The following is a 72,089-nucleotide window of genomic DNA, read 5'->3' as shown; positions in this document are numbered from 1 at the left end:
AGATGCTAATTGCTACTGAAATTTTATTGCTTTCAGAATATTTGAGGGACACAAAAGATACTTCGATGATAGATTTTTTAAAATGATCTCACATTAGTAAATCCAGTTTGATTTTAACGTGACATTGGACTTAAATTCTTTGACTTGTATGATCTTTGAATTATACCTATCTTTTCGCACTGAAAATCTTGGCTTAAAATAATGAATATACTTACTTACTTTATCTCACTATATAAGAGAAATAGTTTCAAGATACCTGACTAATATCACTACTATTTCTAATCAAATTGCTGAATTAAATGTTTTTTTTTTGTTTGTTTCTGTACTGATAATATATCTCACTGAGGATGCTCAAGGCTTTACACTGTGAAGTCCCATCTTTGTGTGTACCTTTGAAGTTATACTATTGAATTTTTTTCTTTTACTTTGTTTTTAATTTCAAGGAACTGTTGTGGTTTTTTTTTTTTTAATTTTTTAAAAAGATTTATCTGTTTATTTTATACAAGAACCGGGGTACAGGCCAGATGCCTGGGAGGGCAAGAGGATTCACCAGAGACAGAGCAGGGAGCAGAACAGGCAGACTGACGAAGTACACTGCTGAGGGGAGCAGCGGGCGCGGCAGGAGAGGTCTGTGCGCCATGTGGCAGGGTGGGATCGAACCCACACTGCAGAGGCTGTGGGCGTCTTCACAGCACGGCGCTCAACCACCTGCACCATCAGGGGAGGCCTGCTTCTTTATGTTTGAGTGTTAATTTATTTATAGAAGTCAAGAGTCAAAATTACATGGTTTGGTACACACAGAGATATATATGTGCTTTACCTCCCTTCTCTAGCAATCCCGCTTTCTGTGTCCAGATTTATTAGTAAATCTCCCTATGGGCTGATTATTAACACAGAAGTAAGGGATAAGCGCTTATTTGCAGGTTGAGTGGAAGTGTTTAGAACTGCTGTCTGAATTCTTCAACTTGAGGGCTCCATCTACTGCTAAGTGCCTCGCATTTTGTTTAATAAAAAGATGGTGCTTTGTTCTATGTATTGCTGGATCATTTCTTCTTGCTTTCCCAGTGCTCCTGTCTTGATCACAGACTTTCTCACAGCGGTAACATAAAGAGGCTGCTCTCCTCTCCTGGGGGTGAGAAGTGGGAGGCACTGTATTTGTTAGGTTTTCAGGGTTCTGCCACTGCTTGAGCTGTGACTGTATTTCTCTCACTTCTCAACAAATCTGCACTCTGATGGCCCACTGGCTGCCTCACCACAGAACTTCCACTCAAACTCTACCACCTCCAGTGGACCCCAGTGGCCCTGCTGGCACCCCTTCTAATGGGGCAGGGTGAATTTGTAGGCTTTCTGCCTGAAGTTTTTGATTCTTTATTTTTTAGTAGTTCTGTGAGTTGTTTAAAAGATGTTTTATTTTGCAAGAGGGAATTGGAGTAAAGTCTTCAGCCCTGTCCCTACAGGCACACAGGGCTCTGGAGGAAGCTCAAAGCATCTGCCTTTAGAGTTGTCTCTCTCCTACCCCTTCCATGTAAGCAATGCCTGAATGTTAGAAGTTGAGTGGAGGAGGCTTTAGGAATCCACAAACTAGAGTTACAGCATTTATGCTGCATGTAAATAGTGAAGCCAAATAAAAACACCACTGTCACCCCATCTTTTTAGTACAGAGGGACCCATCTAAAGCAAAATGCCCTCACCTCTGCTGCAACGTGATAAATTCTGCAAATAAGGAAGAAGAATGCTGGGAGACTGAAGTGATTTCAGGGACAATGGGTATTTCTAACATCTAGAACAGGTTTTAATGGCTCCTTAATTTAGAACTCACAATGTTCTCAGAAAGACTTTCCATATTTTTAAAGAAAATGTGCATACCCAGGGAATATGGAAGTCCATTTGATGTTGAAATAATTCCATCACAAGTAAAAAGTCTTTATATAACACTTGTTTTAAAAAGCAAGCTGATATTTTCTTAAAAGTTTCAAGATACTTAATGAAATTCCAATTCATTTTCTTTTTTCTGCATTGCAATATTTATTTAAAATTATTGAAGTAATATTGCATTATAACATAAGTTTCAGGTATGCATCATTGAAGGTCAATATGTGTACTATATTACTTTGAGTTCACCACTAAAAGTCCAATTCTATTCTTTTTTTTAACTATTTATTTATACAAGAACCAGGGTATAGGCCAGATGTGTGGGAGGGTGAGAGGATTCACCAGAGACAGAGCATGGAACAGAACAGGCAGACTGACTGAAACACACTGCTGAGGGGAGCAGCATGGGAGACAGAAGAGGTCTGCTGTGCCATATGGGATTCTCTCTGGTAGGCCGGGATCGAACCCTCACTGCAGAGGCTGTGGACAGCTTCACAGTGCAGTGCTCAATTGACTGCACTACCAGGGACACCCTCCAATTCTATTCTTCCTTCTAAAATTTTGTCCCAACTTACCCACTTACCCAGCCCCTCCTCCCCCTTCCATTCTGGTAACCACTAATTGGTCTCGTAGTCCAAATTTTGTGTGTGTGTGTGTGTGTTTTATCATCTGTTTATCTGTATATTCTGTTTTAAGATATGTGTTTCAGATGTTGATTTCTTACATTTTTAAAAAGTTGTAGAAGCCCAGTTCTAGCCCAGAAAAGCAGAACATATTACAGATATGTGTAGCATATCAGAGCAATTACTGTACCAAATTCAGTTTTTCAGTTTCATTAATGTCTTGTATTACTGTCAAAAGCTAAGGTAGTTTTACTGATCACTTGATAAGAGAATAAGAAAACTTTTCCCATAATATCACTAAAAACAAGTTAGAAGCATATATTTTCAGGATGATATTAACATCTGTTTTTAGTCTGGATCCTCTGGGAAGCAGATACCGAGATATTTATTAGGTGAACTGCCTGTTATTAGGAGGGAGTCAAAGGAGCTAATCAATGTATGTTTGATGCCTGTGGATGAGAGAGGGAAGGAGGGGTTGGTCTAAGCGTTCCTTTTTCCATTGCAGTTCTAAGGCATTTTCAAGGTCATGATGGAGTCTTTGTGTCAATGTCACCCCGCAGGAATAGGTCTGCTGTAGTGATTTGCTATGCTCAGCCATTGCCTAAGAACAGCAGCCTGTTGAAAACGTGATGGTCTGACCTGGGTGCTGGTGGATTCAGAGCACAGCCGCTGGGGTCCCAAGTCAATTACTCTCCCAGCAGTCAGACAGCTCATTTCATGACCACAATTCATCTGATGGAAAGAAAACATGCTGCATTATCTCACTCTAAGATTATAGCATACCATCTGTCTTCTATGGAAAAATCCAAACTTAAATGCAAAACATACCTACTTAGAAGATGCTTATACCTGAAACAAGAATAAGAGTCACTTTGTTCTGCACATTACAAATATTCCTGTGGCCTGAAAGTTGTATGTGTTGGATTTGTCAAGGGAATTGGGTAGGCTATGAAGGTCATTAACTTTTTGAAAGGTGGGAAATGTGAATGGCTCTGATTATAGCAATGTTAGTTCAAAATATCTGATATAATTACTGACCTGGCAATCAGAATGATGAAAATTTTTTTGACATTTGTATAACAAACAATTGGACAAAACAAAACACTTATTAAAAGCTAGCAGACACAAATTAGCAAAGTTTCTGAAGTTAAAAGGAAAACCTTAAAGAAGGATAATGATAGCAGTGAGGGAAAAAAAAAAACCTGCAAAATATGAATGGTACAATGCGGTAGTATCACACTAATAGAAAATTCTGCTTGCTGCTTCTTAGGCAGCCTTATACTCAAGAGTATTATTTGTTTTTTTTCCTTGATATATAATAGAAAGGAGAATTATATGAAAAGCTCAGTTAGATTAAGGAATCGTTTGTACTTCTAGTGAAAAATTAAGCTAGGTATTATAATACGTCCCTCACAGTGGAACAAAACAATTTTATGACATAGTAGTTTGGCCCTTACTGTTCATCCTGAGCAATACTATGTAGAATAATCAATAAATGTGACACTTTAATATCATACTTCTGAATGTGCTAAATTTCATTCATATGCAGCATGGAAACACTCTGAACACTCTGGGACAACTGTCAAATGCTGTTGCAAATCCCCTTTCATTTTATTCATATCCCATAATTAATTGTCAAAAAGACTTCAAATGTAAGGAATTATGTTCTTATTTCCCCTGTTCCCAAAAATAACAGTTTTTTAAAATCTTATCATCTACTGTTGTTTAAAAATGACTGTTCTCAGATTTATAAAATGCAGGGCCGAATATTCAGCTCAGTAAACCATTTCTCTTGCATATGCATTTTGAACAAAAAAAATTTCATAAATCAGGAGGTCATATCAAGAATGAAAGATGCTGCATGAGCATGCATCTGGTAGTAATCAACCAAGATATAACAAAATCTTTATGAGAGAATAGGACCTCAGGCATAGCAAAAGCAAATGCATTCTTGTGAAACATGTCAGCTGAATAAATTGAGACTAAGAAGGTATAAATGACTGCTTACCATGTGTGCAGAGAAATCAAATGAGTATAGAAGATCAAGAATTAGCCAACTTCTTTTCTGTGTAGGGAAGAAAGATAAAATATTTCCCATCCTCTGTTATGAAATGAATGCAGAACCCTTTTGCTTAAATGCATTTAATTCCTATTTAAATTATCCTCTGATGTTCTGCATGGATGCTACATGCCAGGCTTACTCCTTAAACACCAAGAAATAAAAACTGCTTTCTTAAGAGGGACTTTCATACTAGTTTGAGAATCTGTAATGTAATAAACTTTCCTGTCCCACACACATGGATTTGATACTTAAGACATTATTTTTTTCTGGTACTTCTCCTCATGCCTAAGGGAATATGCATTTCAAAGGGGTGTTCTAAGGACCAACATAATTTAAAAACTCTTTGAGCCTATATCCCCACATTCCCAACTACAGTAAGACATTAGTTCTGTCTCCTAAGAAGCATTTCAAACATAATTAAATATCTTCTTTATTTGCTTTTATTATTCTAGTCTGTTACCCCATCATCTCTGGCCTGGCCAACACACTCCTACTAAATGGTCTACTTGTCTCTACTATTCAGTCTCTAAACAGTCTCATAATTCCTGGAGCAATCTTTTTCAAAATTGCGTTGAAACTTTCCGTGCTTTCAAGAGATGTGAAATACATTTCAGCCTTACCTTGACCTATATTTTAAATATTTGAAATGACTTTATGCCATTTTTTATAACTTTTTTCCAGGTTAGAGTATACTTGAGTCTTAAAGAAAGGACACAATAGTTATACAAGGAAAGCAGGCATAAACCAATGTTCTTCTTGACAAATGGAGTCATATGACCACCTACCTAATAAAAGAGGCTACTGGCCTGATTTATACCTGTGTCTTCAAACATTAATTATGCCCTGATCTCACTGTTCCTGGGACAGTGAACTCTTTTCATTTCTTATAAAGAGAAAAATTTGCCTCAAGTAATTTTCTCTTTGACCTATTATGTCTTTTATCTTTAATGGTCTCACTTCATAGTTTCCTGAACATACTAGCTAATATCATTCTCTGCCCCCAAAATAATGTTCTTAAATTTTTGTAGGCATCTTTTTATAGAATAATGCATAATGATTTAGTTGTTTCATTCCTATTTTTTGCTCCTCCACTTAAGGTATTGTAACTCATTGAAGATATGAAATATATCTTGTACCCTTTGCACTTAGACAGAAAGCCTGGCCATGTATTGGATCCTCAGCAAATATCAGAAGCTAGATGGGAGCACGTTGTCTTGACTGATCTCTGGGAAAACTGTGGCTAACACTTGAAGGGTGGCCATGAAACATTGCTCCTCTATGGTGGAAATTTAATAATGAGTCAGGTCTTATCCCAGTAACAACATTACACATTTGAGCAAATAAACTACATCAGATGCAGTGCTGTGGTTTACTTACCATGTTGTTGAATCTTCTAAGACAACTCTAGATGTGTAATGGCCAAACTCATGCTAAAGATACCTTATTATTTTATGAGGTAAAAAATAAGTAGGAATTATATGTTTCATCTTTAAATAAAAATAGTTTAAATTGTAATAAAATCTTCCATTTTCTTAAAAGATTATGATTGTACCATCAACATTAGATAGCTATAAATTTACAGCTGTATAATTACTAATAATTTTTTAATTTATTTTTACTCTAGATCCATCCGTTAGTTGTGTTTAACAAGGTGTCATAGGGCTAATCAAACCCATATGAAAACATTTATTACATCTCTTATTTTATCTGGTTTATATATTTTTGTTGAACCAAACAGAATATCAGCTTCCTGAAAGACTTTGCTCTGTTTCTTACACCTTTTTGGAACTTTTGAATTTGAGAACATGTGTGTAGTTCAGTCCTTTAAAGCTAACATTAAAGGAAAAGTAGTGATTTGAAGAATAGGACAATTGCAATTTCTGTAATATGGCAGTATGACTTGTGGTTGAAATGGCCAGATCTTATGAATTCAAAATCAAAACCTATGTTCTTTGACCTTGAATTTAGCCACTATCCATAGCAAAGCTTTTGATTTTTTTTTCTTTTTTTATTGAGATTTTCAAGTAAAAACAGGGTAGGATATAAAAGAACAGAAAATTTGGTATAAAATGTTTTTTTTTTTCATTTAAAGGGTTTAATAGCAAATGCATATAAATAATATTTCCTATAAAGTTTAGATAAAAGAAGAAATATAATTTTGTTGGTAGTGGGGATATTTCAGATTGTTTTGCTTATTGTTCATTTCTCTTTCAAAATTGAAAATACCAATGATGTAATCTCCAGTAGCTTTTTACCATAGAAACATAGGGTGGTGTGGTAACATACATCTAAGAGGTCGCATCCTATATTCCTGAATCACATGTAATGTTATAGACCAATGTTACCTTATTAAATATATATAGAGAGGCATATATATATGTCTACACATATTTATATATATATGTGTGTGCCTATATCTATATTCTTCATCTCTACTTTGCTCTGTAATCACCTGACTATTCTTCAGTAATTCACAAATTCCCTACTCTGAACATGAAGCAGTTCTCATCCCCACCAGGCCATGATTCTCTAGATATTTTCAAAATGTTTGACCGGAAAGAGTCAGATTACCCTTTTCTAGGGTACTTCATGTACAGATGTCTTGTTTGCTGAATAAAATTAAGCCCTCAGTATATAGTTTCAGAACACAATAAAAAACTGAGACAGTTGTTTCATTCAAATCAACAACAAAAATCATTTACTTAAATCCAATATGATATAAAATCAACTTTCAAAACTGGAATTGAGATACATGATCCGACTCAGTTTAGGATTTATGTGGATAAATTAACAGGTAAACACAGAATCTATTCAGTCTATAAATAATTGAAAACCCATTTAAAAATTACTGCTGTTATTATAGTATGCAGAATCCCTCATAACTGACTTTCTAAAAATCTTCTCAAACACATGTTGATCAGTGGTCACTAGTGTTTCTGGCTAGTTGATTACACTTATATGACTAATATATTTGTGTAATTGCTCAGCAAGAGTCAACTGAATAGAAATCTATTCTTTACTAGTATTCATACCACCTCTGTCTCTGCTTTCTTTGCCAATGACCTATCTATCCATGTATGTATGTATCTATCTATCTATCTATCTATCTATCTATCTATCTATCTATCTAGTGATTATAGACTTATAAGTTCAATTCATTTTTAAAATATAATTCTATTTAATGAAACATAAAAAATATGCATATATCCTTAGTGTACAGTTAATAAATTTTCTCAAAATGAGGCTCCAGAGCACCAACAAATGTATTAAGGGAATGAACATTACCAGCAATCCATAAGCCTTTAAATCATGCTTTAAAAGTAACTAGCCAGTATTCTGAATCCTAATTTTATGAAATAATTCTAATGTTTTGACATTAATTAAATTCCTATCATAGGGCAACAACTTAGTTTGGAACTTCTTTAGCCCACATTATGTTCATGAGATTTGATCATGTTCTCCAGAGAGTCGCAGTTCATTGATTGTCCTTGTTACATGCAAAACATAAGTTCTGCAGTTAAACTATTGAGACACATTTTGCTTCCAATTTGAAGTGATTTATATAGCACTTTTTTATGAAAATGTACATGTTTTGATGACTGTATACATATTTTGTTCCTCCCCCTGCCCTTCTCTCTCCAGGTAAAATTTCTACACTCAGCATATGTGTATACTTAGTAGAGACTACCATATGATTTTCCATAGACATTATAACAATTAAAATTTCTACAAGTAGTCTAAGAGAGTGCAAGTTACTCTACAATATTAATGTTTTCTTCCTTCTGGGAATCATATGGATATTTGTTTTGCCTGTTCCTGATAAGTAGTATTGAATTAAACCATATTCAAATAATTATCTATAATATTACAACACTAGATATTCTTATCAGTGTCTGTATAGCCAGCACAATAGAGAATTTTTGACATTGCAAAACAAGGAGATTTTCTCCATTGTTCCTAGTGAGTAGTTTTCATTTTTAAATGAAATTCTTGATTAACTGTAGAGGTTTTGCACATTACCTAATATACTATGTCACTTGTGCTTTACTATTCATGCATACCCGAGACACCAAAAAAAAAAAAATGAAAGCAAAATATATAACAAACAACAACAAACCAAAAGAAAAACTCATTGGATATGTTTACCAAATCCTAAATTTCCTAGATAGTCTACCTTCTTTTTTTCACTTATGAGAATCTTCTCATATTTTCTTAGTCTATACCTAGGATTTTATTGTTACAAGCAGGGAGAATAGGATGAAATATGCTTACTTGATATAGTGCCTGAAACCTGAAGTCCTGTTTTATAATTTTATGTGTAGAGTTAATGCATATTGTGTTAGATTTACTTGTAGATAAATGCTCTCTTGAATTCTTAATTCCCCATTTCTTGTTGCCTCAGCAGCTCACATTGCCCTCAAGTTAATTATTTCCCTATTTTATCCAGATGCTCTAGCTATCTTATGTTTATGTAACAGTACATCATAACATTATCACAGGTTATTTTTTTCTTTAATATTTTTTGTGCTTTACCATATCACGTGAGTTTGGGTTTCAAAAATATTTTAATTCTTTAATCTGAAAAATAAACAGATTGTTGCTGTTGTTAATGAACTGCAACCCACCCTGAGGAATGACACTGACTTTAAAATCATCCCATGTTAGTAAATATTTAAATTTGAGTCTTCCTATAAAGAGTGTAAAATTGCTACTACATTTGCCATTCTCCTATTTTGTGATCTTTCAGTTCAGATTTTCTCTATTCTGATGAAGTGGATAATCTATTTCTCTCAATAAACATATGCACACTGAACCAACTTTAAATCAGAACAAATGGCTTTAAAATGGCAAATTATCAAGTCAGGAGTTACAGATGTGGTTTCATTGTAGTGAGATATATTTGCATGATGAATCTTCTGCTCTCTTTAATATAATAGTGCAGGGAAAGTTAAGCATTGGGGCATGTGTATATAGCTGAATATTGTTAATGTCACTCATCTCACATCTGTAATATCTCAACTTTTAGTTTAAGTTTATTTTTAACAGAATTCTAACTGTAAAGGGGCCTCCCTGGTGGCACAGGGGTTAAGAACTAGCACTATGAAGCTATCAGCCACTGCAGCATGAGTTCAATCCCTGGCCAGGGAGCTAACGCACATGGCATAGCAGACCTCTCCTGACTTGCCTGATGTTCCTCTCAGCAGTGTATTTCAGTAGATCTCCCTGTTCTGCTCCTCAGTCTGTCTTTGGTGAATCCTTTCATCTCCCCACACCTCTGGCCTATACCCCAGTTCTTGTATGCATAAATAAATAAAGTAAACCTTAAAAAAAAGAATTCTATCTGGTATATTTATTATTGTCAAAATAAGTATATTAGGGTCCCAAAATAAGCTCAGGCATGGGATGTTAATTTGCTTGTCTCCAGATAATACAGCTTGTCTTTAATTAAGTAAATACAGCAAGTTTCAAAGTATCTAAATAAAATGCTCATATTTGTAGATATTTTTATGAATTACGCTTCAGTGAATCTAAGGGGAAAATTCAGTTAAATTCAGAGAATTTGATATTACATAAATCTTTTAATTTTAATAATTTTAATTTAATTTTATAATTAATTTAATTTTAATAATTTTAATTACCTGCTAACTTTATTAAAATAGGACTAATATGGGCTGGTAGATAAATCAGGAGCGAAAAAAAAAACACTTTTTGGGGCCTCCTTGGTGGCCTACATGTTAAGTGTCAGTTCAATCACAGCTAAAGCCTGAGTTCAATCCCCGGCCAGGGACCTCTCCTATCTCACTGGCTGCTCCCCTTAGCAGTGTATGTCAGTAAATCCTATTGTTCTGTTCCCCACACTGTCTCTGGTAATCCTCTCACCCTACCCTCCCACCTCTGGCCTTTACCCCAGTTCTACACACACACACACACACACACACACACACACACACACACGCACACTACATTAAATAAAAATAAAACACGTTTGAAGATGGTAGCTTGTGAAGGTCCTAGGGTACTATGTTAGTGTACTAAGGCCACCATAATAAATAAAAACTAGAGATTAGATGCCTTAAGTAACTGAAGTTTATTTCCTCATAATCAGGAAGCTGGAAGTGTGAAATCAGTGTCTTGGCCTATTTGATTTCTCCTGAGACCCTTTCCTTCTGTTGCAGATGGTTGTCTTTTTGCTGTGCCCTCAAGTGGCATTACTATTCCTACCTCTTCTTATATGGGTCTCAGTACTATCAAATTGGGCCTCTACCCTTATGACTTCATTTAACCTTAATTATCTTTTAAACTCCTTGTCTCCACTTAGTTATATTGGGAAGTTAGGGCTTTCACATATGGATTTGGGAAGGTAACACAATTTAGTCTGTAACAGGTGCCAATGAATTTTAAGCACTGGGGAGTGTAGTATTCAAAGGGTGTGATAAAAACAAATGAGTCTATAGCAGATAAAGTCATGCCTCTTTAGTGAAGCTCAAAGTGGGACAATATATGATTTTGTCTTAAACCAAATCAGAATGAAACACAGTATACTTACTATTTTAGATTTGCTTGCTTAACATTTTAGTCTGCTTTTTAAAAATAAATCTCAGTATGAGGAAGTGAAAAATGCCTAATTTGGGCGTTCATCTTTTTATCTAAGCAATAGAGACAAACAACAGAGCCAGGAATTCAACTTTTAGAGCCTGGTATCAAACATTTAGAAACTCTCAGCTGAATCATGTTGTATCTAGTTCTGGCAATAGTCTTTAGGAAAAATTGTTTAAGCACATTTATAATTGACATACTATCATATAAAGAAAACCTGAAGTAAATAGAGATTTTTTCTTGCAGAAAATATTTAGAGGAGAAATGATGTTTTCCCTCAAATATTGGAAAATTTGTTCTGTGACTTGTTTTAGCTGGTGAAGAGGACAGAACTAAAACCAGTTTGTGGATCAGGGAAAAATATAATAATAATAATAATAATAATAATAAAAACTAGTAGGCAACCATAAATAAGAGACATTTTGTGAAGGCAGGGGAGGAATAGTCATCAAAACAGGAATAGTGATCAAATAATAGTGATCAAAACAGGGAAGAGAAGAGCATAAGGGACTATGGTGAAGGTTCCCAGGTGAACTGGTGGTGGGAATTTGAGGGGAAATACATGATTAAAAGAAATTTAAAAAAATTACCAAAAAAATAGTATAAGTTCAGTGTAACATGAAAATTCAGTAAAACCAGAATGGTGAGGAATAATAAAAGGCCAGTTGGTGGCAGCCACATTGGAATTGTAAGAAGGCTGTGCTAATTGCTAAAGTTATCTATTAAGTTAACATATTGCATAGAAAAATGGGAGCTTCACCTCTGCAGTGATAACCAAACAGATTGATTTGGACAAAAAAGCATTCAAAGGGAAATTATTAACACATTAAATATTGAAACAATATGATATTCAAAATTTCTTCCAATTCTGAAATCTAGTATTCTCTAATAAAGAAGGCCTTCATAGTTTAATTCAATATCTAAGAAAGACATGAAAAACAGATTTACCAAAATACTAAGTAGAGATAGAAATGATATTATTTAATTCTCATTCCATAATTCAGAATTCAAGCTGTCTGACTCATTATCAAAGCTATTATAGTTTCTACAGCCAAACATTTATCCTTAAACTTAATGAAATATTAAAAGAATATGTTTAATTTTTACTTATTTAATATGGGAAGTGAGATTTATATCATATATCCTTAAGGTTATGCAAGGGAGTCTTTTGACTTAAAATCTTCAAGAATCTAAGATACCTTTTATTGGGAAATAAGTTTTAAATATATTTTAAATTGTTAGATTTGTTTTCTGACTAAAACAGTTCATCAAAAGTAACTAGAGCCACAATTTTATGATCAAGTTGTGGAAGAAGGCACTATGAAAAGGAATTCCTATTTTTGCTGCAACCACCTAATTCTATATGGTTGTTAGGATATAGTAAATAAGAGTAACAAGAGTTACCAGAAGTTTGAGAAATGGGAGAGAGAGGACAGTTGACACTACAAAAATATTGCCTGAATTTGTTCCTCAGAATGCTCCTGAATAGCCACTTTGTAGATATCAGTGAGTACAATTGAGTCATTATTGCAGAGGAGTCATCACTACTGAATCTGTTCTCATTTGCAGTATCCATGAGGACAAATTCTTCTTTTTCATGCTATCTTTAAATCCAGGAATGGGAAAATGGAGAACTTAGTTCAATTAACCTGGGAACAACCTAAGTGCTCACCGGACGAGGGTTGGATTAAAAATATGTGGTATGTACACACAATGGGATATTACTTGGCCATAAGAAAAGATAAAATTTGGAATTTTCAGCAAAGGAGTTTGAGGAAACTATGTGTAGTGAGCAAGTCAGAGTGTCAAAGACCAATATTGTACATTTATATAGAAGGCAACTGAACAAAGCAAAGTACTTGGAAAAACTAATGGACACTAATAAGTGAAGTTTCTAAGGTTAAGAAGGAGGGGAAAGGAGGAAATTTAGGGGATATAAGTGATGGTGGTAGAAAAAAAAACACAAAATATATGTTGTTAGTAGTCCCAAATATTAAAAGAAATAGACTATAAGAATAATTCTGTAATGGGAATAATAGCCAACATTTTCTTCAATAAAAGCTGTGTACATATTCAGTTATGTAAATGTAGCCTTCAAATTTCCCATTTAACTATTGACTTGAAACTAGTTTAACAACATAAATACAAGTTAGACTTTGTGTTTAGTTTCTTGCCTTTTAATATACTTACACAAATTAATTTTTTTAGAATTCCATTTCTGCAAACTAAGTTTTTGATATACATTTGCAATTCTCAGATGAAAATATGAAAAAATGCAAAAGGTAATTAAATTTATACAAACTTGATTGATTAATATGTGTAAAACATGAATGATACATATTAATGTGAGATGTAATATAAATATGATTATATATGTGAATAGAAGAGTGGTATAACCAAATTAATAGTTTTCAGTGAAGTACATGGGAAATTGTTCTAATAGGACAATAAACATTTAAGTGAATGTGTAACAAAGTTGCCTCAAGGCAGAAAGGGAAAAATAAGCATGGTTTTCCATGGAAATTTTTTTATGGAAGTATTTCTGCTTGATGAGCAGTGGGAGATAAAACAAAGCAAAAAAGTAAGGAATTGAAGATCATTTTGGGAATTAATGTTTAAATAGCTGAGTTATAGACATTCTAAATGAAGATGTTCCTCAAAACAATGTACTTAAACCTCAAGATTTGTTTCAAGATGTTTAATGGGATAACATTTACAGTCGATCTTAGCCAAAAGGCCGAGAAGTGATTAATAGGATAACATTTAATGAATGCTCTTTAAAAATATTCAATAGGAAAAATAAAATGTTACCTTCAGTTTGGATAACCTCAGATTTCAGTTTCCTATTGATTAAAAGAAAGCTTAAATGTAATTTCTTTTATGTTTATTTCAATTATTTCATTACTTTATTGGTACATGTTTCTATATGCAGCACTTTAAAATATAAGCAAGAACAATGCTAAAAGTTATCATTTGGGATTACAGAATGTGATAGAAAAGTATATTTTGACAACCTAAGAATTATGATGTCAAATTTCCCTGAAAGGTACACCACTCTAATAATGTGTATGTGTGTGTGTGTATGTGTGTGTGTGAGAGAGAGAGAGAGAGAGAGAGAGAGAGGGAGAGAGAGAGAGAGAGAGAGAGAGAGAGAGAGAGAGAGAGAGCGCTTGATTCTGGACTTACTATTTTATTACAATTATCAGTTGTTTATCCTTGTGCCCACTTCATACAATCTATACCATTGTCCCTTCAAAAGGTTCTGCTATCCAAAGTAAAAACCTCCAACTGTTTCCTTTATGGACACAATATTTGTGTATGTTTTTATTTCCTTTACATTTTAGAATCATTTGTTCATTAAAAAAAAAAAAAAAAACGCTGAGTGGGCCTCCCCTGGTGGTGCAGTGGTTGAGCGCCAGACTGCAAAGCTGCTTGCGACCTCTGCAGTGCCGGTTCAATCCCCAGCCACTGGTAAGGGTCCCACATGGAGCACAGACCTCTCCTCTCTCGCCCCGCTGCTCCCCTCAGCAGTGTATTTCTTCGTCAGTCTGCCTGTTCTGTTCCCCGCGCTGGTGAATTCTCTCACCCACACACGCTTCTGACTGTACCCAGTGCTTGTATAAATGAATAAATAAATCTGGAAAAAAAAAAAGCTGAAATTTACTTGGATTGATTTGTGTCTATGTATTAATTACATGCTATTGTTTTTTACTTCATGAATTTTCATTACTTTTATAATGTAAAGGAATTCATTAGTAAGCACCAAGAATTCCTCTTGTTTAGTTGTTACAAATATTTTTTAGTCCATGCACAAAATAGTTATTTATTTTTTAGATTTATTTATTTACACAAGCACTGGGTACAGTCAGAAGTGTGGGAGGGTGAGAGAATTCACCAGAGCCAGAGCGGGGAGCAGAGCAGGCAGAAGGACCGAAGTACACTGCTGAGGGGAGCAGCAGGCGGCAGGAGAGGTCTGCGCGCCTTGCGGGACCCTCCTCTGGTGGCCGGGAAGCAGCCAGGGATCGAACTGGTGCTGCAGAGGCTGCGGGCATCTTCGCAACCCAGCGCTCAACTGCTGCGCCACTGGGGAGGCCCAACAGTTATTTTTTTTTAGATGTGTAATGTTGGGAGAGGATATGTCCTTTCTAGGGTGCTTTCCATTTTGTCTTTTTAATCAGTTTATAGCATTTCTTAGGAATGGCAGCCTTATATATGCATGATTTAAAGTGCCTTTGCTAGCTCTCCTATGTTTTTCTGCTACCTGCGGTGTGTTCATCAACCATAAGGAAGTAGTCTTTCAAGAGAGCGGCATAAAATTCAAAACTATTCTTCCTATGGGATTTAAATATCACATGGGGCCATTAACTATAATCAACTCCTTTGCTATTTCATTTTTTATTTTAGTTTCCCATAAATAGCTGGCTATATTAATAATATTTAGAAGAGTTATACATAATAACACTAATTCACCAAGTTTACTTGATTTGAATATGCTTTACTTTGAATTTAATGGAAAAGATATTAGGAACAGAATCTTGTCACTGTTACTGCCCTCATAGCTATCCAGCTCTATTTGACTTTTAATGTATTGTGTTGTAATTCATTCAGGCAGAAGATACAGTGACAGTGAGTGGGAAGTGACATATAGCCAAATCCCAAGGTTACACATTATAAAAGTGCACTAAAGTTTGCCTCAAGCAGCAGTAGGTGGTAGAATGCACTCTGTTTAAAATCCAGAATTGAACAACTTGTTATTTTGCTAATTATGTATCATGAAAAGATCAAAACTTTTATTAAATTATTTTTGAAGCAACTATGTTAAAACTAAAAAAATTGGGATATGTCTGGTTTGGGAGCTGTATCTAAGAAATAGATGAGACCAATAGTTTCTTCAATATCTTTTTGCTTTAAAATGCTCTGTGTATGACCATTCCTTGTTTCTTTCAATATGTACAGCTAGACTGAGACTAGGTATTTGCAAGAAACTTTAAAATTTACATTAAAGCCATAAAATCTATTATACCTTATTTGGTTTGATTGTTAAGGAAACAGTCTTTATTATTGTGTGTCCCTCACTATGCCTTGTTCAGACAATGATATATCCAAAATCACCTCCTGATTATCTATTAATATCCTGCTGATCTTGCCATTTAATTTTCTGTCTTTCTAGACCTAGTACAATCTCATGGCAGAAAAAATTTGAGGGTAGAAAAGCAATACATTATATATGGGCATTTTCATTTATAATGTTCTGGAGACAATATCATAGCAACAGTAAAAATCAAAAGGAAAAAATCAATAGTTATTTCACTTCCTTGCAAATCACCTTTTTTTTTTAGTACTTGCTTCATTCCAGTCATTTTTTATATGCATCTACAATTTTGCATGTCATAATTATAGGTATCATTTTTATCCTTCATGAAATGTATACTAAGTTGAAATATTTTAATGTTGGGTATATACCAGCAATGCAAGCCCATGCTTGACACAGGTGTAAACACTCAAACAAACAAATCCTGGTATTTACTCAATTTCAATCCTCACCCTATCCTATCACCTAACCAGAATGTAAATCAAAGCTGCCTTCTACTCCCCTTATCTAAAGCCATTCAAGATCAGCTTGGATGCCTATCTATTCCTTCCAGAAATTCTCCATATGTAAGCAATAGATAAATTCTGCATCTTCTTGGGACAGATGTGGCATCACCACTTTTTAAAAATAAACGAATTTTAGGTGGTAGAATTGATCATGTCCTCCAAGGGAGTGTTGTAAAACAGGATAAATTTTAAAGGACAAGATATCTGTGTTAAGTATGTACATGAATAAATTCATTAGGAACATGAGAATAGATACATACATATAATCACATATGCATGTGTGCATACACACATGTGTTTGTGTATGTTGATATTTACATATGCATAGCAAACAGAAACAACACATTTGCCTTGTAATTCTTAGAAAGTGTGATAACTGTCAGCAAACTACATATTCAAGAAAATGGGAAGAGTCTGTTATTCTTGACTGATTGGAGCCAATAATATTTAGCTGTTATTTTTTGAGAGTCTATGAAACCTAGTACAAGTGAGAATAAGTTGTGAAAAAAATAAAATAAAATGAGTGGCTGGAGATCTAGGACTCTTTGCTTTAACTTTCAATTCGAGTGTGCTTCAACAACTCTTTTAAAATCTTTTCACACCTCTTTAGGAAACTAGACTCAGATTGCCAACATCAGTACCATCACCTCTTTGATCTGGAGAGTTCTTGAAACCACATATAAAGTCCCCAATAGGTTGCCCTGATGAGAAAATACGTTATTGAGCAAATGAATATAATAAAGATTGCAGCAGAACTTCCAGCCCAGGTGCAATGAACATTCCAATGCAGGCATAATCAACAAGTTTGCTTACTTATAGCTCCTTCCCTTTCAAGATTCATGGCCAGGGCCTCAACACTCTTATCTACAAGTTCGGGAAGCCAGCCAAGCTGGTCTCTCTCTCCAAGGCCATCCCCGAATGCCTGCATCTTTTCCCCCTTGCCTTCTCTCCTTGTCTGGGGACTTTGCTGCAAATGGTTGTGCCTGCTGAAAAACGATGTTATCAATGTAACAGATATGGACACAGTTGTGTATTAAAGGAACTCTTGGTCTTTAAATGGGTGCTCAGACCTTACGGGGCTACACAGGTCTGGGACCTCATGCATGAGTAGCAAAGCTTCTCCTGACCGCACCATTCCTGAAGTACCACTTAGTTTCCTCTGCCTGGGTAAAAGGCTAGAATTTATTTTGACAACAGCCCCTTCAGTAGGAGTTGTAGGATTTCATTTTGCAGTTAAGTGTCCAAAATACTTGAGCTCAGAATAGAAAACTCCATTTGAGTGTGATTTTCAAATATCTAGTAAATATGTGGTGCATTCTGTAATAATGGATCAATTAGAATTTAACTTAGAAAGTCCAGAAACATTTCTAAATTCAAAAATTTAGAGACAATAGGTTGTCATTTCAAGTCAGTAGGGGAATGGCAAACTATTTTATGGGTTTTGCTAGGAAAGCTGTTGTTACACAGAAATCAGAAATTGTGAATTCCTCTCCTATGTCACACACAAAAACTAATTCCACAAGGATTAAACATCTGAATTCACATTTTTAAAAATCTTTAAAACTCCATTTGAAGTAAATCTAAGAAGCAAGGATATGGGAGCCAGGAATTTCCATAAGAAACCCAAAAAACATATCAAATGTTGGGACAATTTTATATTTATCACATTATTGTTGTAGTACAAAAAGGTACATTTTTAAAAGCCATATAGATATATAAGAAAGATCTTAATTGAGAAAGCAATTCAACTTCAGGAATTTGACTGAACATAGATATTAAAAGAAATATAACTGATATTCATCTGTTATGCATAAGCATGATTGCTTTAGTTATTTACAAATGATGTCAATTTGATTGGCTTAGCTCCTCTCCTATTAGTAGCATGTACATTCTGATTGGTCAGTGCCATACCCTGCTGTTGGGGTTGGATATGTCTGGTTGTTTATGCTTGTGTATGTAATTATGTGTGGCTGCTTTTCCACATTGCATGTGACAAACTGGAAATAGCTGAAGTTTCCATTTATAAATAAATTACTTAATATTTGTACTAAGGATAGTATGTATGTTAAAATCCCTGTGATATATCTATTTATATTTAAGTATATGTACACAATAGGAACGCATGAGAATATGGGAAGAAAACAGAGTGTGTTCCTCTACAGAGTGTGACTGTTTAGATTGAAAACATGACTTATCTAGGTCTATATAGCTTGGATGTTTTATGTAGTTCTCTATAGTATAGCATGCACTTTTTATGTAAGTAAATTATTATATGCTCTATAATGTATTACATATCCATTATAACTGATATTACCTCAGTAAATATTAAAATTAAAAAGATTAGAAGAAAAATACACTTTCCTGTAAATTACTCAAGAGTTTAGTATGGTGTCCAAAAAGGAGTAAAATAGGTAAGAACAAGCTGAGAAATGACAAAATATTATCTTTGAAAGTGAACCTATAGGGATATTTCTAGATCCAAATACTTTACTAAATGAATCAAATGTAAAATTCCAGCCTCATTTCCAGTTACTGTGGGAGAACAATCTTTGTTTCTAACCACCCAACACTGCGTTCACTCTTTAGGAACAAATCATAAACTCTCTAGCCTAAGTGGTTTCTTTGTTCAGGCTATTCATTGGCATGAAAGACTCTTACCACCTTCTTTTCTTTGTATGGGCTTCATGCAAATTGTTAGCAATTGTAGTTCCAGCTCAAATGTTAACCCCTCTATAGATTCTCCAGCTACTTTCTCCCTGTGCCTGATATTCCTCAAATTTCTGATGCCCTATACAACCTCTGAGATAATGGGGTTTTGTGTGTAGTTTGTGTGTTTGCGTGTTTTTTATGGGTATTTATCTCTTACTCTTGTTCCTGGAATACTTGAACAAGGACCAGTGTCCTGTGTCTTTTTATCTCTAGAATATTACTAAATAAGTGGGAAATTAGAAGCATTGATAGATGTGATTTACTTAGATTTATTAAAATTTAATAAAAATGCTGTTTTCAAAATACTTGAACTTTAGAATGCATTCCAGAGCAAGATATCCCAATGTATTTTTGAATTCCACATCATAAAAAAGCCTTAGTGTACATGTTATAGCCTCACACATGCAGTAAAGCAAAATTGATCAAGAACAGAAGTTACTCTGTTATAGACATTTGAAATTCTACAGATACAGGAATAAAGGATTGAATATATATGTAAGTGTACATATTCTATTAGCTGTTTTATACTGTAAGTTTTTATACAAATAAATACCATGAATTAAATATCAGTTATGTATTGTGATACTGGATGCTGCTGTGCTGTACATATATAGTTCAATGGGTGTTTAAGCATTCTAAGTAATATAAAACCTCATTTTTTGAGAGAGAGGGAAAGACTTCAAAATGGTTAGAATGCATTTTTTTCCAATCCAAATTTCCTAGTAAATTTCTACTATGAGACCATTTTCTTTAATGCCTAATTAATGCAATAATCATAGTGAATAGGCTAAGTAATGAAGACCCTGCTACTGTGCTATCACCATAAAATAGTGGATTTAATGTAAATCACCATAACCGTTGGTTGGTTTATTTTGCTCTCACTTTCACAAACACTTTTTTCAAATATAGTGACCAAAATGATGAAACTGTAATGAAATTAGCATATGTTCTAGACAGAATTTATACAATACCAGATATAATTGGGACTTTCAAATGAATTAAAACATACCCCCATATCTCTCAGTCAATAAAAAGTAATATAAAACTTAAATATATTTACGTGTAATTACACACTCCATTCTCCTAAGTACCCCACTGTAGATGCCACAATAGGTTCATTAGTCATAGTGAACATTTTTTATATTCATGGATTTCTCCAGATATATGATGTTAATACAGTAGTCACTAGGCATTAAGCACTTGAAATGTAGCTAATCTTGTGAAATAAGATAAAAATGTAAAATCTAATTTTACACCTAATTAAAAACATGAATATCCTACTAATTACTTACATATGCATACTATAAAATGTCTTTAATAATTGATTATACCGATTATATGTTGACGTAATTATATTTTGAATGTGCTGGATTATATTAAATATATTTAAAAAATTAATACCAACTGATTTTTTTTTTCCATTTTGTTTTTAATGAGGGTAGACGAATAGAATTTCAGCTTGCATGTGTGGATCACATTCTATATTACTAGGACTGCACTATATTCAGTATTTGTCGTTGATTGTTTCTTTGATTGTCTTAGGCTTTAAGGTAGAATTACTTGGCTTTGTTATACTTCTTTTATAATGTATTTTTGCCTCATCTCTTTCAAAGAGATACTTATTAAATACTCATTGCCTGACTTAATTAATTAGTGTGGTTATTGATGAAGTTCATCAATCAGAAATTAATTTAGTAAAAGAGAAAGGTCTATTATTGAGCCATTAACAGACTTACAGTTTTTTCTTTTTTTTTATTTGAAACTTTGAAGATTAGCACCAGAAATAATAAAAAATGAAAGAGTTAAAAATAAATATTTTAATAAAAGATTTTAATAAGTAATGCAGTTAACTTTGTGATTAAAAAAAGACATCTTCCAGACATTTTCAAATTTTCTCACTAGTGTAGTCCCAAATAAATTACTTGGAATTTGGATTAAGACATTTGAATACAGATCTAGAGTAGAAAATTTTGGGTATCTTGGTGAATGGATATGGTGTGATAACATACACATGAAGAGGTGTGAACCTGTAACTCTGAATCACATACAGTGTTATAAGCAGGCATTACTTCAATAAAGAGTAATACAATAAAAAATAAAAAATAAATTTTATTCAACAAGACACCAAGTCTTTGGATTTGTTGACTCTGCTGTATTTCCACTTAAAACATGTATTGTTTTAGTGTACATATTGAAGACATAAATTGTTGACTTATCAATAGATTTAAGTTTAAGGTCAATCTTAAAAAAAAAAAGCAAGTAATTCAAAGAGAATGAAATAATCACACCTTCAAAAAAGTGAACCCTTTCTTACTTAGCTGTTGTTTTCAAAGTCCCCCAGAATTTCCCACTTTTTGTCTTCTGCTAATGTTTACTTTTTCAGCAGATCACTACTAGCTTTTTCTGAGAATAGAAATAATTTAGTTTTTAACTTTCGAACTTCTACCCCATGGGATTCCTATTAAAACCTGGGAAACAGTACTTTGTGTAGGTAAAGTTACTGTTAAGTGTAAAATTCATGAAACTGAAGTTTTATTGATATGGTTAAAGAAGAACAAGGAGTTTAGGGTAGTGGGAACAAAGAAATCAAGTGGAGGTAAAGTATATGAGAAAAAAGTAGGAGAGGGGCCTCTATAACAGTGTTAGAGAAAGTTCATTCTGCATGACTGAAAAATTATTAGAGGGTTTTGAAAGGAGAAGTAATATAATTTGACATAATTTGAAACCAACCACATGGTTGTCTTGTGAGCAATGGACTTGGCAGGGTGGGACAATTGGTAGTGCAGAGACCATTAGGTAGGTCTTAGAATAATCCAGGTAACAGATAAAGTACTTTGGAATGGATTGGAGTTGGGAGAGGTGGTAAGACTTTTCAACATGATCTGTTGATAAATAAAATGTGCAAAATGAGGGAGGAAAATTAATTCCACTCTCTTTGATTTGAACATTGTTGGCCTAGATAAGAACGGTTCAGTTTACTTTTAATTTATTTTATTTTAAAGCACTTTATTGAGTTACAATTGATAAACAAATGCCCTAAACATACCCATCTCCTCCTAAAGTTTCATTTTATTATGTTGTTGTGGTGGTGTGGATGATGCTTGTTTCTCTGTTATAAAATTATTTATCATAGATTCACCAGTTTTAATGGAGTTGAATGACTTCAAGAATAATGGGAACAGGGCCTCCCTAGTGGTACAGAAGAATGAGCACTGCACTGTGAAGCTGTCCACAGCCTCTGCAATGAGGGTTTGATTCCTGGCCAGCCAGGGAGCTACCCACATGGCAAGGCAGACCTCTCCTGCCTTGCCATGTGGGTAGCTCCCTGGCCACAGTGTATTTCAGTAGATTTGCCTGTCTTCTCCACTCAGCAGTGTATTTCAGTAGATTTGCCTGTCTGCTCCCTGCTTTGTCTCTGGTGAATTCTATCACCCTCCCGCGCGTCTGACCTATATCCCAGTTCATGTATAAATAAATAAAATATTTAAAAAAAAATAAAAAAAAAGAATAGTAGGAACAAAAGAAGCAGAGATCATGAGTATGGACACCTGTTGATGTTTTGTTAGAAAGAAGATTAGAGACAGAATGTCAGGAATCTAGATTTGGGGAAGGATTTTATAAACACACATTGTTTGTGTAGCGTGATGCTATTGAGTTGAGAGGTTAAAATCTGATAATAAAGTAAAGAGAAGACACATTGTTGAATAGGGAAAAAAAAAGGAACCAAACTGGGCTGGGGTGGCATTATGCTCATGGAAAGTGTATCTACTGAAATTCAAGAGTAAAGCAAAATATAAGGGGAGGAATAAAGGAAGGTATGTAGATTTGGTGTCATAACTATGTAGAAAATTATTTTCTTATTTCCTCATTTTCTTTAAGAGAATGAAAATTTGGTGGTGTTTTGGAAGTTTGAGGAGGGAAAGTGTGCGTAATAAATGTCTAGGAGATTGGGAGAGTGAATTCACCAGGTCAAATATAGTAGGATTGATGGGCTCCACTGACAGGTCATAAATTTAAATTGATATCAGTTAGCAGGCATGTGTACTTTTCTATAGTCTGGGGAAATGAATAGAGTTGTCAGTATTGAATGCAGACTGGAGGAATGCTAGTTAAGTTCTCAGACAGTGATATAAGCAGTAGAGTTAAGATAATAGCAAGTGGGGCCTCCCTGAGGTCGCAAGTGGTTAAGATGCAGCACTATGAATCTATCTGCAGCCACTGCAGAAAAAGTTTGATCCCCGACCAGGGAGGTGATAAACATGTTGCAGCAGACCTCTCCTGTCACGGCCACTGCTTACCTCAGCAGTGTATTTCAGTAGATCTGCCTGTTCAGTTCCCCACTCTGTCTCTGGTGAATCCTGTCCCTCCACCCCACACCCCACCTCTGGCCTCTACCCCCAGTTCTTGTATGCATAAATAAATAGATCTTTAAAAAAAGACAATAACAAGTCAGTCACTGAGATTCTAAATCAAGAAAGGAGTGGAAGGAGCCTCCCTGGTGGCGCAAGGGGTTAAGATGCAGCAGTATGAAGCAACCCGCAGCCACTGCAGCACAAGTTCGATCCCCAGCCAGGGAGGTGACCCACATGGCACAGAAGACCTCTGCTGTCTCGCCTGCTTCTCCCCTCAGCAGTGTCTTCGGTCAGTCTGCCTGTTCTGCTCCCCGCTCTGTCTCTGGTGAATCATCTCACCCCTTTGCCCCTGCATTTCAGGCCTGTACCCAGTTTTTATATGCATAAATAAATAAATCTTTTAAAAAAGAGTGGAATAAGAATATGTAGTAGATGATAGGCAGAAGAAGGATCAATAGAAAGGATGTGCCAGTGTGGAAACAACATGTTCATCTAGAGTTGGACATTTAGAGGGAGAAAATGGGAATCTAGTAGGCAGTTGTTGTGTGTGTATGTTGTGTGTTTACGTGTGTGTGTGTGTGTGAGAGAGAGAGAGAGAGAGAGAGAGAGAGAGAGAGAGAGGATATTCTGAGGAAATACAGATGAATGTGAAATGTTATCCTGTAACCTCCCTAGGTAGCTGGTGATATAGTCGGCTATAATTAGCTTTCAAATTCGAAGGAAATCTTTAGGTAGGAGACAGTAACAGTGACATGCAATATTCTTCAGAACCTAGGTGGAACTTTCCTTGGAGTGAGAGATTATGAAGTTCACTATGATGAGATGCAGTATTCACAGAGGAAAACCCGACTTCTGATAGATTGAGACCATTATGACTTTAAGGTATAAGTAACTTTGCTAAAGCCATATTAAGATTTTCAGGGATCATAAAGGAAAAATGATTCATCAGAAAATGGCACTGTTAAAAAGAGTTTACAGAGATGAATGATGCATACAGTATGTATTTTGAATTTTCTCTGGATACCAAAGTTAGTACAGATGTAAGGCAGCATGAATTCACCCTCAAAGTCCCTTAGAAAGGGTCAATGACCCATTATAATTATAGCATCCTTCCTGGAACTAGTCTCTTAGACAGATTGTGATGGTCCATTCCCATAGAATGGTCAGGGAGAAAGGGAAATCCTGCCAAAATTCTATCCCCCTTTTTCAGTCTGCCAACAGCAGTGTTAATTTAATGACAAGCAATTAAAATATTTCTGAAAGGCAGAAAGTTACAGTATAGCTGTTATATTTATATTTTTAAGTATATTTTGAAATATTTGGCTAGAGAATTTCAGTATTCTTCTGTTAAACAACAGGTGTCTTTTTTTATTTTTAAGTTATCTTTTAAATATATTTTCATCTATTTTTTTTAAAATACCATGGCACTTAAAAATGATAAATTTTCAAGTGTTTGTCTCATCGGATGTAATTCAATCTATTGTTTATTGGTAAGAAAGATGTGGAGTAGTTTCTATTTTCATTCATTCCATATTTCTCATTTGTATTAGGTAGAGATATAGAAAATTATATTTAATCTAAAACTGGAAATCCAATGTACTAATAGCATATATGATACATTTAAAAATAGACCCTTTCAGAACATGTCAACAGCATGTGTATGTTAGATTGGATGCTCTCAAAGTATAATCCATGCACCGCCTTGTTCATAACCATCAAGGGTGAGAACATAGAGATATTTCTATGGCTCAAAGCGCTTTCTGAATCATATTCTCAACATATGAGATCCTAAAATGTGACAGTCGTAGTTTCAGAGAGAGTAAAATTTGTAATATGGAGATACTGCATATTTATTTTAATTATCATCTGGGGAGATAACTTTGACTGAATTATAAATACATTTTTATCCATTCATGCCATATGCTGTGTGAAGCAGTATCTTCAACTAAGCTGCCACCAGAACCAAACCCTAGATATGGAGATAAGAAGTAAAATACAGAAAAGTTTTGTTTTAACAAAGGAGAAAATATCAAACAAGGAGAATAATGTGTGATGATTGTGTGAACTACCTTCCCACAGTAACCTTCTCTGTTTGAGTCCTGGTTAAAATTGGCCACAAGGTAAATGTGTATGTGACTGGGAAGGCACAAGTGTGAAGCACCATCTAGCATGCATAGAAGGTCAGGGGAAGTGCCAGAGAGTTCATACTGCTCAAGTTCATGGATCTATTGGCTCACCCAGTGTGTGGTAGCAGCCGGATCTGCAGCTCCTCTTCATCCTGCATCCCTCAATATCACCGCTTTATTTTTTTTTGGAATCCAGGACAGGCTCATGTACAGTTCTAAAGCTAAAAGCTCCATTCTTTTCTACAGATCAAATGTGCCATTGAGTTCAGAGATGGTGAGAGAAAATGTGGGTTCCTGTGTGTCTTCAGTCTGCTACTTCCTCTCACTTCAATTAAGCCTCTTTCCCTGAGTTTCCTGCCTGCTGATCTAGCACAACTTCAGATCCTTTGTCGTCATCCTTTTCAACCAACTATCATAACTATGTAAATTCTCATATCTATAAGTCACTTATTGCATATCACTCAAGGATCTGGTTCTGAATCAGACCCTAATTCACGGGGCTGGGAAGGGAAGGAAACCAGTTGAGATAGAATTACCAAACAAGTAGCTACTAGTGTTGACTGGCACTCCATCGCCCGGATGTCTCTGGGAGCCAAGATTGAACACATCCTGGAGTTATTCCACTCTGCTAAAGAAGGAGCTCAACTGCTTTTTCTCTTGCTTCTGCCAGTCATTGGTTGATGGCTGCTATTAAGGAACAATTCTCCAGGTCTTCTGATTTGCTACATCTATGGGCAAAGCAGGCTCAAGTGGCAAGCTGATGTCCTTCAGCAGAGAAACACTATTGCTGGTGAATGGAAGTCAGGTGCCTGGGACAGAAATGCGGAGCCTACCAGGATGTTGAGAACACTGAGTAGATCACTTATGGCAACCTTGTGAGAATTAGCTCTCTCATCACAACAACTCCACAAGGCATTCAGTATTATTTACACTTGACTATGCAGTTAAAAAAAAAAAATAAAAAGGATTTAGAGAGCTTAAGCAAATTTCCCAAAGTCACAGTAGTGATAAGTGTAGGAGTTAGGATTTAAACACAGATACAAATGATTTCAAAGTTTATGCTTATAATGGCTGTGATAGCTGGCAGATCTGAGTTCTGTTTCTTTAATTATACATGGCAGCAGTCATGATTTTACCCAGCTGCGACAGAGATTGGCTTGCACTCTGGGATATATCATAGACAATTTTGAGTTGTTTAATTCCTCTTAATTATGGAATCTCATTTTAATGTTTTCTCGCCTCCACTGAAAATTTTGCCTGCTAAGATCCCAGGATAAGATGGGCTTAGAGAACTAACCAGTACATAAATTACCAAGCATCAGATTTGTTTGCAGAACATTGTTTGTTTTTCTCAATCAACTCCAACTGTATTTTGGAAATAATTAGAAAATTCATGATGCTGATCAGAAGTTAGAAACAGTTGTGTGGCTGAGCCACACTTGGAAACTCCAGATATACAAAGGACAGTGATCAAGGGGGAGATAAGGTCCACTAGGAAGGAGAGAATTTGAAGGAACTCTTGGGCCTCAAGCTAATTCAGCAATTGGATGAAGCTATATGGAGCAATTAAGGCTGGGACGAAAATTACAGTCTAAACTAGTGGGTGTAGAGAGTATGTGGGGAATAAATGCTTAAACAACCCCCTGACGTCTGGACCTACATTTCCAGCCTCACCTCTTGCTAGTTACTTCATTGTGTTCTCTACTCTTATATTCTTAGCTCTATTATTAAATTCACCAGCCTACTGTCCGCACTTTTACATCTGCAACTCTGTACATATTCATCCTTTTACCGATACAGTATTTCCCCCTATAACTTGCAACATACCCGGAGATAAAAATCTTGAATGACTTTCTCCTAATTTTAGAAACGGGGAAAAGATGACCAATATCACCCATTCTAGTTAATCACACTGGAGCTTCTAGTTAGTGTACAAAGGTCAGAGAACTATATGCATGTTAGAAAGATCAGAATGAATAAAGTAAAACCAAAACTTTTAGAAGATGAGTGTAGAACATAAACATATACAACTATTGTCACTAATAAGAAAATGTCCCAAGTTTGCCAAATGCACAGTAAACACTAAAAAATTTACATTTTTATAGGTGCAGAAAATAATTGCAAGATACAATTAAAGATATCTGTAGGTATTGAAAAACATGAACTGCCTTAAGGAAAAAAATAGCAAAAGGCATGTAAAAACTCTGTACTGAAAACCACAGAATGTTGTTGATAGAAATGAACAATCTAAAAAAGACAGCAATAGTTTTAACAAGGCAATCTTCACCTATTGATCTATAGATTGAGTTTAATCCCAATCAATCCTAGTGGGATTCTTTGTAGAAATTTATAGGGGGATTCTAAAATTCATATGATTGTAAACATTCTAATAGAGTGAAAACAAGAAAATTGGTACTTTTATTTTCAATCTACTGAAATCTGGCACACTAATAGCAAAGTTTTTCAGGGTTGTTTTTTGAAAAATAATATATGGCATGACTTGTTATCAGCAAGGCTTAAGCTATTTAGAATTTAAGTGAGTTTTTTCACCGTTGCTGAGTTATAGGAGTCTCTTGTATGTTTAGGGAATTAACTCCTTATCAGATACAGAATTTGCAATTTTCTCCATTCCCATAGTTTGCCTTTTGCCTCTATTGATTATTTCCTTTGCTATAAAGATACCTTTTTGTTTGATGTAGTTCCACTTGCTTATTTTTCTCCTGTTAGGTGTGCTTTTTATGTCATATTCGAGAAATCTGTCACAAGATCAATTCAATGAAGTCTTTCCTCCGTTTTTTCTTGTAGAAGCTTTACTGGCTCAGGATTCACATTAAAATATTCAATCTATTTTATATGATGTAAGATAAGAATTTAAATTCATTCTTTCACATATTGCCATCCATTTTCCCAAAACTGTTTGCTCAAGAAACTATCCTTTCTCCACTGTGTATAATTAGTAACCTTGCTGAAGATCAATTGACCGTATAAGATGGTTTATTTCTGGGCTCTCTTTCTGTACCATTGATCTGTATTTCAGTTTTTTTGTCAGTACTATACTGTTTCACTTTTTTTTTTCAGGGCAGGGATGGTTTTATTTAATATATACCTAGCACATCAACAAACTGCACAATAAATACTTATTGAATGAATTAATCCCCATCACTATTTTTATTTATTTACTTATTTATTTTCATATTTGTTTTTAAATGTCATAGTTTACTTTTTCACAAAGTAGGATTTCTCCCCTCAGGTGTGGTCACCATGGTTTTCCCACCACCAAAATGCCTATAGTCCTCCGCTATCTTCCACCACACTCTCCTCCCCCCTCACATTTCCTGCTATTCCTCTTCTCTCTCTCCTCCTAAATGTCTCAGATCTACAGTACTTTACTATTTGAATTACTCTAGTTTTGTAATGTATTTTGAAAATAAGAAACATGATGGGGGCCTTCCTAGTGGCTCAAGGGGTTAAGTCTCAGCACTATCAAGCTATCACCAGCCCCTGAAGCATGAGTTCTATCCCCTGCCAGGAAGCTATATCACATGGCGCAGCAGGCCTCTCCTGTCTCACCCGCTGTTCCCCTCAGTGGTGTATTTCAGTCAGTCTGCCTGTTCTGTTCCCCACTCTGTCTCTGGTGAATCCTCTCATCCCCACACTTCTGGCCCACACCCCAATTCTTGTATGCATAAATTAATAAAAACATCTTTAAGAAACATACTGTTTTAAAACCACAGTCAGGTTTTACCTCACATCTGTTGCAGTTGTAATTATAAAAGAAAAAAAAGTAATGTAACAAGTTTTGGCAATGAGGTGGAGACATTGAGACTGGTAAATATTGATGGAAAGATAAAATTGCATAGCCAGCACAGAGAACAGTAAGGAAGTTCCATAATAAATAAAATTGGAACTATTGTATGATCATCCAGCATTCCCACTTTTGACCATATATCCAAAATAATTAAAATTCAGGAGATACTTGTTTTCCCATGTTTATTGCAGCATTATTTACAACAGCTAATATATGGAAACAGCCTGAATATTCATCCATGTAGAAGGTGATAAAGAAAATGTGATAAGTACATACATGGGATGCTATATATATATATATAACTATAAATATAACCTGGAGGACATTATGCTAAGTGAGAGAGGTCAATCACAGAAGAAAAATTACTGCCTATCCTGTCTATATGAGGTATCTAAAGTGTGGTGTGAAAAGCAAGGTGTAAGAAGCAGGGAAGTGTGAAGTTGCTCAATTGGTATAAAGTTTCAGTTTGCTAGTTAGGTACAATCTGGAGACCTGTTATACAACATTGTGTGTATAATTAGTTGTACTGTATTGTGCACCTAAAATTCATAAAGAGGTTACATCTTCTGTGTTTTTATTACAAAAATCCACTGATCAGTAAATAAATCTCTTGAATGACAGTAAAAAAATATAAATAAATCCATGTTCCATGTTGTTAGTAAAAAGATACATATCCATGTCTAATTATTTGCTGTATCACAGAAAAAAAAAAGAGAAAGAAAACTACAAAAATTTCTTGGACACCTGAATAAATAATAGCTTGATAAAATAGCATGAATCTACAGTTCCACCCCAGAATAGCACAGTTAAATTTGCTGCACTGTTAATTGATCCCTATGTCATTATATTTGTACTTTCTAGGGTTACCAAAGTTAATAAATAGTTGTTAATTGCCAAGGGCGATTTTTCACATTCTGCTTGAGAGTAACTTGTATCCGTTCGAGGACAATTTTTGCAGCTTTAAAAGCTCTGTTATAAATTGCTGCTGAGTATGTCATTTCACTAATAATTGAATTTCTTCCCTTTTGAAAATGTCTTTTCACCTGTTCAGTTGTAATACTGACATCCTATTGGGTTCCATTTAAGAGACTGTGCATGTAATGTATTCTGTCTCTAAGTAAACTAATAAAAAAAAAATCCTCAGTAAAAGAAAAACAATTACTGACTTTTATATTCTACTTAAATGGTACTGATTACTTTCTAAACTGTTCAGCACATTTAAAGCTACACTTTCTAAATGTTCTTAGTTTTTTGAAAGAATTTAAATTACAGAACTCAGTGGATGTTTTATTCATTGCTTCATCTTTTACCTTTGAATGTGTTGCTCTGTTGTGTCACATCACAACTACAGATACTAGCAGAAAACAGAAATAATTGCATAAAATTGCAGATTTTTTGCTACTTATGTAACTATGCTTTTAAAAAAATTATGTGAAATTATTATGCATCTGCTTTGTATATGATATGGAGTTCAGTTTTAAGAGATTTAAGACATAATTTCTTCCCCAAGATGACCTTATCAGCCATTGTGCTATGTTATTAGTTCAGATTCTTGAGAAATGAAGGCAGAATTACATGTGTAATTTATATTTGGAAAACAATTTTAAGGGATAAAGAGAAAATATATGAATAGTCAGGAAGTTCTTTCAGATCGCTATACAATCTGATAAATTTGAAGGAGAGGGCTAAAGATGCAAGATTGTTTAGAGTGTCAGACTGCAGTGCTGTTCCAAGAAAGTTTTATTAAGCAAATGGAGAGACTGTGAGTTAGAGTTGCATGTCAAAAAAAAAAAAAAAAAATTGCAGGAATGGTCAAGAACTTGTATTTCCACCACATTCAGCCATTAAATAATTGTCACAGGAAGTGTTGTACTGATACAAGTACAATCCTGAATTTATGTGGAATATGCTAGAATTTTCAGTAAACAAAGCCCTTCACAGTGGACCTGAACAATATATTTTCTCGGACATTTCATTTCACCCCTTACACCTCACAGATGATCTCCATGTAGAACAGCAAGCGGCTCCCAGATAGTTCCTATTGGCTTCTGCTTCTGAGGAGAAAACATACAAAAGGGAAATAGTAATTACTTCAGTTATTTGTGGGCTACAGCTGGTACTCATCTCCTCCACTTAGGGGATTCTACATGGAAAAATTGAAAAAGAATCTTAGTTGTGTACAAAGGCTACCACCCTCAAGCCTCCTGCTTCCCTTTTCTTTCGAGTTATAGATTATTTTAGTGAGAGTTCTCCAGAGAAAGAAAGCAATGAGATTTATGACAGGAATAGATTCATATAGTTTTAGAGGTAGAAAAGTCTCAAATAAATTTTTGTAATAATTTATATTTCTAGATGATAACTTAAACAGTAATGATTCATTTTAATTCACTTCCATTATTGTGCTAATGTTTTTTTTTTTACATTGTGACCTGGCTATCCCCTAATATTTAATTAAAATATTTTATTTTTCTCTGATTATACATGTAACACAGAGACTAAAATGAAATGACCATGATACCACTACTGAAAAATAATCACAGTTAATATTTTAATGCAGTTTCTTCTAATTTTCAAAATTCCTTATTTTCTATAAAATAGAATTTAATTGGTTCAAGAATAATTTTCACTATATTTAAAAATACAATGTAAAGGAGGGCAAAGAAGGTTTAAAACATTTTGAAAATAATCTAGAGTCAATTATTACTTGTCTTAGGTAGCCAAATGGGGTTCTTCCTTTTTTATAGAGAGGTAATTTTTGAAAAAGTTTCTTTACTTTTATTTGTTAAAGGTATTTAAAAACAAGTGTATTGCCCAAGCCATAGGATATTACTCTTTGTTATTAGTGATTATTCATTCGTTCATTATAAAATTCTTTTTTCTTTTCTAAATTATTTGTGGACATGACTTAAATGTTCTCACCAGTCATTTGCCCAAAACTCTAGCACCTCATGATGGCATACTGTCTTTGGAACATACCACATTGAGTTCAAAATGTAAAGACAAAACAGAAACTCAGTAAACACTTAGAACTATTTATTATTTTAGTTTATTGCACATAATGCATTTTATTAAATGCTTTTGTTTTCAGGTTTATTTTCAACTTAGGGGAACTCGGACACAAAAATATAGTTTTATCTTCAAGGTTATCTACCAGATAGAAAGTACTGGATTTTCTCTGCCTTGCTATAGAAATTAATCTGATTATTAATATTTAGTAAGTCTTCAACTCTGCATTAAAGCCTGTCTTTTAAATTGAGGACTTTTGAGAGGCTCTTGACTTTTTGTGGTTAGTCTGTTGAAAGGAAACATAATTAACATAACTGTGGAGTATAATTTCCTAAAGTACTTTTAGAAAGTACAGGGTGATTGAGTTTATGAAGTCCCTTCTGTTTGTATCAGTTGTAAAGTTCAAAGTCTAGTCCAAAAAATGCAACAAAGACAATGTTTAAGATTTTTTTCAGAATTAAAATGTAAACACTAGAGAACATTGAATTTTGGAATTAATAGCAATCTTGAAAATATTCTACTATTTGATAGCAAATTAATTTCTTGTCTCTACTGACAAATGTACTTCATTAGCGTCTGCATTAAGTTTTAATTTAAAATGATTTTAAGGCTGACTCTGACTTCAGTGTTGGGAAAACTGTATTGTGGAAGGCACAGGTATGTAATGTGAGAAATTGACTGGTCTGACACCTATGGGGTATTTGACAATTTAAATTTAGATCCTTCTAAAATTTTAAGTAGAGAGAAATTGATTGTCCAATGTTATCTAGTGGATCCCAGAATAGAATTTGGGCTTTTTACCTCTTTGATCAGTGTTTTCTCTACTGTTTGTTATTTCTTTGATAAATTTCTATCAAACTAGCTGATAAACTAACATGCCAATTTGTAATGAGAGAATATGTATTAATGATATTTAAATGATTAAGTATCAAAAGTTATGTCTTTCAAAAAGGTACTTGTGAAATGAATACTTGGATAAATTAATGATGATAATTATGTTAAACATACTAGTATTGCATTTTGATGCTTCATAGATACTTAATAATGTTTTTGAACAAACCTGTGAGATGTTAAAAATAACTGCTTTTCAAAAGCTTTAAAAATTTAAATTATTGAGTACTAATTTTTGATGTCAATTATTGTATCAGTGAATTATGAATAAATTGTTTAAAAGCTTTGGTTTCCACACAATTTATTTCAAACTAATCAAGATATTTTAGTTATATTAATTTTTATAGGGGATAATGAATTGCCATGTTTTATAATGATTCTCATTAATGCCAAAATTTTGGGGACATAAATTTTGTTACTGCTTGTAACAGTGAGATTCTTGGAATGGGATGAACCATCAAGCTCGGGGTAATAGTGGTTCTTTTATGCAACAAAATTTATCAGTCAATCCAATGGTCTTGGGTACTTTGAAGTCCGTATTCCTGAAAAGTTAGATAACTCTCTTCTATATTTGCTATAACATATAACACATTTTATGGGAATTTAATCACTCACATGTTAACTTTGATAGCCTTGAAGGCAGAAATAACATCTTTGTCAAATTCATGACTCATGAGATCATTTCATGGTTTGTAGTTGAATAATAGAAAAATAAAAGAAATTAAAAATTACATCATCATGATAACTACCTTAGTGAGTATAGACATAGACAAGATTTACTGTGTCTTTGCTAGTGTTTATAATTTGTTTAGGGGACAGGGAGAAGTTGGGGTGAGGGTAAAAAAGACAATGTTTTTAATGTTTTATGTTTTAATGTTTTTAATGTTTCATAAGTGCAAAAATATTTGGTATATGCAAACTGATATCTCGTTATAATAATTGACCTTTGATTTCTGAGCTTGGACTTCTAGAAAATGTCTCTTATAATAGTAACTGAATACACTCTATTTTTGCTGGTCTCATTGGCAGCAGTGAAGACATCACTCAGGAAGAATATTACATCATCTTTCTTTTCATCAAGTCAGAAATTCAAATTTGAGTCTTTTCAAAAAACAATGTTCATCTTTTTTCTATTAGAAATTATCTCCTCTTGGAATTTTCTCATATAACGAGAGTTTTGTAATATAGTCGTATCTTATTGAATCAATAGTGTATTTATCTTTCCAATATCACCTGAAAGCTTTTTTTCTCCCTTGTAGTGCAATTTGTTACCCCTAATTTCTTCAATGTTATGTCTAATTTCTGGCCTATTGAACATGAACTTGCTTTTATACAAGCTTGCTTTTAATTAAATCCTCTAGTTTTTATGGTTGAGATATTTTATCAATTATATTAAATCAAGATTATAAACCATAAATGGAATTACATCCCTGAAGCATACTCTGTCTATATTAGGAAGCTGATGAAGCTAATAAAATAATTGGAAACATTTTTATTAGAGCTTCATCTATGCTTGTTTGCCTTTTTCCTCATCATCATTCTTGCATGTGAACTTAAATTGGTATGTTAAAGAATTTTTTTGTGTCTTATTTTTATTGCAGTAACACTGCTTTACAATACCATATGTGATTCAGAGTCACAGGTTTTTCTGTTTGTAAAAATTTAATTCCTGATTCTCCATCTCTAATATACTTCATGAAACTGTTTTTAATCATATTAAGACCATATTATAGCCAAACAAAACTACAATTAGCAATAGAAGAGAGAGTCCATTAATTAACATTTATTAGATGCTCACTATGGTGTAGATATTAGTTTAGAAACATACAGAATCTATCTCACTGTCTCACTCAGACCTTATCAGGGAGGCCCTGATTTTATCATTTTAAATTTCAATACAGACCCCTTTAAAATAATACTGTCTTGCACAATGGCCCCAAAACTTTAAACTCAGGGCCTCCCCTGGTGGCGAGCAGTTGAGCGCTGGTCCGCAAAGCAGCCTCTGCAGCCTCTGCAGTGCCGGTTGTATCCCCGGCCGCCTGCGAGGGTCCCACATGGCACACAGACCTCTCCTGCCCCCCCGCTGCTCCCCTCAGGATTGTCCTTTGGTCCTTCTGCCTGTTCTGCTCCCTGCTCTGGCTCTGGTGAATTCTCTCACCCTCCCGTGCTTCTGACTCTGCCCAGTGCTTGTATAAATAAATAAATAAATAAATAAATAAATCTTTAAAAAAAAAAACAAACTTAAAACTTAAAGTTTGAGTTTGTGAATAATCCTGTAAATAGTCAAAGGAGAAACATGTCACCAAAAATCAGCTGAAAGACTGATAGCTAATATATTTTTTTTTTTTTATTTTAAAAGATTTATTGTTATTTTTCATACAAGCACTGGGTACAGTCAAAAGCGCGGGAGAGTGAGAGAATTCACCAGAGCCAGAGAGGGGAGCAGAGCAGGCAGAAGGACCGAAGTACACTGCTGAGGGGAGCAGCGGGCGGCAGGAGAGGTCTGCGCGCCATGTGGGACCCTCCTCCAGTGGCCGGGGAGCAGCCGGGGATCGAACCGGCGCTGCAAAGGCTGCGGGCTGGTTTGTAAGCCAGCGCTCAACCGCTGCGCCCCGGGGGAGGCCCTATATTTAATTTTTTCTATTAAATAAGGTAGTATCTGCCATGTTCAGATGTCTGATTTAAATTTGATTTTTCTGCTTTTTCTGCTTGTCTTTTGCCACATCTTATCTTCTCTTGGGTTGATATATAAAATATTTTATCAACATATCAAACACAAAAATAGTAAGTCCCCTCTCCAAAATATAGTCAACATAGAAGTACTGGCTTTTTTCCCCCAACATATTATCTTTAGGTTTTCATTTAAAAAAAATGTATTTTTAAAAGCTATAACAATAATGGTTCAATTTTTTTCATTTTTTACTTATATTATTTTTTGTTGCTATTATGCGTATTATAACGATTGGTCACTTAAATATGGTGATACAGTAATTTGTTTTGATATTCTATTAATGTTGCTTCTGACATTTATTGGGTAAGTAGCACCAATATATGTACCATGTGAACATGAATTTTGTCATTTTTCTAATTATTTCCACAGATTATGGTATATCTACTTCTATGCAACTGTGGTCCAAGGTTGCTTGGCAGAATAAATACATGAATCTGTCAATATAAATGAGTAAGCATTTTTATGTTTCCTATCATTTAGTTTCATTTCTTTTTATCCAAAAATATTGCATGCATTATTTTAATTTTTTTTTATCAGATTCAGGACATCTTAATATTTAATGCAAATATCCATATAACAGAATTATGTCCTTTTTGGAAAATAATAAGATTCTTATAGTCTTAACATGATCACTCAATATCCTTAATAATATTTTGAAATAATAAGAATTGGAGAGATATTTTCCTAATTATATTAATTCTCCAAATTATATTAATTTCCAGCTTCTGTATTCATTATTCATTCATTTGATAAACATTTCAGAGCATTTAATACATCCCATACCCAATTTTAATCTCTGGAAATTAAAAAAGTTAATGATACACAAAGCTTATCTTGTGGAAATGAGGTAATTAAAAGGTCAGTCACACTGGCATGTAGCTTAAAGAGTAGTGAGTATATAGTGGAAAGTGGAAATGCACTGAAACCTAAAAAAAACGTTTCTAGCTATGCTGTTTATATGCTAGTCACTAATCATGTGTGACTATAAATTCAAATTCAAGAAAATTCAACTTAAATTAACAAAAATTCAACTCTCAGTCACACTAAATACCTCTCAAGTGCTTAATAGACACATGTGACTAGAGTTTATTCTATGTGATGATAGACTGTCAGGCCCAAACAAGCATTAGTTCACATGGAACACTGTGAAGAAATGAGAGGATCTTATCTCAAAAGAGAAAAGATAAAGGTGTGAACATCTATCTTGTCCCTCAGAGATACCCTCCTCTGAAGAACTCCAAATAAACATTGATATAACAATACTATATTGCAATGATATTTTAGTTGAAATATTACCATGTATAGATAGCAATGGAAAGCAGATAATGAAAAGTGAAAAAGAGTATGGAAAGAGTTGAAGAGGAAAGAGATCAAGTTTGTTGCTCTAAATATAATAGGAATCATTAAAGCTTAATTATTCTATTGTTCAGCTCTATGGATAACAATTCAACTTGGTGATGACAATCATTGGAATGTAAGAGACTAGGACTGAATTGTCAATGTCTTGGTGACTGGACATGAATAACAGAAATTTTGTTAATGACTACACCAGAGGGGTTGAACCTATAGTAGTAAAGTGAAACACTAAGAAATTCAGTGTTCTGTTTTATGTGTTATAATTCATTTATTTTAAGCAAGTGGGAAAGTAATGTCTTGCAATCAGTGATAAGAAGCATGAAAGTTGCCAGTAATATCTCTAGATGTCTAAATGTCTAGAATATAAGAGAGGAAATTAATTTCTGACATCAATGATACATTTTGGACAGTATTTTATTTCCCCCTCAGGTGTGGTCCTCATAGTTCTCCAAACACCATAGAATCCTTGATCTGCCACCACAGCCCCTTGTGATCATTCCTCCCCTGTTTTGACCCTGTTCCTCTCCCTACCACCTGCTATAAATTGCAGATTCATGGTCAGCTTACAAGTTTTGTCTTTTTCTTGACCTTTGTTTGATTTCTCTCTATTCCACATATATGTGAAACCATCCAATATTTATCTTTTTCCTTCTGACTTATTCATTTAGTGTAATCCCTTCCATCTCTATCCATGTTGAAACTGCTTTTATTTAAGAAAGATATTTGGAAAGTGGTGCCCCCTAAAAATATGCAGTTGCAGTGGAAGCAAGTGGGCCAGATTGTATTATGAGTAAGAGGAGAAAATGTAGATAGGATTATTGAAATCATTGAAGTATGCCTAGAGAGATGCTGAGGGTGAGCTGAGATATTAGAAAGATAGAGGTGCTAAAATCAAAGAAAGAACTGGAGTATAACAGACATTAGAGCACATAGCATTTGGCCAAAGGGAATTGCATTTGTTTGGTGGCCAAGGATGACCGAGATGAGTCTTGGGGGCCAACACAGAATTTAGAGAAATCAGCACTTAGAATGTATATTATTGACTTGTTTGAGCATCTCCTAAAATAATAATAGCAGCAATAAATTTTCATGAGCAGTTAGTGAGGTAAGTTACTTGACTTCTTGAATTTTCCCTTTGAATTTTCCCTTTGAAATTAGTGCTGACCCCTGGGTTTTCATAGTAGACCATCATATTTTACCCCAGACATTATGGAGCTCAAAGCAATCAAACTTTTCCAGGACCCTGTCATCTTTGGATCTAGATAAAGCTCATGCTTATTTAGTAATTTAATAAGAATTTTAATGAATGTTCTGTTAAAATTATTTTGCTATCTTCTGAATTGGAAGATAAAATCTCTTCAACCATGGAACTAACAGTCTAGTGATAAAACACTTAAGACCATAAACATCAAATGAAAGTTAATTGTTTTATTTAAATACAGTCATGTTAAATGTGTCACAAAGATTTAGAAAGTGTTATAGAAGTTTTCTGTAGGCGGAGCTGGCCTGCTCTGAGTGGGGGCAGTGATTGCCTGGGATGAGGAAAGAGGAGGTAAAAAGAGAAGCTTTTCATAAAGAAATATAATTATAGCTGAAAACTGAAAGAAAATTATTGTGGATCATCAGGAGAAAGGAGGAGAGCAAAGTACAATCCAGGCAAGGAAATTGCATGCTGAAGATACTCAGGTATGAAAAAAACTTGGTTCATCTGTGTAACTGAATAAAAAAAGTGTGTCTGGGGCAAGTGAACTAGAGAAAGCATGACCTTAGTGTAACTGTTTTTTTTAAGGCAATGGTCTTATATTTTGTAAGTAAATTCACATGGAAAATGAAGTAGAGTTCAAATTATCTCCTTCCCAGTCAGGTGCCTTTGTCCTCTCTAACTCAAGGTCTTCAGTTCACCTTGATTTTTCTGTGTCTCTCATTCTGAAGTATTCACATAGAAAAGCTTGTATTTTCACCACTTAATTGTCTTTCTACATCTGGTTTCCCACTCATATTTTTCTAAAGGGCTTCCATCCTGTCTCACATTTTAATGTATCGCCTTAAGCATCTGGCACACACAGTTCTTTGCAATCTGTGAGTTTTCCACCTATCTGTGAATTATCAAAAATAACTAGGCTTAGGTGTATATAATATGCCTTTAATTTGGTCTCCCAACAACTATTCGTGAGCACCATCTCTGTGTTAGGCACTGTGTGGAGCACAGGGAATGCAATAATAGTTTCTGTTCTAAGTTAATAAGATATTCGGCATCATTATTACAAGTGATCAGTGAAAGTGATTGCAAATGTGTTTGCTTATCTAAGAGCAAGAGAACAGAGGGAAGGATGGAAGACATAGTTGGCTTGTGTTTGAAAGTAGTAGAAACGTTTTCACTTCAGAGTAATAAATGATCAGCAACATAAAGATAAGTTTCAAGTGAATAGAACTGGTTCTTGTATTGGTCACTTTCAGGTCTTGTAGAGACAGACCTGAGTTTAATAGTCAGTAATGTGCTCACAGAATAAGACTGCAGGATAAGAGGAGTGAAGTAAGACTAGGATCATTGGCCTACCTGGGAGATGGCCATATGAATACACAAGGGTCTATCTAAGAGCCAGCCTTTTTGGATATATATTATATGGGATTGTTGTAGGAACAGTGGGTACAATAAGGAGCAGATAACATGAGCCACCAGTAAAAGATAACATGAGCTACCACTTGCATTATACTGTAAGAAATTCCTAAATGCGCCAAAGTTATAAGCATCCAAGTTCTATTTACTATTCTGTCATTGGGCTTGTAGTTGACCTGGCCATACCCATTGTAGTGGACTAAGAATAGATTGCAAAGACAGGAATCACAATCCCCTATGGTTACTGAGTTCTGGGACTTGGCATAGTGCTTCCTTCTCAACTTGCAAATATTATGAAGTAGAATAACTGGCTTACAGGAAAGGAGAGTATAGAATATAAAGAGGAAGAGATTGCTCTCTATGGATATTCCTAGTGACCCGAGAGTAACTACAGAACAACTTTTTTGCCCACTGGAGAAGACTATGACTTGCAGGCCTTTGTAATATTTCTGTAATAGAAAAAACTTTCTATCTCCTAAAGGTGAAGGTGGAAAGTTGTGAATTCTGTGTTCACTTAACCTATTCACCTCCAGAAATGTCATCTAACATATGAATCCTTAAATAAATCTAAAGTTCATCACTGCATTTTTAAAAATTATTTATTTATGCATATAAGAACTGGGGTAACGGCCAGAGGTACAGGGGGTGAGAGGATTCACCAGAGACAGAGTGGGACAGAACAGGCAGACTGACTGAAATACACTGCTGAGGGGAGCAGTGGGAGAAATAGGAGAGGTCTGCTGCGCCATGTGGATAGCTCCCTGGCTGACCGGGAATCGAACTCATGGTGCAGAGGCTGCGGATAGCTTCACAGTGCTGTTCTTAACCCCTTGTGCCACCAGGGAGGTCCACATGTTTGATGCCCTAGTTATAACATTTTATAAGGCTAAAAGAGTGACTTTTCATTTTTGGGTGATAAATGCAAACAATATGGGTTGTTATAGTCAGTCCTTTGGAGTACATATTTCCATAGTATGCTTACTCCTCCTTCCATTCAGGTTAGGTCCCCAAAATGGTGTTTTGGAGTTATAGGTAAATTGATACTGACCTTGACTTAGGCATGACTGAAGCTGAATGTGCATGTGACATGGAAAAAAAAGATTTATCTCTACATTAAATCACTAAAAGTCATGTGATAATCACATCCAGAGGCAGCAGAGCCTCCCCTCTTTCATGGCTTGTTTTGTTCAGGTTACCTTAAGAATATTTGATTACTTCTATGGCTACCTGGGTTCATATCCAGCTCCTATTCTTATATTTCTTTTGTTATTTTGACTTTTATTTCAGGTTTACACCATGCAGGGTCTGAGAGTTGTTCCTTACGTATCCTTTCATTCCATCAAAAAGTAGTGTGTACTGTGGGTTCTTGAGATGAGCTTGTGAATACCATGGATAGAAATTCTAACCTCATATGGCTCACCATATTAATATTTATTTTGATTAGTGCCTTCATGAGATTTTAGTTCCTTCATTTGTGATATCCTTAAATTATAAAAACTAGTGGATATAGTGACATCTATTTATTATTATTCATTTTTCTTTGTTAGAAAGGTATAATCTAAACCAAACCCTATAGGGTACTTATGTCACTGTGAGTTGAAGATGATGGAGCAAAATTTGAGAATAACTCCCACTTTTCAAATTTGTTGAAGAATGCCATTACCTTAAAAATAGGTTACTTAGGTGACATTTTTTAATACATGAATGAATTTAATTGAAAATTAATAAAACCATGAACACAGACTAATGTGTGCTGATGAATACATGAATTCAGAGAGGAAAATGTCTTACTTTGGAGAAATGAGTTTGAAATTAAAAAAAAAAGTCTCAGACTAGTAGAAACAACTCCTGTGTCCTGTCATTTTTAAACTGTTACTGAGCAATGGGCTTACTCTTCAGTGTGCGTAGAAGTCAATACTGTGACTTCAGGTGTGAGAGAAGAAAGATGCTTATAGCAGGTTGATAAGCAAGGAGGAAAAAGAAAAATTCAAATTTACCCTCTTGTCTAGCTAGGAGAAGGGATTTATATTAGTTTTGGGGGGTGTATTGAGAGTAAAAGAATTAATTTTTGTTGACTAAGGAATGAGTTAAAGGCAAAGGAATGTGGATATGGGAAGTTCATTGATTAGTTACAGGGTGGGTTACACATGAAAAAATTTGGGAGGGAAAATGAGTGTTTAATTGGTCATGCTCATTTAGTCAAGCCTGAATTCATAGATATTAAAACTTAAATAAAAGCAAAATGCTCTCATTAAAGTTTAAAACACATGAGGTAGCAAATCTTTTCTCAATAAGCTTCAATAAATAGATTCTGAGAATGAAAGATGTTATTCATAATGTTACCAGGAAGACAGAGGTAAACTGAGACTAAGCAGATCAAGAAGTAAGATCATCTCAGTATGAATAGTGACACTGTTGACAATGTCACCAGTTACATGCTACACTGTATTACAGCAGGCACATGTCACAAATAATTCAGTATGAATGTTGCACCCATGGAGTTGCGCAAAGTGGAAGACCAACCTCACTCTAAAAGAGGCACACCTAGGAAAACTTTCTTTTAAGTACTTAATCAGAGAGTGGTGTTATCCTCATTTTACAGATAAGAGAACAAAAAATTTGAATGAGCTTCTAGAGGAAGACAAGTACTTGGTGGTGGAACTGGGCTGTGAATCCAGACTGTGTGAAACTCAATGGCTATTCTCTATTTGCCTCCCCCTTAATATTCTCTCTGTAGTGTGAAATGCTGAATACAAACCTGAGGGTAGATTGGGGGAAATAGCTGCCTATGAAGTATTTATTCCTTTCAAATAATTTCCTTTGAATTATTTAAAAATGTATACACAAACTATGCACAAGTAAGTTTGGAACATTTCATAAAGCCTAGCTTGAAATGACAGGTTTTGTAAGTTTGAACTTTATCTATGGAAATTTTATTTTGAAATTTGAAGAAAAATGAAAAAATAATTTTATGTCTATTTTTTTAAGATTATACTCTTCTTTTTGTCACTTGCATTTCATACATCCAGGCTCTATGCAGAGGAAAATGTTAACACATGAGAAATGACTCACACCTTCTTACTCCCCGACAGACACTTGGTTGGGTAAATAATACTTTGAACTCTCCAAATGAACTCAATGTGCTCCCAATAAAAAACTTCCCTAAAGGAAGGATTTTAAATCAATCTCAGTTTAAAATACAGGTCCATGTAGAGTAGAAGGCTTGCTTATTATCTTGAGCCCAGAAAGTTTAAAACTCATATCACACATAATTTATTTTCTAAACTTATTCTCAATACTAGGTATAAATATGAATATTACCCCAAGGGAAGAGTAGATACACAACAGAAAGAAAGATAAACTGGATAGTTAGGAGGGGCCTATGCAGAAAACAGCAAGCAAGAAAGTATAGTAAGCAATTGGTGAAGGCAAGGCAAAGAATGTAATGAATAATAATAAAATTTTCACTGATATTCCATTTTCACTCTAATTGGTCCTAATTACTCCTAATTAGATTATCAATAGTGTAAAATTTATGCCAACTTTGTCAACTTTAAAAGTATTAAGAATTTGGAATATTCTTATGAAAACTGTTCATTTCCGAAATCATTGTCAAATATTAATATTTCAAACTTACAAGAAAAGTGACATTTTACTTAGTAGACCTACTTCTTCAGATAAAATACTTTCATAATTAAGAGAACTTCCTGTGATCAGTTAAAATGCATTGTTGTTTCTTTCTGTATATGTAGCCTTTTGTATATAATCAAATCAAGCAATAAGTAAACATGGCTGTCTATTTGTCCATAATGGCATCATGTGAAAAATCACTAGATGCGTTCACTAACTTGAGTATTTTTAGGATGAACTGGATTAGGATCTAGGACAGGTAGAAAACATGATAACTGTGGTTCCCTGGGAAGCATTTAAGGGCCTTAGGAGAAATTCATAACCACATTAATGATCTTGTGATGAAATGGGGTGGCCTTAGGAGCATGCAATGGAAAAGATCATTGTTCTAAGTAACGCAGAGGGAGATATAAGTAAGAAAATTTCATGGGATTGTTTAATCAGGGAACATTACATACCTGTGACATGATATTGATAATAAAAAACAAAGTGGTTTCAAATATGAATATCAAAACAATTACAGTGAGGCTTGATCCTTAGAATAGTCAGTTTCCTTCTCATTGAATAAAACTGTGTAGTAAGCGCTAAGGTGAATGGCATAAAGATAATTCAAGTTTCCCCAGCAAAGCAAAAAGAAACCCTAGATGACCCATAAAAATTCAATGGAGGACAGTGCTGCTTACTTTATGGTACAAATAAACATTCATTCAAGGAAATCCTCTGAAAGCACATGCTGGATATGAAATCTAGCAGGTTCTGTGCTATTAAAAGGTGTTTTACTTTTTTGAAAATGCATTACCATTTTTGAATAGTGAAATTCCTGTTACAAAGATGTGGAAAAGTCAGACACAAAATAGAAATAAGAAAGAATGCTGAAAGCACATTCCACTCACATAGCCAAGAAACTCATTATTAGCTCTTGCCAAGTAAATTGCCATAACAGGACCCAGTTCACATTTATCTGTTTTCTCTAAGTCATTGTTTTCTATGTAAAGAATTTTGCAGATTTTTAAGACTTATTACTGTAGCCGTAGCAAATAAATGTAAGTAATAAATGTCAAAGTGAGGTGATTTTTCCCACATTTATCATGTGTGCTGATATATCAAAAAACATTGATGTTAACATTCAGAAAAAAATACACATAGGTAGATATTTAAATCAGGTAGACCTCTTCCTGCACATTGGCATACAATTAAAGGAGCAATCAGTTTTAAGAAACACAAATAGATAACAGATATGACACAGGAATGATTTAAAAGAAAGTAGAAATCCTAGTAATCCAGACCACACAAGGATGTATGTAAATATGGAATCTTTCAGTTCTTTCCAAATAATTATGATTAATAAAGAATACGATTATATGCAATTTTAACTAGTTTTATGAATATAAATAGTATTTTTAATAAATTCTTTTTAAAAATTATTTATTTATACAAGAATTGGGATACAGGTCAGAGGTGCGGGAGGATGAGAGAATTCACCAAAGTGAGCGGGGAACGGAGCAGGCAGACAGACTGAAGACACTGCAGAAGGGAGCAGTGGGCAAGGCTGGAGAGGTCTGCTGTGCCATGTGGGTTTCTGCCTGGCCTGCTGGAAATCAAACCCATGCTGCAAAGGCTGCAGACAGCTTCACAGAGCAGCACTCAACCTGCTACACCACAGGGGAAGCCCTTTTTAATAAATTCTAATCAATGTTTTGAGAACATAGGATATAATTCTAGATTAACATTTTTTAAGCATTCACCAGATACAGAGTGGGATACAGAACAGGCAGATTGACTGAAATACGCTGCTGAGGGGAGCAGCGGGTGAGACATGTGAGGTCCGCTGCACCATGTGCATAGCTCCCTGGCCAGTCAGGGCTTGAACTCGTGGTGCAGAGGCTGTGGATAGCTTCACAGTATGGTGCTCAACTCCTTGCGCCACCAGCAAGGCCCCTAAGTTACAATTTCAAGCTAGGAAGTTTGACATGAGAGTTCTGAGAATTTTACTATCATTGCTGAATATTATACATATACCAAACTTTCTTATAAATATCCCTGTGTTCCCAAATGCATCTTTTAGAGAAATTACTTCATTCAATTTTTGAACACGATTGTGTCTCAGGGCAGTTATAAATCCATCCCTATGAATTTTCTGCTTTGAAGATTAACATCCCATGTATGAAGCTAACAGACGGGGCCCCATTTTCAGATCAATCATTTTATCAAACTTTGCTCAGCCTATATTGTGACAGAGAATCAAGATGGCATCTGAAGGGCCTCCCCGGTGGCGCAGCGGTTGAGCGCTGGCCTCTGCGGCGCTGGTTCGATCCCTGGCTGCTCCCTGCCCACCGGAGGAGGTCCCACATGGCGCGCAGACCTCTCCTGCCGCCCGCTGCTCCCCTCAGCAGTGTACTTCGGTCTTTCTGCCTGCTCTGCTCCCCGCTCTGGCTCTGGTGAATTCTCTCACCCTCCCATGCTTCTGACTGTACCCAGTGCATGTATAAACAAACAAACAAACAAACAAATAAATACATAAAATACGTGCCTCTTTAAAAAAAAAAAAAAGATTGCACCTGAAGTCTACAATATTATGTTCAAGAGAAGAGGAAAAATTGAAGAAACGAGTTTTCATTAGTTTTCTGAAAGAGATGAAAGTCACAAGCATGTCCATTGCGACAATAGTATGTGATGGCTATATAGTCTGTACCCAAAAACAGATCCATTACCGTCTTTCTCTTAACCCAGATGAAGGAGAATTAAAAATAGGTGAAATAATCATTAGGGGTAGATGATCAAATAAAGTTACATGGAGTAAACAAGAATGAATGAACGTATCAGTGCCAATCTAAATATTAATTAGAATAATTATTTGATTTCTTATCCATTAACTAAATATACATAAAAATAGAATATTTTCATTATGTTTCATTTGATGTCATCATATGCACCTCACTAAATTACATAAAAAATGTATTCTTCAGGCAGAATCCTATATCTACCTATTGATTATTGATTGATTATTGATATTTTATTCTAACTTGGAAGTAAAGCCAAGATTGACAATAAGAGTACTAATTAATGTATTTCATTTGTAGAAGATTAGTAATTCTAAGTGTCAGTATAATTATGTTATTAAAGATGAACTTGGTTTATCTTACAGCTGTACTTGCCTTTCTTATTCAATCAGTTATACTTAAATGTGCACAATAGTCAAGAGGCAGTGGAAAGTATAATATGTTGGAGCTGAGTCTAGATTTTGATGATTCACTTCACAACATTTGGTCTTATTTCTCATGATTTTTCTACTAAGCTCTGTAGGACTTCAGTGACTTTCTTTATATTTATAATGCCTGTCATGTTGTAAATAATTTAAATATATTTATTCAGTGACTGAAATAGTAAAACAAAGGGGAGAAGTTAGATGATTATTAAGATTACTTTCAGCAAAAATATCCTATAATTCTAAATATTTTTTCACACGAGGAAAACAAACTCAGTGTTTATTGCCTCACTGATAATAGAAGAATAAAATCAGAGAAATATATATATATATAACATTGTAAAAGAAAAAAAATAGTTTTTCTTGAAATTTTGCATCCCCTCACTAGAAACATTTATAAAAATTAAATTATTGAAAAAAAAACTCTGTAAAGCCTTGTAACACAGTAGAGAATTCACTAAAAAAATGCACTTCATCTTAAGATACTATCAACAAATACAAAAAGAAAAAATTCTAAATACCCATCATAACATAAAGGAATTCCATTTCACTTTAACTGAAAGACTTTTTATCAGGATTGAATAAGCCTCCTTGTGAAAGTCTGAATTCCTGTTCAGAATTAAAATTTTTGGAATTTATATTTGGGGAAACATTATCAAATATTAGCTCTGTTTTCAAGGAACACTTTAATCTTAATTTAAAAAAATGTGCTTGTATAGTTCTCACATAAAAGAAAAGATAAATATAAGAAAACAACAGATTATTTCATAAACTATGAAAAGCATATAGGCCCACTTATAATTAATTTAATATTTATTCACATGTATATATTTTTTAAGAGGAGGAGACACAGGATGGTGACTGTCTAATGAGCAGCACCATGTCTTTTGGTGTCCTGATTGTCCTAACAGGGAGACCAGAAGGCAATCTTTACAATGGTAGGGTCATCCAGATAGGAAGAGTGAAATGGCATGCAGCCAACCTGTTCAAATTTTCTCTTAACATGGGAGATCATAGAGGTAGAAAAATAGGTGGATGGATAGGTAGATGGATGATTGATTGATTGCTAGATACGGGTGAGATGAAAAATTTAGTAGTCTATTTTTTATTAATATGTCTATTTTGTCTGCCTTTTGAACATACTCTGTGGCAACACATTCATTCATATGTTTACATGTAAATACATTTGTTGGTTCAGGTAGAACAGAAAGGGAGACTTTCCAAAGACTCAATTAAGACACAGAAAAGATAGATAAACAGCAGGAGTGAAATAGAATCATGTTTTTCTAACAAAATGACTTTTATTCTCTGCTCTATAATACCATTTTTTTCCCATTGAATCTTTTTTGCATCTCTTAAAACTAAGGAGAAACAAGATTTTTAACTTGTAGTATAATTTTCTTCCCTGGTAACAACTATTGTCAACAACAGCAGTCCTGCCTCTAAGTATAAGTAATTGCTTGATATGAAGACCAAAACTTACATTAAAATAGTTGTTATGTACTTTTCTTATTAATATGTGTTAATCATGTTTATATGAATGCATTTGTATACATGCTTCACAATAGTTGCAACAGAAATTTAGACTTTACTGATTTGAATTCATGTCAATCTTTCTTTCTTCAAAGGTTTTTGTTTTTTTTTTTTAAATTATAGACTGAACCAAATAAGCAGTTGCTTACTGTGAGTGAATATAAAATCAGCCTATGCTGCAAATCATATTCCAGTCTGACTTACTATGTTTCAAGAATCCTGGTTCCCATATTTATCATTGACTCTTCAGAGGGTTTAGCTAAGAATGTGATGGACAGTGTGGTTGAAATGAAAAGCTGGTGTTTCCTGTGTAAATCATCTCACGTTCATCCCACCTATATAAGTTATAGAGGCAGATTCACTGATTCCATCTCTTATGCCAATTGCCCCAAAATTTGAATTAAAAAAAGTAATTTATGTTATTTTTTTCTGAATTACCTCATTTGTTTTGATTTTTTTAAAAGAAAAAATGTCTTCCTATCTCACCATATTTCATCTCCTTTATAAACAAATCATTAGATTTGGGTGCTTCTTACAAATAAGACCGACACAATAAAAATGATACAGAAATTTGCTTAAGGGTAAAAAGGAGTATGAACAGCTAAAATTATATATTGTATAAATGTACTGAATTGTATTTGTCTGTTATCCAAATTATTTTGGGGAAAGACATGGAAGAATAATGTTTGTACCATTTCTGATGCTACTGCTATCATGATGCTTATGCTTGTTCACCAGTTCCTTTGTTTCTAGATTAAAAATAAGCCAATGAATGGAAATGTTCCAGCAGAAAAGACTTGTTTTTATTTGTTAGTCAGCAGTCCTCAACTCTTGTGCTGAGATAATATCAGAGTAGTAGGGAATGCACAATTAAGCAAAATTTGGGGAAACACTATTGTCCCTGTTAGGACAATCAGGACACCAAAAGACATGGTGTTGCTCATTAAACAGTCACCATCCTGTGTCTCCTCATCTTAAAAAATAAATACATGTGAATAAATATTAAGCAAAATTGTACCTGTCTCTCCCGGTAGGGAAAGTATCTTTTATTTAAAGGTCTTCAAGTAGAAATTTGGCTTCTACTAAGGTATAAAACTTACCACCTCTGTGAAACAAATCTTCTAAGTATATTTCATCCTTCCTCCCTTCCTTGTAACTGGATTATAATCAATACTTTTCTAATGAATATGACTATAAATTAAAACATCTACTACAACAATCACCCCATAATATTTCTCACTAATCATTATGTTCCATTTCTCCAGGATTGAAGATCTTATGAGAGTGACTTGCGAAGGAAAATAATCATATCAAAATGTTATTAAAATGTAAGAAACTTAAATAAATAATTATAAAATTGTGGTTGAAAGAATAGAAAAGTCAACCAGAAGAAATTCAATAGAAAAAAAAAATGACAATACTCTTAGCTAGTACCTTAAGCTCTTAAAGAAAACATTGCTTTGATACTTAGTGTCACAAGAATGTTTTTAAGATTTCACTTGAAGTGTGAGAATAAAACATTGATATGCTGTTTTTCTATTTCATGATAATCCTTTTTGGAGTACCTTAAGTACTTATTTCAGTCTGTATTCTGATGCTTAAAGGCACAGGTTAGAAGTAGTTTTTGTCTCAAATTCTCCCCTAAAGCTCTCAAAAGTGAAATCCCAGTCACCTAGCTGTTACTGGTGAAGTTGCTTAGCAACTCCTATCCTCCAAGCTGAAGCTGGCTGAATGCAGCAGTACCAGCAGCAACTAAACTGAAGATCGATTCCTAAGACAGAAAGTGAAGTCAGAAATGAAAACATAAGTGAAGTACCTCAAGGAATAAGAATATTCTGTATTGATAGGCAAAAAAAAAAAACCTTGTAGACTAGCTCTCCTTATATCTTTTTCCTTTTCCTTCTTTTTTTTTTATACCAAGGTAATGTTGGTTACAACACTATATGATTTAAGAGAATGGGTTTACTGTACCACACCCACTGCCAAAGCATCTCCAAATCTTTTATTTATTTATTTATTTTGCAAAAGCATGTGTGCAAAAAGAAATTTAAAGAGAAAACCTTATTTATACTCAATTCATAAATGGTGTTGTACGGAAAAAGAGAATCTTTCTTCTTTTTATACTGCATCTTGGTGATTTCTAAAATGATGAGAAAAATTCAGTTTTTGATTGCTCCTTTTGAATGCAGCTTTTATTTATGATAAGCATTTTAAGGAAAATTTTTTTTATAATCATTAAGATATAGTTGTAACTGATATTTTTATCTCCATAGAGATACTGTTTTATTTGTGGGTTATACAATACCATGACCCTTTTTCTTTTTAAGTTTTTAGATTTCTCATTGGACTTAACCAAGAGACATAGTAGATTAGGTGAAAGTAAATAAAGTAAAAACCAATTGTATCCCAATTCTGAATGTGGACTTCTATAAAAGAAGTATAAAAGAGATGATTTACAAATTCCTTCCACCCAATTTCTACTCTTCTATTCATCTATAATACCTTGTTTCATATTTTCTAGTAGTACTTGCTGTCTGTACCAGTAGTTATCAAACTGACAGCAAAGTGTTCTCTGGCTTAAAGATTCATCATTCCAATGCCCACTTGCATTTACAGATGGTTTCCCATTTTGTGTCTATATGTGTTAAATATCTCTTTTCTTTTTGTTTGTTAGGATCCCAGTTTTGGATTTAGAACCACTCTAAATGATCTCATCCAAAATGATCTCATCTCAAGATCCATAACTTAAATACACCTGCAAAGAGGCTGTTTCCTAATAAGATGACATTCACAGAAGGTAAGATTTGGATATACCATTTGAGGACTAGCTAATTTAACCTACTACAGTATATTTCCTAACTATTTTTGTTGTTTTAAATTATATTTTATATAGATATATAAATATATATTTTATGTTTTTATATTGCCACACAAGCAAAACTGTGTTATAAACTCCATGTCGATGACAGTGTGCTAAATAATCCTGTATTGTTTTAATATCTCTGGTCCTGTTTTACAGGTAATATATTTTTCTATTTTGACTTAAACATAATAATGTAGAAAATGCTGTTTCTAACAACTGTGTTTTAGAAAGTGATATCTCCATACTTAAAAATGTACAACAGAGCAGTCCTTGAGTACTTGCATCAATAAGGTGAATTTTTGTAACACTCTACAGTTGTCTTTTTCTATAAAATAAGTTTCATCCTTAGGTTTTTGAAACTCTCATTTGGGAATCAATAATAGGCATTTGAAAATATGTGTGTTATCATATCACTTCTGTACGTCATCACTTCTGCTATAGTTGTTGGATGACAGGTGATAAATTCAAAGATAATATTTGCATCTTTTTATATATACTTTACTTTTATTAATTTCAATTGCTTTACAAATTCATGGGGTAGATATTATTACTATCCTCATTTTGGAAAAACTGAGATTCACAGAAATTACATCAAACATTCTCAAGATATCAAAGGCTGTAATTGGCTTGAATGCTACATAACAAAATATTTTTCTTTTTAGTGGGTATACACATATAATCAAAAAATTGTACCATTTTAACTGCTAAAAAATTTACAATTATGAAATATTTTGGTATGAATATGATCAGAAATTCAAGCATAATTCTCATATCTATATTATGTATTAAAATATTTTTGTATGTAATTCATCTGAAATTTAAATCTCAATTAAAATTCATTTTAGTTAAATAAAAAATAATTTATATGTCTTGTCAGAATTCACTGGTTTATTTTTGTGGGATCCAAGATGTTTGCAGTAATCTTTAGCAAAATACAAAATATGGACAGATTTTGTATACTTTCGGTTGTCTTTTAGGAAAAAAACTGTCAGTATTTCAATATAATAACTAGTATATTTATTGCAAGTTGGTAATTGCAAAAGTGGAATTTTAAGATGAAATAGTAAGATCTAAATTTTTCCCACTTATTAAATGGTGCATGCACTTTATATGCTATAACATGAAATCTTTAGAATTATTCATAAGGTAGGTACTAATATTATCCTATTTTAAGTAAGAGGGAACAAAAGTACTAGGAATGTTTGTATTTTTTACAAATATACAAGAGAAGGACCCAGGTTATAAATCTAGATAATCCAATTCCAGATTTGGCACTTCTGCTCAACATACTATGCTGTCTCATCTAACCATGACAATTATTTGAGTATCTGGTCAGATTATATTCTCTATTATCTATATTCCCTGTCCTACTGTGTGTCTGTGTATGCGTGTGTGGCCAGAAGGCTGAGTTCTGGTGAATATGATGTATGTGGAAGTTTTAATTTTATCTTTCTTCTGCTTTACTGCCTAAATGTGGAAGGCAACATCTCAAATTAGGAGAATTGGGTCCACAGCCAGGAATGACAGAAGACAGGCTCCATACAGTCCTGGACTATTTATAACAGAGATAAATTAAGCCCTGTTGATTTAGCTTCTTTGTTTTGTTTATTTTTGTTTTTGTTTTGCTGATTAAATTAATTTTACCTGACACTGATGGCTGGAGGAAACCTGTGCTCAGAGAGTTGAAATAAGGCAGAAATCTCTCAACTGATAAATATGCTGCTAAAATAGAAATGCAGCTTTCTCTAATTCCTGGCATAACAGTACATGTGGTCCTCTGTATTTCCCCATTTTACATGAATAACAATGGAAAAGTGACGAATATAGAAAAGTATGTTTTCTACTGGAAGTGGTAACTTTATTTCTTTTCCTTGAATTATCCAATAAATGTATCACTTACTCGTTTTAATAACTAGATCTAGAATTATTTAGAAAACATCATTCATATGTATTATTTTTTTTATCTACCTTTGGTCTAAACAAATTTTAATCCTCCAATTTAAAATAAAAGTATTTTGTTTTAGTGAAAATGCTTAACATTGTTTCATGTAAGCACAATGCTCCACCATTAAAATTATGAGTGAATTAACTCTTAAATACATTTTACTCATTAGTTAAACTTCAAATAATTTAAAGCTGTAGAAATTAGGTTTTCCATGCAATGATTCAAATATTGACATCCTTTCTTTCACTTGAAAATAGGGATTCAAAATATTTGGCAAATCCTATAAAATATCTACTAAGCTACTCATTTTGCTATAAATTGCTAAAAAAAATATTTCATTGTGCTCATCCATTAATATTCTTCTAGGTGCCCCCAAAAGAATTTGAGTTAAATTCATTGGTGTATTTAATTTCAGGTCAAATCTTCTGTGTACCTAAACTACCTTTTAGTATAGATCACTAAGTTGTCATTACTACACTACTTAAAAAAATATTAAAACAGGGCCTCCCTGGTGGCGCAGCAGTTGAGCACAGCAGGTTGTCTGCAGCCTCTGCAGTGCCAGTTTGATTCCCGGGCGGCCAGGGGGATGCCCACATGGCGTACATAGCAGACCAGCAGACCTCTCCTGTCGTGCCTGCTGCTCCCCTCAGCAGTGTACTTTGGTCCTTCTGCCTGTGCTGCTCCCTGTTCTGTCTCTGGTGAATTCTTTCACCCTCCTGTGCCTCTGGCCTATACCCCAGTTCTTGCATAAATAAATAAATCTTAAAAATATATATATAAAACAAACACTGACCTGCCTAGACATTTCTCGTTGCTTTTGTTTCATTATAGTATATTGATCAAAAGCATTAAATCACACACAGATTGATCTGGTTTTAAGTCCAGCCTTCCTAGTTCTGTGGCCTTGGGCATAGTACTAAGATTCTATAAGCCTTGTTTTCTTCATCTATAAATATTGATAATATTGCAACTCACTGTAGAGGATTGCATGGTGTGTCTTCAATAAGAAAATACATCTGAAGTTCTTAGCCCACTGCCTGGAACTGAATAGACCACTGGAAGAAGTGTCAGCAAAGAATCTAAATCTAGAAGCAAAGATAGAGAAGCCCCAGGAACAGAATTTCTGAAACAGGGAGAACTGATAAGGAAATCCCAGGATGATGCAGGAAGGAAAATACAAGCTGAGCAGCTTTGCAGTCAGTAGCTTGATGGACCCATCCCGGCAGGGGTTATGCCAGAAGACTCTGGGAGAGAGAGCTTCTTGAAAATGAGAGTAGTGGAATATCTGATGTGTGAAAGTATTTCTATGATGTCTGCACTGTCGAGGAAGTGTGGGGAGACCGAATGATGCACACGTGGAAAAGAACTTAAGGTGAAATTGTATTCTGCTCCTGAGTAGGAAGAAGAGGGAGTCTGGAGAGCTCAAAAAAAATGGAAGTGTGTGGCATTCACAATGAGCGTATCTAAAAAAAAACTCTATAAAATACACCCAGAACTTTCTCTCTTTATAACAGAGGTAGTTAAAGAAACCTAAAGATTTAAGAAGAGAAAGAGAAAATATCTTAACTTTACACCACAGAGGCAGGGAGCGAAGATAAGGGAACCTGCTTTGCCTACATAAATAATTAAAATACAAGATGATAGCTGCTGAAATAGCCCTTATAAATCACAGCAGGAACACCAGTTGTCAGAAAAGTAGAGAAACATTCCAGATGCAGGTACTTTAAGGTTGGGATCGACATTTGGGCAGAAACACAGCATGTGCACAGGAGAAAGACAGAGACAGGCAAGTGAGAAGTAAAGCAGGTGTTTCGGAGGACAAAAAAGAATCAAGCACTTACCAATGAGGATAATATGGTAGCAGAATTCCTGACTCAAAAGACTGTGTTCCCAAATAATGAACATAAACTTAAGACTTATAAGAAATGGAATGCTTTGCAGCTAGAAAGTTTTCATGTAAACAGGAATTTTCAAAAGACTAACTAACCTTATTGACAGTGTTTAGATTACACTGAGACCTAAATCATAATGAACAGTAAGAGCAACAAAAATTGAAAACCAAAACACAAACAAGTATTTCCTTTTAAGCTCTTAAGGCTGCCGTTGGAATGACCATAAACTTGCTGAGTAAAAACAAATTTATTTTCCTAGTGTTGGAGTTTAGATATCTGAAATCAAGGAAGCTAATGGGCCATGTTTCTTATGAAGGCTCTTGGGAATACATCCTCCTGCTTCTTCCTAGCTTCTGATAGCACCCAGTGCTCCTTGGTATATTGGGGCACTACCCCAATTCTAGCCCAGGTCTTCACCTGACCTCTCCTCTGTGTCTATGTGTGTGTGTGTTTTTCTCTTACAAGAATATAATAGATAAGAATGGGATGTAGGATCCACCCTATCCCAGCAGGGCTTCACTTTTTAAAATTGTACTCTGTATTGTGGTGATATAGGCTTAAAACACCATATGTGATTTAGAGGTTTAGGTTCACATGCCTTCTAATGTATGTTACCACCCCACACTCACCATCAAAGCACTCATAAAAGCACTATCAAAGCACTATCAAAGCACCATCAAGCACTCATAAAAGCACCATCAAAGCACTATCCTCCACATAGTTCATTCCCACCCGTTTTTCCCCATGGTCTATCTTCTTCTAGTAGCCTCAATTCTGTAGTCATATATCTAGGTATTTTTTCTTTTTTGATCATTAAATTTTTTAATTTTTATTTATTTATTTTATATATTTTTTACATCATTTTTCATTTTTGCACAATGTATGCATTTTCATCTTGGTTATAGTCCCCATACAATTCCCCCCCCCTTGTTTTGATGCTACTCCCTCCTCCCCCCCAACCATAGTGTGTCTCTGGTTTATAGGTTTTTTTTTTTTAAAGATTTATTTATTTATACAAGTACTGGGGCACAGGCCAGAGGTGCGGGAGGGTGAGAGGATTCACCAGAGACAAATCAGGGAGCAGAACAGGCAGAAGGACCAAAATACACTGCTGAAGGGAGCAGCATCAAGACAAGAGAGGTCTGCCAAGCCATGTGGGAATCTCCCTGGCCGACCTAGAATTAACCTGCACTGCAGAGGCTGCGGACAGCTTCGCAGCACCTCGCTCAACCCGCTGTGCCACTGGTGAGGCCCTATAGTTGCTTTTTGATTTTTACTTTATTATAATTAGTCTTTTTCCTGGTCCCTTATTTAGATTTTCTAAATTCCTGCTGTGAGTGAGACCATCTGTTATTTTTCCTTTTCTTTCTGGTTTATTTCTCTGAGCATGATCCATGTTGCTACAAATTGCATGTGTTTATCTTTTTTGATTGCTAAGTAATATTCTAGGGTTTTTTGTTTGTTTTTTTAGTTTTGTTTGTTATGTTTTTTAGTTTCTTTATATTCTACATATGAGTGAAACCATCCAGTTTATATATTTTTTTTCCTTCTGACTTATTTCCTTTAGCATAATCTCTGATCCCATCCATGTTCTTACAAATGGCAAGATTTAACAAGTGTGAGGCAGAGTGTTAGAAGAAAGGAGTCCTTCATACACCATTGGTGGGAATGTAGACTGGTCAAGCTCCATGGTGGACAGCATGGAGATTTCTCAAAATATTAAAAATCGATCTACCATATGATGATATAATTCTACTTCTATGTATTTATCTGAAAAAAATCCCCACTAACTTGAAAGGATACATGAACTTTTTATGATCACTATGACTTCATTTTACTTGATTCCATTTACAAAGACCCCTTTTCCAGTTATCTCATTTACAGAATCTCAACCTTTGCTCATTCTGACATCAACACTAATTCCAAAATCTCATCTAAATATAATCAACTCAAACAGTTCTGAATCCCATTATCTAAATCATATCAGTCAAGTATGTTTATCAACTATGCTTTATTTGCTTTGCCTTGATAAGATACACCTTTCTTTTTTTTTTGTTTTTAAAGATTCATTTTATTTATGCATCCAAGAACTGGTGTATAGGCCAGAGGTATTGGGGGGGTGAGAGCATTTGTCAGAGACAGTGGGGAACTGAACAGGCAGATCTACTGAAATACACTGCTGAGGGGAGCAGTGGGTGAGACAGGAGAGGTCTGTTGTGCCATGTGGGTTAGCTCCCTGGTCAGGTGGGGATTGAACTCGTGCTGCAGTGGCTGGTGATAGTTTGATAGAGCTGAGACTTTAACCCCTGTACCACCAGGGAGGCGCCCCACCCCTTGTTTTGATCACTCTGCTTTCCCTTCCCCAACCATATGTCTCTGATTTATATTTTTCCTGCTAGTTTTGTCTCTCTCTCTCTCTCTCTCTCTCTCTCTCTCTCTCTCTCTCTCTCTCTCTCTCTCTCTCTTTTTCTCTCTCCCTCTCTTGTTTATTTTCTCCCTTCCCTGGGAGGATGTGGAGAAAGGAACTCTTTTTCATTGCTGGTAGAAAATTGCAAACTGGTCCAACCACTATGGAAAGCTGTATGTAGGACCCTCAAGTTACTAAAAACAGATCTACCACATGATAAGAAATTTCACTCCTTGGAATATACCCAAAGAACACAAAATCATTAATTCAAAAGGAACCCTGCATTCCTATGTTCATTGCAGCACTATTTATAATAGTGAGATATGGAAACAATCTAAACATCCAAAAAATATGACTGGATCAAGATGATGTGGTATATATAAGCAATGTAAAAGTACTCAGCAATCAAAAAAGGATAAACTCATACTTTTTGCAGCAACATCATGCTCATTAAAATAAGTTAGAAGGAAAAAGAAAAATATTGGATGATTTCACTATAGGAGGTATATAAAATAAAATTTCTATGTCAAAATATACCTAAACATCAAAGAGAATGGAAAATAAATATTTCATCAAATATGTTTAATATGGTAAATTTAGTTTTAAAAAACACTACATTGGGCCTCCCCGGTGGCGCAGCGGTTGAGCGCTGGGTTGCGAAGCTGCCCGCAGCCTCTGCGGCGCCGGTTCGATCCCCGGCTGCTCCCCGGCCACTGGAGGAGGGTCCCACATGGCGCGCAGACCTCTCCTGCCCCCGCTGCTCCCCTCAGCAGTGTACTTCGGTCCTTCTGCCTGCTCTGCTCCCCGCTCTGGCTCTGGTGAATTCTCTCACCCTCCCGCGCTTCTGACTGTACCCAGTGCTTGTATAAACAAAATGAACAAACAAATAAAATTAAAAAAAAAATTAAAAAAAATAAAAAATAAAAAACACTACATTAAGTTATTTAATATATATATATAAACCTATTTTAAGTAAAAGGTATGGTACTATAATTCTGCAAAACAAATGAGAAAATGTGAATTTACTATGATATTGAAATAAATTCTAATTTGGAAAATGCCTGGATACTACAGTATATATATTTTAGTTCTCATGGCTACAAAACAGTGTATCATGCCATACATGACCACAAGGGAAGAAAGCCAAGTTTTTAAAATCAAGGAAGTTTCCATTTGAATATATTCTATAGAATTTCTAATCATCATTTCTTGCATGATATCTAAGGTGAAAAAAGTAAAAACTCATCTTCATATGGTGCTAATGAATATTTGAGGCCTCTTCAAAAGAATGTACTTACATTTTAAATTTCACATAATCATAGCTGACATTTAGTTATTGTGAATGCAGTAATCTCAGTAATATAATAAATAAGGAAAGATTCCCAATTTTATTTTACTTTTTCCATAGAATTTATTTATTATTCACAAGTCCTTTTCTATTTGGAGTTATTCCCTTTTCCTTGTATAGGATCCTATGACAGTATGTCATGGTACTAAATAACCATATAGTTCTCTTTGTTCTTCAGTTTGCCTAAAAATTTGATAGATACAGTTGAATATTTTCTCTGTTGACTTCCCCTTGATTTTTATCATTAACTGAGGATCAATAAACTCAATTATCCTTGGTAATTCTCCCAATATGAGGGCTTTGATCCACTTAAAATTGATAGCTCTAATGAAAATGGAAAAGGTCTATAGTACTTGATCTCAAACTTCAATGTGGATCAGAGAACCTGAAGAGATTGAGTGTTAATTTAGGTTTTTCCAAAACCTCCTCTATAGTCTCTGTTTTCCTGAATCATTTCTGGTACCACTTGGGTTAAGTCAGGTACATCTTAACTATACTCTAGTTGGCTTGATATATCAATGCTAAAATGGAATTTGAAATGCAAGAGAGGAATAGCAGGAAATGCCCAATAGCATTTAAGAGGATGGAATCAACAAAAATAGGTAGACATTTAGAGCAAGTGATAAGAGTGATCCCAGTGAGGGAAAATGGAAAGCAAAGAAGGATACAAATATCCACAGACTGTACCACAATTCTAAGAATGATGCTTTGGTAAGACTGATTCAGTGAACCAGTTGCCTGTTAAAGAAGTCCTTCATCTTTCAGTGATACATTTCCTTCACTGTATCTCCTCTACTCTGTAAACAAGCAGTAGTGACAGATCCACAACTTGCAGTTGGGACCTTTGATTAATCTTGCTTCCTGAGGCAGGAGATCTGAGCAACACATTTTCATGGCCAACACAGCTTGTCAAAACACATATTTCTGGGCTCTACCCTAAAGAGTTTTCAATTTAGTAAGTTTGGGGGAGGGCTTGAATTTCTAACAACTTGCATATGCTAGTGATCCAACAACCACATTATGTGAAATGCTAGGCTATATATAACAGGATGTGTTGGTTCACTTTCCTCCTTGGATATCTCAAAGTAGGGAGATAATACATGTGCTAAATTTAACTCTTTTGATACAAAAAGTTTCTGCAGAGTTGTATTTAGTAATATATTAATAGTTCAGTGAGTGTTAGTTGAGAAAAATGCATAAAAGCTGCTAGATGAAACTGCCTTACAATCCCTTTACTGGTAAAAAAAGGAAACTCCCCTGGGATTTCTTTATTGCTGTGTCTGATTATGTCTACAAAAGAAAAGCCAAATTTTCTTTGTTACATTTTAATAGTTAATAGCCTGTATAATGAAACAATACATTGAAAATTCATAATGCATACAGGGACCAAGGTTATGGGGTAAGAGAGTGGTTGGGAAGGAGATTTATTTAATTCCCCAATTCAATTGAACATACAGACACAAGTCCCAGTATGTTATACCATAGGGTTAAAAAACAATGAAAAACTGACTCAAAGATTCTTTTTCACCTTGGACATGGCAAATTCCTCCTGTTTTCTTGTGTATAAATCAAAGTTCGGGCAAGAATTATAGAGATTAATTTGGATAAATAGATATTATATTTAAGACTTTAGCAATAGGAAAAATGATTTTTCTAGCAACCTGGGGCAGATCCTTTCTTCCTCTAACTCTCTCTCAGCAATTTCTTGAATATGCTGACAGGTGTCTTCAGAGTATGAGTAGGAAGGGAAAGGACAACATGTGGAGGACTTTGAATGACAGGCTGATGATCTGAACTTGACATTTTTGCCCAGAGCCAGCTCTAGGCTTACTCTTTTAAACTCAGTAGAGACAACAGAACTAAGGGGGGATCAAGAAATTATTTCTGCTCTCTGAGAGATGTCCAAGTCTTATCAAATGTTTGATATGTTTTTGAAAACATATTTTCCTGTTCTTGAAATATGACAAATGTATTGAACAGTCATGTTCATGATAGTGCCAAACAGATTATTCCAGTGTAAAATATTTTAGAAAAGTGTCATTCTCAGAGACAAAATTTAAATAATCCTTTTCAATATTGCAGAGTAAAAGGGAATTATAAAAAAAGCATCTTCTAATTAAAATAATATATTATAAAACAGCATCTATTAAATGTTGTCAGTGCTGTTAATATAAATTATTTAGAGCCTTATTTCTACTATATTAATTCATGATCCCATTCTCTGTGTGCACACACAGCTATCCATACCTGAAAAATGGCATCTATATATATATCATCAAAAGCAGAGAAAGTAAAATGAGAAAAAATGATTAAGCTATTTGAAACAGTTTTACATGCGTTTGTGTTTGAAGGATATGGTCAGTGAATAAGGAAAAACAGAAAGAGGAGGCAATAACTTGGAGATTTTGAAATACAGTATGACTCATCCATTCTTTAGCAAGTGTGCACTGCCACTCTTTTAAACACTTTCTAAATATTAGGTCATATAACCCTCAAAACAACCTTTTGCAGCAGGTATTATTTTATCTTTATTTTAAAAATGAGAAGTCATGTGTGGTTAGTGGTAGAATCAGGCAGGCAGTCTCTGTCATTCCTATATACTTTCTTCAAGACTTTTTCTCAGTTTTTTCAAAAAGCATCAAACAGGGCCTCCCTGGTGGCGCAGCTGTTGAGCGCTGGGCTGTGAAGCTGCCTGCATCCTCTGCAGTGCCGGTTAGATCCCCGGCCACCGGTGAGGGTCCCACATGGCGCGCAGACCTCTCCTGCCGTACCCGCTGCTTCCCTCAACAGTGTATTTTGTCAGTCTGCCTGCTCTGCTCCCTTCTCTGGCTCTGGTGAATTCTCTCACCCTCCTGCGCTTCTGACTGTACCCAGTGCTTATACAAATAAATAAATAAATCTTAAAAAAAAGAAGAATCAAACTCATTATCATTCATCTATTCACCAAGTTTTTTTTTAAGTTTCTCAAAATAACTATTTAAGGAATTTTTTTTTAATATCTTAGTATTGCACATTATTGTATAACACAGCGTGACAAATAGGAGGCAAAATTCCTGATGTGGAGGAAGTTTTATTTGGATATATCACCAATCTCTGTCTTTTTTGTTAGTTTGTTTCTCTGACACACTCTTACTAATAGATCCCTGCCCTCTTTTGTTAATAAAATTACTCTTTCCTCATATGTCATAAATATATCAGAAAGTGCTTTACTAATTTTTCCATCTATACCAGGCCTTTGTTATGCTCTAATTAGCCTCTTTTCCCCATTTATGAGAACTTACTCTATTTGCATTGTGAATAGAATACCATTCACAAACAAGGATTTTTCCTGCCATTGGTTGGGCATTGAGCTCCTAGTACTGAGATGAACACGTGTACAAGTCAAAGAGCTGTGTCTGCTTTCATGGAGTTTATGAACTAGAGAAAAATTGACATTAGTAAACCCATTATATTCACCAAGATTTTTAATGGTAGAGACATAAAAACAAACTAAAATCTAAGTTCTTGTGTTCCTCCAACAAACATTGTGTTTAACAAAATGTTAAGCAGGAGAATGGGGAAAGGGAAAGCCATAAGTGACTGGTTGTCTCCCTCCGGTTAGTGTCTGCAGTGTCCAGAATTCTCAAACAATCCCTCAGGTGGAAAATGAGGTGACATGTAGCAGATCGCATAATCCCAAACACTGGGCCAGACACCATCAGTACCAAGAGGGGATTCAGGAGAAGCAGAGGCTATCGACAACTCTTTGTGAGCTATTGGCATACACCAACAGGGAACAGCTCTTTGAGACGCTGAATCAAGCCTGAAGGTGCTTCTTGCAGGCAATGTCAGAGTCAGGGCCCATGGCAGGTGCAGTGGCTGCATCTCTGTGAAAATCTACAGAGATCTGGAGGTCTGCAGAGATCTGCTAAATCCCCAGAGGTCCACTGCTCGAAACTTCTTTCTCTTTGAGGCCAGCTGCTGAATGCTTCTTTAAATGTGACCCAAATGAACCATTCTTCTCTCTCTTGAGACTGGCTGCTCACTCCTCAAACTAGCTCAAACTGGCTCTGCTTTATATTCTCTACAGCATTCCCCACCTTACAATCCTGATTGGGTCATTTTCAATCTTAAGTGTCTGATTGGACCATGTAGCACCAATCAGCTCGCTTTCCATTTTCAATCCAAATAATTATCTCAAGGATGAGTGACAGATGAAGAGTTTAAACCGGATATGTCCATTTTGCTCAAACCCAAGGGGTGCTCTCAGCTCCAACAAAACTGTCTTGTCCCGCAGCCTCTGTGCATTTTGGGTATTCTTTTACAAAAGAAAAGAAAGAAGGTGAGTATAGTTAAAGTCTAAGAAGTGAGGGAAACTAAAAAGAGAACGTTGCAGATATAGGCAGGCAACAAACTGTAGGATACAGTAAGGGAGTCAATGTTTTATTATTTAAAAAAAAAAATCTTTAGGATAGTTTGTAAAGCAGGGAGGAAACTTTACTAGAAGAAAAAGTTTCTGAGTGTTATTTTTTACCTGCTTAGTGATGGGAGTGACAGATTAAAGTCATCAAAATTAAAGACATTGTATTCAATTCTTGTCAGTATTCTATTTATAATGACAGCTTATTAGCATCTCCAGAAGTAGTTGAATTTAAGAGAAGACTGCCTATGTTAGTGCATAAAAATATGAGTTTCTTTGGTATATTTCCTTTTTTATGGAGGTGTTATGTATAGAGCTACTACTCTGGAGTGAGAAGACCTAGGTTGTCTTCTTATATGATTTGGAATTAAGATAATGGTGATTTCCTCTCCTTTAATCAGAGAGTCTTTTTCTGTAGTTTCCAATATAATATAGGAAGATATATGTATTTGAGCCTTAGTTTTAATTAATACATTTGCCTAAATTTAAACCAAAATATTCCTTTGTCTTGGCAATAAGACTCAACTATTTTGAACATCTTTAAAGCTGTCTTGATCTTTAGTTTTTTTTTTTTTTTTTTTTGTGGGACCCTCGCCGGTGGCCAGGGATTGAACTGGCGCTGCAGAGGCTGTGGGCAGCCTCGCAACCCGGTGCTCAACTGCTGCGCCACCAGGGGAGGCCAGTTCAGTTCTTTTTTGAATGTTATAGTTTTCTTGAAAAAAAATCAAGATTGATTTCTTAGTTTTATATTGAATAATTACATTTATCATGATAGTTTATTATATTTTACATAATTATTTAATCATTGCAGTGATAATTTATCATTTTTCCAAAATATTCGAGGTAAACAGAGGGGATCTAATTTAGGATATAATTTCAGAGCTGTTAAAAGAGATTTTGAAATTTTTGAAGAAAAGGAATGTGAGGTAGACTAGAGCTTGAGGAGGGCAGGGGTTAAATCTCAGTGCTATCACAGATATTTGCTCCTTTAAAAGAAGAAGAAAAAAAGTAGCTTCAGTTTTTTTTTTTAATTCCAAACAAAATGATATTTTCTTAAGAACATCTAGATTCAATTATTAAGTAAAATAAAATACATTACTAACAATAGAATTATTTTCCATTGATGCATTTTAAGGAAAGATGATTCATTCTTCATACTTGGTATTGCCTCCTTGGTGTGGAACAGTTAATAATATATATGAATACTTCTTTTGAAAGATCCTGTAGCAGTATTTAGTTCTGCAATAAGCCAGAATTTTATAATTAAAACATTTTAATTGTTATTTATGGTCTATTTCAATTTGTAGACTTAACTTGTAGATAAATTGACTTACTTACTATTGTTATACAATGCATACATTATAAAGTTTAAAAATCCAAAAGTAATATTGTAACTGAGAGCAATTAGAAAATAAAAGGTTAGAGGAAGTAGAGGAAATTGTAGGAAAACCAATATCCTCATTTTATATTAATTTATATGATATATACCATATAAAATGTGCATAGTCTTGAATAGTTCTCCTAAATTTATGAATATAACCAATATGAAAAATGCCAATCAAAAATTGACAGAAACATGAGCAAACTTGTGGCTATGATTTGTGAGCTCATTATTCTTCTTTCCTGAGAGTGCTTCTGTATAAGTACTGATTGATTTTGACAAATCAAGAAAGAGAGGCATAATCATATTAGATTTATGGAGTTAGCCAGAAGGAGAAAATCAAAAATTAAAATTTATTTAAAATTTCTAACTTTAGGGGCCTCCCAGGTGGCACAGCAATTGAGCGCTGGACTGCAAGGCTGCCCGCAGCCTCTGCAGTACCGGTTCAATCCCCGGCCACCGGCAAGGGTCCCACATGGTGTGCAGGCCTCTCCTGCCACGCCTACTGCTCCCCTCAGCAGTGTACTTCGGTCCTTCTTTCTGTTCTGGTCCCCGCTCTGGCTCTGGTGGGTTTTCTCACCCTCCCGCGCTTCTGTCTGTATCCAGTGCTTGTATAAATAAATAAATAAATCTTAAAAAAAATCATTATAATCTTGAGCAAGTAATATTTAAAAAAAATTGACTCTTACTGTTACATGTAGGAGAAAATAAAGGCAAATTGAAAGGTCATTGGAATTATCCACAATTCTCATTCTCATATTCTTAAGATACAAGTTGTACATAAGTCATAGACAACTATGAAATATATATAAATCCAAATTCAACACTTAGTGCATGCATTAAGATCAAGTGCCTGCGGAGACTCCCCATTGGTGCAGTGGGTTGAGCACAGCACTGTGGAGCTATATGCAGTCTCTAATGCGGGTTCGATCGGGGCCAGGCGAGGGTCCCACATGGAGCAGCAGACCTTTCCTGTTGCGCCCGCTGCTCCCCTCAGCAGTGTGTTTCAGTTGTCTGCCTGTTCTGCTCCCTGCTCTGTCTCTGGTGAGTCCTCTCACCCTCCTGCACCTCTGTCGTGTACCCCAGCTCTTATATAAAAATAAATAGATCTTAAAAAAATAATGCCTGCACACTAAGATCCATTTCCTACCACAGTTGCTTTCTCAAAATATAATCCAATTCATTGACTAAGCAACACAAATATGTATAAAGTATGTAATCACTTCCAGAATATAGAAATTTATCAATATTATATATTTATATGCATATATATGTATATATGTACACACATGCTTTTATACTGGTTGTAAGCACCTGATGATACTTGGCTGAAATACTTTTATACAGTCTCATTTATGAAACCTACATATTTATACAGATTATTTTCACTTCATATAATGACCTTCTAGTAGTTAAATGATCTTTTGTTTAATTGACGATAAGTTGCAAACACCGCGTATGTTTTCCCGAATCTCCAACTCTCCTGGGTTATCACCTTGAAAAGTTCATTATATCTAACTTACTAGATTTTAGAGAAACTATATTTTATGTATAGCCCACTTGTTTTTGACATGTTAAATTTTATTTATTTGAAACATACAACTTGCATTTCATTTTTTATCACTTCTTAAAATATAATTGTAACTTGTCTACTAAAATATTATTGTAAATGGAGAACAGGATTTGACTTTTAAACACCAATAAGTACAGTATACTAAGGTTTTATTATTATTCTTTGAGTTTGAAAATCATATACTCAATAGCAACATCTTTAGATTTCACAGGTGTTCAGTGCAGATGCTAATAAATAGATGCAGTTCTGGAATGCTTAGCAATTTGCCACCCACTATGTTGAGCTAAAATTAAACCAAATAGAAGAATAAGTCCTATTGGTCAGTGGCTAGCAAAATAACATACATTGATCACTTTAGTGATGCATGGCTTCATCTGTATCTAACTAGTGTCAAAAAATTTTCTTTAAATACCAGAAATGATTTATCAACTGCTGAGAAATTACGATGAGAATTTAAAGGAACACAGCATAACCAAAAATACCATTACTTTTAGCCATTTCTTGATGGAAAATCAAAAATTTAATTTACCTTGCAAAGAATTGCTCAAAATTATTGTTATTAAATCATCAAATTACTTTCTAGCATGGATTTGCACTGATTATCTACATGCCTGAATCTTATCAATGCTTATTTCTCCTGCATCTCTATCATAATATCTTCTTAGAATACAAATAATATGATAAATTCATAACAAAACACGAAAGGGCAACAAGGAAGGGAGACAAAGCAATTTAAATTTATTTGAACTATTCTTTGTGCATTTATTTTTGGGTAACATCCGTATGTCTAGTTATATTTTTATAACTATATGTTATTTTAAAGTTTTTAAAAGCCTGTGTTCATATTTGAAAGTCATTTTTAAATTTATCATAGGCATATGGATAAATGGAAAAGACGTTACCTATTTATTGAAGGCAAGGGTACCATTATTTTTCTTTTTTTTAAGATTTTGTAGTTTTATTTATTTTTTATTTTTTTTAAATAGAGGCATGTTTTATTTATTTATTTGTTTGTTTGTTTGTTTGTTTTTTTATACATGCACTGGGTACAGTCAGAAGCACGGGAGGGTGAGAGAATTCACCAGAGCCAGAGCAGGGAGCAGAGGCAGAAGGACCGAAGTACACTGCTGAGGGGAGCAGCGGGCGGAAAGAGAGGTCTGCGCGCCATGTGGGACCCTCCTACGGTGGCCAGGGAGCAGCCGGGGATCGAACCGGCGCGGCAGAGTCCGCGGGCAGCTTTGCAACCCAGCGCTCAACCGCTGCGCCACCAGGGAAGCCCAGATTTTGTAATTTTATTTATGCATCCAAGAACTGAGGTATAGGACAGAGATGTGGGGTATGAGGGGATTCACCAGAGACAGAGTGGGGAGCAGAACAGGCAGATCTACTGAACTTCATTGCTGAGGGGAGCAGTGGGCAAGGCAGAAGAGGTCTGCTATTCCATGTGGGTCAGTTCCCTGGCTGGGACTGAATTTGTGCTGTAGTGGCTGCCTACAACTTCATTGCTCCGAGACTTACCACCATGAGCCACCAGGGAGGCCCATCTTCCTCTTATTTTTCTTTCTTTTTTCTTTATAATTTTTTTTAAGATTTATTTATTTATTTATACAAGCACTGGGTACAGTCAGAAGCACAGAAGGGTGAGAGAATTCACCAGAGCCAGAGCAGGGAACAGAACAGGCAGACTGATGAAATAAACTGCTGAGGGGAGCAGCGGGCGGCAGGAGAGGTCTGCGCGCCATGTGGGACCCTGCCCGGCAGCCGGGGATTAAACTGGCGCTGCAGAGGCTGCAGGCAGCTTTGCAGCCCAGCGCTCAACCGCTGTGCCACTGGGGAGGCCCTTCCTCTTATTTCTCTTAATGGTTTCCTTGTAGCCATATTTCTCTGAGTCCACACTCTAATCTTTGTGAATAGATATAAAACTCACTAAATATTAAACCAATCACCATTTTTTACAATGTAAATATACTTTTGAGTTTCAGGCCAAATATCCTCTAGGTGTGTAAGAACATACCTTTGTAATTAGCCAATGGGTCTTATATGAGATATAGCACACTGGCACAGGGACAGTCTAGGAAGATGAAAGTCTAGGAGATGAAAGAAGTAATTGTTCTGTCTTCTTTGCTCTACCAAGCATGTGGCATTTTGTTATAGATTCATAACCAATTCATGATAACTTGCATGCATATAAATCTGTTAATGGTTACTCAATAGCAGTTTTTCTTCTTTCTTCTGTATTGATACAGAGGAGACTTTTGGTTGACAGAATTGCTTTATTTGTTCAAAGTATATAAAAGTGACATGACTCACAAAATCCCATATTAGTAAATTCTAAAAGTTTAAACGTAGAGTGAGATCAATGCAATAAATCCTAAGAAAGTTTTTAGAATTAGACAACTCTAATTATTAGATATGCAAGATGATCCCAGAGCTTTAAAAACACTGTAAAATAGTTACTGGGAAAAGTGCTATGAACGATTGGGAATTTTAGTGTATATGATACTATATTGTGAATTATTGAGACTTACAGTGTATTAGCTTATCAGCATTTGAAGATATTGGTACTTGATGTCCAATTAAGGGAAATTTACCTCCAAAGTTCGAGCTGGGAAGTCTCCAAAATAAATGTTTTGAAAAGAATCATGAGGTTTTTTTGGTACATAAAATAATTGTGTACAAAGTGAAATGTCTGTGCTGATTCTCAAAGCAACAATAAAGTCTAATGATAGAAACAAAAAAAAAAACACCATAAAATAATTCAGCGAGGACACTATATAAATAGTTGAATCTTCAATGAAATATTCAAAATATTTCATTCTTTAAGTTATTTTACCAGGATGATTCATAATCTATCTTCCTAGTCTCCTGGGAAGTTATCCTCTGGACTACACAGCACTAATATGTTTCTTAAAAGTATATATTTTTTTGTTTGTCATAAGCATTTTTTTGCTCTTTCTGGAAGGCCATACTAAAGCAAATAGTTTGAATGTTCATTATGGAAATTTCCTGACAGGCTCACAAATTCTTCAGTAGGAAGCATCAGTTTGCTTCAGTGGGAAGCGTCAGCAGACAGTTAGACTCCTACAGTTTCTTGAATTTTCTTAAAATCCTCATCTTACCGTATTCATCAATTCCCGATTATTCCGTAATGATCCTATCTCATTCCTAATCAAGCTTTCACTTAAAAGCCTACTTAAAATCAAGCTTCCAGGACCAGCACCAGCACACAGCCCCGGCCGCCCGGTAAGCTTGCGCGAAAGCGGCGCTCGGATTGCAGCTGCCCAGGGCCCTGCACCTGCGACCTAGGCTTGCGGGGAGACGGCGGAGGCCCTCCCTGAGTGAGCAGGAACAAGGTGCCCAGGCAGGGGAGCGGGATTCAAAAGGCGCCATTCCCGCGCCACTGATCTGGGCTACAGCCCGCTTCCTGGAACTGAGGGCTTTGGAACTGAGACCCGGGCGGAGGCCCTCCCTGAGTGAGCAGGAACAAGGCACCCAGGCAGGGGAGCGGGATTCAAAAGGCGCCATTCCGGCGCCACTGATCTGGGCTACAGCCCGCTTCCTGGAACTGAGGGCTTTGGAACTGAGACCCGGGCGGAGGCCCTCCCTGAGTGAGCAGGAACAAGGCGCCCAGGCAGGGAAGCGGGATTCAAAAGGCGCCATTCCCTCGCCACTGATCTGGGCTACAGCCCGCGTCCTGGAACTGAGGGCTTTGGAACTGAGACCCGGGGCACGAAATTAGGGGCGTGGGTTCCCCACGACGGTGGGGCACAAGGCAGACACAGCACCCCAAAGCCGTTGAGGTGTACCCTACCATCCCCGCTCTGCTCCCTGTCCCACGGGGTGGAAAATCAGCTCCCCAAGGGCTCTAGGAGAGATCTCTGGTGCCACCTAGCGACTTGACTCCAGCACAGGCTACTGAAGGAGCTAGTGGCCAGCTGGGGAGTTAGCCCACACCGGGCCCCTTCTGAACAAGTAGTCTGAGCCCACAGGGAGAGCGAGCACCCACAGCCGGGGCAGACCAGGCACGCAGAATAGTGTGCCTGAGACCAGAAGCGCAGGGAGTGTGTCCCACATCACCATTTTAGAACAGGGACATTTCTTCAGTAAAGACTACCTGCAGAAGGCTTCCTCAGGAGCCAGAGGTGAGCGGGGGAAGTTCGCCCATGCCAGACCCCCTCTGGCCTGCAGTCCAAGCCCAGAGGGGAGCAGGAACCCACCGCCGGGGCAGACCAGGCACACAGGGGAGTGTGTCCCCACATCGGCATTTTAGAACAGGGACCTTTCTCCAGTAAAGGCTGCTTGAAACTGACAGATGACTCCTGGAAGAACCAGAGGGGAACAGAGAAGCCCACCCAAGATGCCGGCAAGTCCCAACAACACAGTGTCCCAACGCATACGGCAAATTAGAAAACAGACAGTAGGGAGGAGAAGAACCACACGCAACCTAGCAACTCTCCAGAGAAAAAGCACACCACAAAAAGAAAGCCAGGCCCCAGATTGCAAAGACAATAACTTGGAAGAATTTCTGAGCCTTCCAGAAAGAGAATTTAAAATTGCCGTGATTAAAAAACTGACAGAAGTCATAAAGGAAAACAATGATAAGGGAAAAATAATCAACGATCAGAAGAATGCAATTGAGTCCCTAGAGAGGGAAAACAATGGTCAGAAGAAAGAAATTGAGTCCCTAAAGAGGGAAGTAAAAGAAATGCAGGAGATCAAAGAATTAATGGAAGAACTAAAGAATTCTGGGAAAAGCAATGAAAGCAGAATAGATGAAATGGAAGAACGAATAAGTAATCTTGAATACACAGAAATAAAAAGAACCAAAACAGAAAAGGAAAGAGAAGTACGAAGGAAAAAGAACGAAGAAAGACTTCGGGAACTATCTGACTCCATGAGGAAAGGAAATATAAGAGTTATAGGAATACCAGAAGGAGAGGAGAGAGATGTAGGAACAGAGAAAATATTCAAAGAGATAATTGAAGAGAACTTCCCAAATGTGAAGAAGGAGCTGAAAATTGATATACAAGAAGCAAGAAGAACACCAAACTTCCACGACGAAAGGAAAAATACAGCAAGACACATAATAGTAAAGCTCCCAAGAATCCAGGACAAGGAAAAAATAATGAAGCTGGCAAGAGGGAAGAAACAGATAACATTCAAAGGAAAACCAATCAGGCTGACATCAGACTTCTCCGAAGAAACACTACGGGCAAGGAGAGAGTGGAGGGACATAGTCAACAGACTCCAAGAAAACAGATGCCAACCAAGAATACTCTATCCCGCAAAGCTCTCCTTCCTCTTTGAAGAAAGAATATGGACCTTCCCAGACAAACAGAAACTCCGGAATTTCATTGCAACTAAACCCCCACTCCAAAAAATACTACAAGGAGTCCTAAAGCCAGAACCTCAGAGCAACGAATAACAATGAAAGAAGGACAAAAAAAAAAAGTTATTAAAAGAATAAATAAATAAAATCAAAGGAAAGACAAACACAATGGCAAATACAGATGTTAACATATCAATATTAACTCTAAATGTAAATGGACTAAACTCTTCAATAAA

This window comes from Talpa europaea (genome assembly GCF_964194135.1).
Source record: "Talpa europaea genome assembly, chromosome: 1".
Lineage (NCBI taxonomy): Eukaryota > Metazoa > Chordata > Mammalia > Eulipotyphla > Talpidae > Talpa > Talpa europaea.
The sequence above is the reverse complement of the archived record's forward strand: the minus strand, read 5'-3'. Positions refer to the sequence as shown.